This window comes from Hippocampus zosterae, chromosome 15 (genome assembly GCF_025434085.1).
Source record: "Hippocampus zosterae strain Florida chromosome 15, ASM2543408v3, whole genome shotgun sequence".
Classification (NCBI taxonomy): domain Eukaryota; kingdom Metazoa; phylum Chordata; class Actinopteri; order Syngnathiformes; family Syngnathidae; genus Hippocampus; species Hippocampus zosterae.
Genome location: NC_067465.1, coordinates 4,436,760 through 4,488,577, shown reverse-complemented (window position 1 = coordinate 4,488,577; position 51,818 = coordinate 4,436,760). Strand labels below are relative to the sequence as shown.

The following is a 51,818-nucleotide window of genomic DNA, read 5'->3' as shown; positions in this document are numbered from 1 at the left end:
TATAATGTGGCTTCTCCACATGAGGGATTTCAGTTTCATGTGGAGCAGCTGCGGGCTTTTGTACAGGGTCAGGTGTAGGATTAAGTGGGTAGGGGAAGAGAAAGGATGGAGATTCAGGCGTTTGCTGTTGTGAAAGCTGCGGCGAAGGTTTGGGTTCATTTTCAGGCCATACAGGAACAAGAGGGTTCACTGGCTGCTCTCCATGACCAGAAGGGGATTCAGGTTGTAATGGATTTCCAATAAGCCTGAGGTTGGGTGGCACCACAGGTTTGGAGTGACTTGAAGGTGGATAATAGAATGAGTGTGAGGGAATCAAGCCTATGTTTGGCGGTTCCAATTTTGTGGGTGTTGGGCTTGTTGTCGGTTCAGATAGACCTGGGCCCATTGATGGACATGAAATCTTCGTTGTTCCTTCACCAGCCAATTCAACAGTGTAAATCCCATCCTGTAATAAAAAGAGGTCAACCATTGAAACACTTTAAAAACAACAACTGGAAACGATAACTTTACCTTCTTCTCAACACAGGCACCATAGCTGACAGACAGGACCAAACCATCATGATCCACTACGCCGATCCCACATTTATGTAATACAGCATTTATCAGCTCCCATTTTCCATTCACTGTTGAGATAATATGCGATTAAAAAAATACACAACTTGTAGGTCTGCAAAACTAAATTAAATGGCAGCTCACCATTTATTTTAATTCTAGAGAGTGGGACACTCCACTCCGTTTTCACAATCATGCCTTCTGCATGGCATGTGACCATTGGCAGGCTGGATGAAGGTCTCGTCACAGGGCATGACATCCTCATTGGTAAACCCCACCAAAGCAATGGTAGCACATAAGAATCCTCCTGGAAAAACATTTTTTTGCCGAATTATCGTGTGCGCGTTTGTTTTTAGTGTTCTCAGTGCAAGCACCACATTTCTGGATGCGTCGCTAGGCGTTTTGTTTGTAAATGATATTTGTATGTATTACACAGTGGCATCATTCAAGTAGGAAATAAAAAGAACATTTTTGTATTGATTACCGTACTTATATGTTGCTGGTTGTATTTGTAAGAGTAATATGTACTAGGTTCATTTTCTTCATTTGAAACATCTAAGTGAATCAACTAAGTCATCACAAAAATGAGTATCAAATATGAAACATTCTCGCAAGTCTAGCATGATTAAAATTTCCAGTGACATGTAGTGTTTATCAATATTTTATTTTTTACATTAGTTTAAAATTTTGTTTTTTTATACATTTATATAATTTAAGTTCATTTTTTAAAATTTTACATCTATATTATCATTCTACTGCATCATTAATGCGTTTCTCACATTTCAAAAGCTGCTCCAACTTTCCGAACAAAATTCATTTGTTGCCAAGTGACTGCGGAAAGCTGTGAAATCTAGCAACAAAAGGTGCCAAGTTGCCATCAACAATCTTACCTCCAGAGTGACAAAACAACCATCATAAGGGGTAACCAAGAACATTTCGTTTTGCGTTTCCCCGAAGGTGTAACGACAGCTTTGTGGCAGCTTGGATAGAGGCAATGGAGCCAGGCTACCTAGGGCACAATTTCAATTTAACAAGTAATTTAGAATTAGTGAGAAATTGAGTATTTTTTGCATTTGAGGTGAAATATTCCAAAGCGGAAAACATACCCCTATCCACCCAAATCAGCGATCCAGCAGTGGAAGCGACATCTTGGACTTGAAGTTTCATAGAGTTTGTCGTACATTCTACCTTTGGATCCATTTTAATGAGCTGATGTGTCACCGCTTTGGAAAAATGTTCATCCTGCATACTGGCTTGCTTGTAAAAATCCCACCCTTTGAAGGAAGAGGGGGTGGGGGGTGTCATATACAAATGCATTGATGAATTTACAAAATATAGTATATACAAGTGATACAATTAACCATTTTAATGGTCACTTCCATAGCCCTCAAGGGTCAGGATCACCATAATAGGTGGATGTGGTGTCATTTTGTCTTTACCTTTTAAAGGGGAAGTCAACTCAAACATTTTCTTGACAATAATGGGTTATATGCAGCCCAACGAGCATTAGTGGAATCACACGAATTAAGTTGCAAAATCCACCCATTTTTAATTTAGTCATACATACCCATATCTCCTTGGTAATCTGAATCCGCATCCACGATGTGACTTGAGGCTTTGTTCGGAGGGGCAACCTGCTGGGAGATCAACAGCCGTCCGCTGTAGGAAACGTCATGTTTGCTTGTAATCGGCGGGGAGTTCCATCTTGATTTAACTGCCAGCCGGGAGCATTGGCAAAATGTGTCGGAAGCAAGCAGAAAAAGTCCAAAATACAATAAAATCTTTGAGCCCCTGCGCTCTCTACATGCCATTGGAACTAAAAAAGAAGGCACCGCATAAAGAGAAAGTCGAGTTCTCCTATGCTGACCATTTAATGAGGAAACAACAAGCCGCGCCGCACCAGGTGTCATCGATGGCTTAATTGTGGGCGTGGCCCCAAGTGTGTCTTATTGAAACACAGCGGCAGGCCACGCGTGGAGTACCTGGGCCTCCAGCGGCGGCTTAGCCAACGTGACAACCTCTGATTCTCTAAAAACGCGGCATAACAGCACACGTACATGATCTGGTGCATTTCAGAAATGCCGTTTATCAAATTGCATTTTAGTCACCGGCTTATTTAACATCCACATATGCAGATCTCTACAGACGTTGTTCTGCTGGTCAAATAGTTTTGCTCTGACCAAACCGGTCAGAGAGCAGAAAGATATTTTCGAGGGCCAGCTGCTCAATTTCAACCAAACCGGAGCGAGGTAATTGATTTTGGCAGTAAAGAGTTTTTACTGTTGGAAAACACTTGAAGTCACAGTCTTCAGAAACCAAAGACCAATATTTCTATCATCATTTTACTATACTGTGAGGCCGTTAGTATGTCCGCCTCGCAGTATAGAGGTCCAGGGTTTGAATCCAGACTCTGGTCTCCCTATGCCTGGGTGGGGTTTCTCCAAGTACTTCGGTTTCCTTCCACATTACCAAAAAACACGCACAGGAGGTTAACGGAACACTCGAAATTGTCCCTAGATGTGATTTTGAGTGTGAACATTTGCCTACGTGTGCCCTGCGATTGGCTGGCAACAAGTTCAGGGTGTGACCTCGCCTACCGCCCAAAGACAGCTGGGATTGGCTCCAGCGCACGCACGACCCTTGGGTCAGTAGGCAGTTCCGTTCATGGTTGGATTTGGATGTTGTCAAGCTAACAGGTTCACTCTGTCACAATGAAATATTGATACCAACAGTAGTCTGCTTGCTCACCAGAATCGCAGTGGCAAGTGAAGGTCAGCCAATGTGCTTAATGATATTTTATAGAAGCAGTAATGTCCACCATGTCAGCAAGCTCACATATTTTTCTGTTTATGTGTACATTGTTACTAACTACATGAGCATCCATCTATTTTCTGCAGAGCTTATCCTCACTGGTGGGGTCCCGGGGACGCTGCAGCTGATGATACTAATGCAGCGTGTTATACCGGAGACAAATTCCTTGTGTGTTCTACATACTTGGCCAATTATTCTGATTCCCGCCGTCATTGAGCGAGTGGTGGGGGTTAGTACACCCTGAACTGGTTGCACCAATTGCAGGGCACAGAGAGATGACCATTCCCAGACTAATGGAACGTAATTGGTTTCATATTGATAATTAAAATATTTTTCCAGTAACACATTGATTGATTTTCATTACTGATTTGGGGCAATTCTTCTTGATCTTTGTGCTATTTTCACTAACTCGTGTCAGAGAAATTGGAAAGTCTTTCCAATCGTGAACATTTGCGTCTCCGTTAACTCATCATTTGAATTTCAGAATTGCTTTTTGTGCTATTCTCACAAACTCATGTCAGAGAAATTGAAAAGTCTTTCCAATCATGAACATTTGCGTCTCTGTTTACTCATCATTTGTCAGAATTGCTATTTGATAAAAAGTCAAGTTTTTGGGTTGATGAAATTAAAATCACATGCAGTTTCCAATGTCAAAGAGACCGACACATTTTTCTCTCTCGTTTAATTCTGTACATATTCCACAAAGTCTGGAGATGACTGATGCCAAAATGTCCCTTCAGAAAGTGCCATTAAGTTATATTTTGCCAGGGCAGCAGGTAAAAATCCAACTAGTAGCAACACATGAGGTTGTTTTTTATGGCACCGAATACACAATTCTTGGAAGTTTATCACAAGACACCTTACAAATGTTCTTATTCCAACCAACACCACTTTCATTAAGTTTAGTGTACACAGCATTGTTTTTTATTCTTTTTTTTAAGCTATAATACTTCTAAGTACCATACGATGACAATTTGTGAATACATCTTGGATGACTAAAGCACAATGCAATTAATGACAAGGTGTCCGAAGCCGACACCCTTGGTTTACAGTCAATATGCATTCATGTAGTTTCAGTAGTTAATGAAGTTAGTCAAAAATGAAAAACAAAGTCTAGTAGTGTTGACAAATTTAAAGTAGTGTCAAAGTCTTATAAAGAAAAAAAAGGCGCCATTACAATTTTACAACTTTCTGAAGCCGCCTATGGTTTTATTTTTATTACAGTCAACAAGTGATGCCAACAATCATCTATCAGAATGGAGGTGAACATAACCTTGTACAATGATTGGTCCAAGGTGGGAACAAATGGGGAAGGAGGACGCGGAAGGGGGGTGCCAATTAACAGCCAATAGGACAAATTGCACGGGTTGACTGATATATGTGAGCTGTCAGGGGTGGAATGAGCAGACTCCACCATGGATGGAAAGCAGTTTGAGAATTTATTCAATATCCTTGACATCCAACCTGAGGTCCGTGTACTAGTACAACGTTTTGTCATTTCCAGTTAGACAATTTGTAGAGGTGCAACAACACTTGTACAATGACTCGCATGCACTACTACAACTCGTCTCAATTCTCCTCGTTCCACAACTTGTGCTACTTTGGGGCCCACTACTGGGAACTTATGCGAGGTACCAACAAATCTCAAATAAATGCTGATGTGGCTTTGTTCAATTTGACTCCAGCTTACCATTCATATACTAGTACTCCTTGTCTTCACTAGCTGTACGCCTGGGACATACTAGTCAAAAAACAATATTACTGGCTAGGAAAAAATGTGTTGTTGACAAGTGAATGCCGCTACGAGTAACAGTTGACATCTCATGTGCATTTTTGCTTCACTATTCGTCTGTAGTTGTCCAACAAGTGAGGACAAAGAGCATTCGTACATGTACCTTGGGCTGGATATTAAGGATCTCAAATAAATGCAGCAACTGTTTGGCATCACGACATTTTGAGCATTTATTTGCAGTAGACTAGTTTTCCCTCACAATTCAGTGCACTGGTAGCATATAGGCTAAGAGATCACTTGGCTGGACAGCCATTCGAACATTCACCAATATCTTACTAGTGCATGGACCTTCGACTACAAATCAAGGATATGAAATAAAGACTCAAGACAGCTTTCCAGAAGAATGATTTGGAAGTATCAAAACGCTGTCTTTGGACTACACTGAAACAAGAAACCAGCATCACATCTTTTCAAGACCACATCCAGGTACAAGACATATAAGCATGTGATGTGATGCTAGGTAAAAAAAAAAGGGATGAGTGGCAAATGTATACACAGTAACAAGCTTAAGTCAGCGCAAACTGTTTTTATTGGAGGAAGATGAAAATATGTTTTGGCTGGGAGACGGGTGATGGGCCAGGGGAACCAGAAGAAAAGCAAATATGCATGCAACAATGCCGACATGCTGAGGAATAGGATGGGGAAATGCCTTTTTCTCTTTTTAAATTAGCAACGAGCAAAGCAGATGTCATACAAGGCAATTTCAATTTTTATTACACTTTGTGGTTATTTTTTTCTCCACTCCTTTGGTTTATAAACATTTAAACAATTTCAGTGATCATGCCATTGCTGTAGTGTCAAACAGTAGTGTCAACAAATGTTTATCTCATAAGGGTGGTGGAAAACAAAATGTGGCTGCGTATAAAACAGAAGGGGATGAAAGAAACGTTTTTGCCCTTTAATCCTGGAAGTATGTGGTGAGCTGTTAAGGTGGATGGATGGTGAGGTTGCTTAATATCCAACCTTCCTCAGGTAATCCGCCATTTTATGTGCTTTCTTGTTAAGATTTCCACCATGGATTGCCTCCTTTCCCATGACAATAACCAATACTGGGGCACATAAGGGGGGAAAAAAACAGAGAGAAAATGAACACAACAGAACTGTCCTCGCCCCAGGTGACGGAGGGGGAGGTCCAGGTGTCAGGATCTTACCGCTCTTCAATGCTATAAAGGTTTCCATGACATTTGACAGCTTGCAGGAGAAATCTTAACAGCAATATTTATTTTCTCTTCTTTATGTCCCTCAAATTTTTACCTAAATGAGCCTGGGAAACATTAAAAGCCCGAATCCCGCAAGTATTTTGCCATTGAGTAAGCCTTCTTATTCAATCCGCCTCCATGGACCCCTTCTTTTCCCATTACAAGAACCAAAACTGAAAGACAAGAGATGGGGAAAGGGGGGTGGGGGCGGTAAAGGAAAAAAGGTAAGAAACGAAGGAAAGCATCCCAAAGTACTTTCATGAGAAGATGAAGATATGTTGTAAAGTTTGCGAGCCACGTTCTTGTACCCCGACACCCAAGGGTGTGTTTTCTTGAATAAAAACTAAACATACTAAAAACAGCAAAAAGCGGCCCAATATCACCAACACAGCTTTTTCAGTTTGGGTTCGATATGAACAAACAGCTGCAGGTAACCAGTTAAGCCCAAAAGTTGGTGACTTTTTGAATTGATATTCTATGACAGGAAATACCTATTCACAAGATAAAAACTTGCTAACAAAGAATTTGACTGGTGTATGAATCAATTTGGTTTGAGCTCTTCTTTATTCTTACAAAAGCCAGATATTGAAAGAAGGCATCATAAAAAATGTAGGGGGGGGGACCCAAGTGTTAAGACTGTGCGATCTTTACGCACTTAAAAAAAAAACATTTATGATACTGCATCGTATAATTGAAGGGAAGGGGGCTGAAAGAAAATTAGAAAAAAATGTTAATTGTGTTGGTTTTTCCCCATTGGATTTGGACAGACTGGGAAAGTTGATACAAGAGAAAGGCTGAAACAGACATGAAAAGATCAGAAGAGAAAATGATTTAGCCAATCCTTACGTGGGGTTTAATGAGGGAGGCTATATATAGGCTAAATAAAACTAAGCTAGTACTTACGCGCATTTCTATGGTGCAAACCAAGAGTCTGCTTCATAAATCTCAGAATTCTCCCAAAAAGTTAAGTTGCTACTTTGCCCTGTCCAATACAGCAAAAACTAATCATTTCAAAGAGGCATCCTACCAATATTTAAGTTGGCTCTGCGGAACGTTTTATCTTAATTTACGTAGCAAGATAATACCTTTTTACAATATGACTGTTCTAAAACCTTCTATTTACCTTGCCCAGCTCGTCCCACAGAGATGTTATATGTGGGTTCTCCTCCTTGGCTCTTTGTCCTCATGTCCATTGTCCAGTCGCCCTCATCCTGGAGGCTGTCTCTGAGCACCGAACACTTCTTTGAGCCCAGGGTGAGACCGCAGGTATAAAAGGTCTCTCTGTCTTTGCCGACCAGAACGTCAATTTCTTGGGACTGGGGAGGGGGAAAAAAACGAATACACAAATAAATCAAATAAAAGCAGGGCAACAACAAATGCTGCACCTTATTAACATAATGTGCATTTTATTTCAAATTATTTTGCAGAATTCATAACACTGTTTTGCTCACACACAATCCAAAAAGTAAAGGAGTACAATGTCATATACAGTGTTGTGAAATGGCATTGTTAAATCACCAAGTCACCGTGACTAATGACAGTTTTGAGAAAGCTGAGTTCAATTTCACAGGCAACACCCGCGCACTACATTTGTTGGATCAAGAAATCACATAAATAGAATGTGTCAGGCAAAGTGCAGTAGACTACAAGATCAAGAAACAAACAAATCATACCACGATCCAAAGAAATTCAAGAATAAATTGTAAAAAAGTTATTGAAAACTGCCAGTCTGCAAAACATTACAAAGCCATTCCAAGACTCTTGAACTGGGAGTGTGGAATTGCGGAACGGTAGCGGTCTTGAATTAGCGCAACATTTTCAAGTTGCTGTGCAAAATTCTTAAATTTGGTCATTTTACATCGAAAAGTGAGGTATTTGAGTAACGCACCATTATGCAGGATGCATAAAGGAGTTCCCATGAATGAACTGAATGTGAAAGAAACTTTTTGGCTGAATGCCTCGCTTCACTGAGTGTATATCTCCAATGTGGGAAAATGAAATTGTCAAGAATGGGAATTTTTCAGGGGGCGGGGGGTATTTCCCCGAATTTCCTGAATCTTGCAAAGAATGGGATGCTTTTTTTTTACATCCACACAAATAAAGCAAAATATGCACATTCAGAAAAATAACAGCTGAGGAATGAATTGCGGCCTATGGATCGATCCATTTAACTATAATAATCAATGATGTCACAGAATCAAAGCAATTAGAAATGACGAATCGCTTCTTTCCACTGATGAGTACAAAAATCCCACATCGGCACAGTAACAATAAAGATGGTTTTAAATGTTTTTCTGTGACAGATTGATCAAAAGTCAGTGAGTGTAAGCTTTTGTGTGTGTTGTGACCACAGGTAACCGCAGATCGGCGGCTTAACGTTAGCTAATCATCACAGCCATGGCACACAAAGAATGCTCCTTTTACTTCAAAGCCGAATCCAATTTGCTTGTGGGTTTGGAATGAAAACAACTGTGAGAGAGTATTTCTTATGATCTACAATTGACTGTGGGTGTGACTACGATGTTTTGTGTTAGGGTCCACGCCCGTTTCGAATGTGTCTCGTCGCACACGAGGCGGCGAAATAATCCTGCGGCGTTTACTTAGCCAGGAAAGGCCAGCGATGCGTTAGCTTAGCGTAGCCGCTAGTTGGCTAGTCATTTGCATAGATAACGGATTTTTTTCCTCCCCCCGGCGCTTTATCTGGCAAGCCTCGCGCTGAGATTCTCAACAATTGACACCTACCTTGCCCTCGACTTCATATTCTTACCGTGATATTGTTGAAAGTCCCACCGTCATGTGCTGCCCAAACGTATTTGGCGTCCAAATAGCCAACAATGGCGCTGTCCTGACAGCTGCCATCGGCCATCAGGTTTTCCACGTAGTTTTGCCAAGACATGTTGAATAAAGACAAAGCAAGGATACAAAATGGCCGAGGAGGCACGAGCAATATACCAAGGCCGAAAGGAGAACGATTCGGGAGCCTCGGATGAAAGCCACCACAACTCGGATGCGCTGGGGCGGCAAAGAAAGCCGGGGCACAAGTACGGTTGCGGCTGCGGCTGGCTGGGTGTAGTCAGGATTTGAGATCACTCCGCACAATGAGCCTCCACCGCTACCGGCGTTTTTTTTTTACGGCAGCAGGCGGCGGAAGAAAGAATGAAGAGGGAATGAGCTAACTGTCTGGGGGAATACTGGCCTGGGGTGCACACAAAGGCTGCTCATTTATTGTGCGAATGTTGAAGAATTCGGCACCCTTTTTCCCCTTTTATTTGATGACCAAGTTTCGCCTTCCTACGTTTCTTTCAACCATGCCAACTTTTCACCTCAGTCAGGACATCTTGGGAACTATTTTGCCCAAATTCCTTTCCCCCCACAAATCCACATTCTCGAAGACATTTTTCTGTCGGAGTGTTGTGCTCAATCTTGGGAACTATTTTTCATATTCCTTGACGTCACATAGTTTTCGTTATTTCACATTTTCCATGTTACAATCAATGCATTGATTTCACATCTTTCCTCGTCCTTCCACATTCATGACCAATTCAAACCATTGCAACTTCAAAAGTTAAGACCACTCAAGATATCTTGGGAACAAATGATTGCATTCTCCAAATTCTCGAATGCAAAAGCAAATATCCACCATAGATATTTTACATACTACCCCTCACACATTTCTTGACTAGTTAAAAAAAATTACAACTTCATACTCTTTTGAATCATCATCATCATCCTTCGATGTTTCAGCTCATCAAGACAGTTTTAAGACAGTATCTCCCAAAAGCAGTACACACACTGCGTGTAAACTGTTCTGATATGTCTATATTGTACTTCTCCCTGGTGGCCAAGGCGGCCGCACCAGAAGGAGCCAGACAATGAAGTCATTGGGATGCACAAACTGTTGAACTCTTTACGTTGTATTTGTTTTTCACTGTATGTTTTTCAAGTACTAGTAAAAGTGTGATAAAATTTGCTGGTGGTGTTTCATAGGGGGGCTGGGGTGGATTAATAGAAACGCCATTCATTTGAATTGGGAAAGATGATTTGAGATTCAAGTGTTTTGAGTTACGCATCTGGTCACAGAACAAAAACAACTTGTCAGTCAAGGCACAACTCTAAAATATCTGATGGACCTTAAGTCCATGGATTTAATAAGGTACAGCCCTTTATAAGGTGTTACTTCTCCCTGTTGGTGATTCTAAAATAAATATCCATCCAATTAAAAATACTCAAATAAATGTTTAACATCACGTTTTTTTAAGTTTGCTTACATTTCCAAAAACGAATTAGAAATAACACAATAAAAATGAAAAATGACGATTTTGTTAAAATAAACAGTATGTCATATTAACCTCACTGATCTCATTAAATAATTGTTCATTTCGCATGTACATAATATATTGATTTAACAAAATAAATAATGACAAATAAAATAAAACATGAAAATGAATTATGAAGTTGCTTCATTTAAATTACGAATTAGATGTATTTTTCTTACACATTTAAATAAAAAACAAAAACCCTTTTGTCATTTAGCACATCATAATTACACGATTAAATAAAAATGTATATCAACATGAAATTGTTTATTTAATTACATTAATTTATAATGAGAGAAAAATGGCCGTTAACCTAATTGTTGAACCGAAATATGTGAACATGCAGTCTATCTATCCATCGATCTATTTATTTATTTATCAATTTATTTATTTATTTCTACATTTATTAATTGCCTATATTTAGCCACTAGGGACAGTATAAGTCTAATGTCGGAGTACCGCTGTCTACCTAAATCCCCTAGTCAAGTATGGTCGCCTACGCTAATTTTAACATGAAAAATACAAACGAAATGATAAAAAACATGCACATCCTGCCACGGTTATGTTGGGTCTCACGAGTCTGCCACCCGCCACTCCCGTTCTCAGACAAAAACCGTTCTTGTGGCGCTACGTAATGTTTCCGACTTTTCCTCCTGGTACCTGAAGGCAGCACCGGCTGCACTAGTCTCCCCATCATGCACCGCGGTAGCATACAACATACGAACAGAGCCATCTTGTCACGGAGTGAGTGAGGCAATAGTGCTGCCCTTGTCGTTATATCCTCGTTATTCTAAAACTGTGACACTTAGGGCCGTTTTTTTCCTTTCCTTTCCTCGACCGTAAATTATTTATGGTAAGTGAGCGGTGAAGCGCGTGGACTGTGCGTGGGGGAGTGCTTTGGAGAAGATGTGTCGCTTACTAGTTCCGACGTAGGGGGGAGTGTGCGGCAGCCAGTTGGCTTGACTCGCTAGCTCTTTGCAAGGGCAGCGGGGCCCTCCTCAGCCCTCGAATAGTTCCCTCCCGTAACGGCGGAACACACTCGACAGCGGCACCGACTCGGGGAGACGAGCGGGCAAGGCAAGGAGGGCGCCCCCGGACTTTGAGGCAACTCCGTCCGGTATTTGGACGTCGTCTGCGGGGTGAATCGCATCCGGAGACGTGAAAGGGATGGCGCAGATTCACCTCAGTTACTTTTAATCCTAAAATATGACCTAGTCTGCCGCTCAGTAACTCTTGGATCAATTTTGACACCCAGAAAACCACAAAAACACCTGATGGACAGGACGTAAATTGGCCTGCAGAGTAATTGTCAGCCTCTCCTTTTCTGGTGGAGCAGGATCTCGACACACTCGAGGTGAGGAATCAGCCTGGAACTATGTCGAAAATGCCGGCCAAGAAGAAGAGCTGTTTCCAGATCACAAGTGTCACTCAGGCACAAGTGGCTGCCATTGGGGCAGTGGACGACACAGAAAGCCTTGAGGACCCGGATGAGCCCCACGCCGAGGATGTGTCGTCAGAGATGTACGGTGTGTCCCAGACTGAGTATGAACCGGCGTGTGACATGACTTCATCCGAAGAAGTGTTGAATAACGTCGGAGAGGCAGAAGCGACGGGAGTTGTGGCGCCGTCGCATTTACCTCATTTCTCTGTGCTGTCAGTCAATCCCTTGGGGGAGTTTCGGAAAACACTGGTGCCCGGTACGACTCTTGGCGCACAGCAACAGGCTGCCCCGACGTCCAGTCCTGGGCCTGTCATTGTCTCCGTAAATGTTTCCCATCCCGCTACAGTGCCCAGTCCAGGTCCTCCTGGTGTCCCTGCCGCCTCCACAGTGACCTGTACTTCCCGTTTCAGGGTCATCAAACTTGACCACGGTACTGGAGAACCCTTCCGAAGAGGCCGGTGGATGTGTACAGAGTTTTATGAGAAAGAGTCGGATGGTTCTGCAGTGAATCGGACTGTTGATGGCACGAGGAGAGACGCCAGCGCACTGTCCGAGGCTGCTGCAGACAGAGACATTGGGCTAGGGCAGACCGGCGGCTCTGTAATTGTCCCGATAACACACACAAACCAGGCCTCCGGTGCTTCACCAGATGTCGCCCGCTTGCATCCAGCCGAGATATCCGCGCATCAGAACTTCATCACCCGGCAACATGCTCTCAGCGGGTCTGGCCCGCAGATTGCACTAACCAGTAGCAAGTCCACATCTGTCCCAGTCCAGCCTGCAGTGGCGAGTCTCCAACCCGCCGCATCCCAGAGCGTTGGGAACGGATTGCCTCACATGCAGAGGTCCCCCATCTTGCCTGCATCGGCCCAGACGCAACCGTACCAACTTTCTGCGGGACATCACCAGACTGAGTTCTATCAGCAGCATTCTGGACTCGCTGCCGGACAGTCACTGTTGGTGTCCGGCCAGTCCGCGGGGCCACAGACAGTGGGACAAGCAACCTCTCCTGCTATGCCCCAGGGGTCGACAGGAATTTCTACTCCCAGTCATTTTGGGGACGTCGCTGGCGGCGGAAAAGTTATCCCTGGACAGACAGCTCAGAGCCAAACCATTGAAATGGGAAGCGTCGCGGGCTCCGCATTGGGCGGTGGATCTCCTCACGGTCAGTATGCCACCACCGGACCGTCCAAACCCCACGGCGACCACCCCGCATCTTCTAGTGTACAAAATGTGCCTGTCACTGCAGAGAGCTCCGGACTGACCCCTGCTGTGCCAACTGCTGTGCCCAGTGCCTCCACCGCGGCCGCGCCAACGGTGACAGCAGCTAGTTTGACTTCAGGTCAGATGAGTCAAGGCAGAACTGCAGGGGCCTTGGCGGGGCACAGCCTCCTTACAACCGGATTTGGACAGTTTGAGGCGGGCGGCGTAAGGAAATCTGACGGGGTTGTAAATGCACAGTCGTTTGGGAAGGATTTGGTGAAGCCCCTCATGCCCGAGAGCCTGCAGCTCGCCGCTCCAACGGTCACTAGCCTGTTTGGAATCCACATACCCGTCGACGGGGATGAGGAGAGGTAACGTTCTATCTTCTTTTACGTTGCAAATTGTGTGTTGTTAAAAAGCTCACATCCGTGGCGAGATTTACATTGTCAACGACATGCCCGTGCGGTATCACAATCGAGTGCCACTGATGTCCTGATCAGAATCACTCGGTCATCATTAAAAATGCCGTACAGTAATGAAACAAAATGATCTTTTAAGTAGCCAAACATGAGCACACATGCCAGTACAATAATCCAACGGTCCAGCCATTCTCTGTGTTGCTTATCCTCAGTAAGGGTCACAGGCGTGCCTGGGGCCTAACCCAGCTGATTTTTTGGGCGGGAGGCGGGGGTACACCCTGAACTGGTTGAGCCTCTTAAATTAAAAAAAAAAAAATGCAGGCACTTCCCATAGCATGAGTTAGATTGTGCACAGGTTGACAACGTTTCGGAGGAAGTGATAAGAGGAAGGGCACATGTCAGATGTTTCTCACTTGTGCTCAAAAGTTGAGGTCGCGCATGTGTAGAAGACAATCATCACTTCCTCCGCTTACTCAAAAACGCAATCGTGCACATGAGTCACATTTGAAGCTTTTGTGTTCACGAGAAATTGTCTCACTTCATCCCGCAGTCCTTGCTGCAGATTCCATTTCGAATGACCATTTCATATCCATTATAGTGACCAAAGCGATCGGTACCGTCGCGTGACTGCTGAAAGAAATGTCAACAAGAGTGTGAGATGAGGTACTTGCAGTGCCCGTTGATGACATCATAGCACATTCAATAAGGGAGGATGGTGGCAGAGTGATTTAAGAGTGGAAAAAATAGATTTTGGCGGGGTTGTACAGTATAAATGGCACGTAGCAGAAAATGGAGGAATCGCTAATGATAGTAATATGGTGTCTCGGCGTCTGGAGATCTGAAACATCAATGACATACCATGATGAGGTAACAAACGAACTGCTTCCTCACCCTAAAGTACACATTGAAGCAGCTTTCAGGGAGCTGTGGCTCTCCACTGGGCCTAAACTCCCCCCAGATTCTGCCGTACCGTTACAATTGGATGACATCATACCCTTTTTTTAGCTGCTGTTCATCTCCTCTCCTCGTTTTTAGAAAAGCCAGGGCTTTCCGTCGAAATGTGACAAATATGTACAGTACGGCCGAGCTATTGGCTACTTGATGTACCAATTTTCTTTCTGCGTGACGGTGCCAAATAAGGGCAAGCTTGCGCTGTGCCTGCATCGTCCCTGCACCCTGCTCTGCGGGTGATGCCGCGAAAACCAAGTGCAGTGTGTAAGCACCACTTATTGTTCTCAACGTATGCTTTTTTTTTTTTTTTTTGGAAGACAACTCTGGTGAAGTTCTTCTCCCGCCCCTTCTCCGAATTCTGTTTTTCTCTGAAGGGACCCAGCTCCCTTACTGATAAGAGCCCGGGGGTCCCTTACCTCAGCAAAGCCCTATCGGACATGGACATGAAGCAGCACTCTTTCCACTGTGATACTATTTTGCTGATAAGAGCTCTTGTCAGCGGAGTGTGCCGACCAACTGCCCTTGTGACATACATTTTCTATACATTCCATTTTTGGCCCTCCTGAAATTCGGGTCGAGGAAGCAAGCAGAGGGACGACCCGTGTAGCTACTTCAACAGGCATTTGCGCTATGCTTCAGTCGCCCCTGCACACTCTGCTGTATTTCTACATTTCCACTGCACTAATTATGTTTCTTCACACGTGGAACACAAACCGCACGTTAGAGCAAACACACCCTTTTACCTTCCGGCTTGATTCATGTTGATGGCGTCATGTGTTTTAAATAGCAAAGCTCAAACGCTCTATTGATTGCTACGAACATAGTTGAAGTAACCCGGCCCTGTAGATAAAATTCCCCTCCTTCACCTTGCCGCCGCGGTCCTTCAGACTAAACTGCAGAGATAGCGAAGGCCGCTTGCATACGTGGAATATGAGTCATGCTGCTTTAATGTTTCCCCAGATGGTTTTTGCTACCCGTGGTGTAAAAGAACAATGTCACGTTGTTCTATCTTGCTCCTGGATTTGCTTCATTTTTTATAGAGTAGCTCGCATGAACTGTTTGTGTTTGAAGTGGCGGGTCGGGGGGGGGGGGATTCAGATAATCGCACAAGAGACTGGACAAGTCAAGGTAGTGTTTTGATTTGATGAGTAAGCGAATGGTTAGCAAAGTGGACATTCTGAATTGGAACAGTGCAGTGTCCAGAGTGGACCATCATCATATCATCATTTGGTTTCGTGTTCTCGTTTCGGTCCTCCTCTCGCCTGAATGACTTTATACTTTGACAACTTGCTTTTATGTTGCGATGAGTCCTGTGCTCAGAAGCGAGCTGGGTCTTGGAATTTGAAACTACTGTATGGCCTTGCGCTCATCACGTCGTCAAGAGAATTTCCCATTGGAAGTGGACTGTGTGAATGGGACGATGAGTAGTTTGAAGCCTGTGATTTCCCACGCGTGCTCTCCTCGAATCAAGATCCTTCCAAATTCATCACCTCGATTCACCCTTTGTGGAAGACCCTTTTTCACAATGTCACAATAAAAATGAGACCAAAAAAAAAATGCCGCAAGCCATTATGTAATCAGGCTGAATATTTCTTACTCATTTAATTTCAGTGGTATAATTGTGTGATCCGTCAAGTGAAGGCGATTTTAGCCGATGATCATGATGATCTTAAATATTTCGGCCCCCCCCAAAAAAAAATAAAATTGGTCAATATTTTTGGAAGGTGAACATTTACATTTAAAAAAATCTGGCATTATCTTCTTGTGCACTGTCTGTGACCAGATTTGGCTCGCGTCTCTAAAATTGTAACCGTTGAATGTATCATTTTTTCAAACCAAACCGCACTTTCATGGTATTGTTTGTTGCTCGAAAACAAGGAGCCGGTGACTCACTCCAAGTCATCTGACCATGATCATTTCAGCCCGTTGCTGGCTTTCTCCAAGCTCTGAGCTTTAAACTGTGAAAGGAGTTTGTCTCGGGGGTGGGGGAGTGGCGTGGAATTGCATGTACGTACGTGCGTGTGTTTGGGGTCTTAAGCATCTTTGCCAACAAAGTAAAAGTGTGCTCGAGCATAGGGAGAGGTTTGTGAAAGTGTTTAGTCATGAGGTAATGTGAGGAAGTGTGTTTGTGTGCGTGTGCATGTGTGTGTCTGTGTGTTAGGTTTCTAGGACAGGAGCCTTGTGTATGTGCTGACACACATGCTGTAAATCAACTCCTTATTCCTGCGTGTGTGCGTGATGTGTATTGAGTTGGTGTGTGTGTCCACTTGCTCGCCGTTTGCCAAGTTGCGGTGTGTTTGTTTGGATTTGCTCGTTGCGGTTTGTAAAATCGTTTCAAAGTTTGCAAATGTTTGGATGCAGGAGGGGGAGGGGGGTGCGGTGTTGCCGACGAGGGGGACAGTGTGGGGATATCCTCTCCCCTTTTCCAACACACATCCGGTACTGCAGTACACGGTGTTCTCGCTGCCAAACATCAGGAATCTCTGCAGGGGTTACGGCATTAGGTGTGCAGTCAACATTCCACTGAGGTTTGAATCTCTCGGAATTGAGCGAGTTCCACGAAAAGAAAGAGTGCACGAGCCAAGGAAGAACTGATACATTTTGCTATTAGAACCACCAGATTGATTTTCAACGAGTTTCTGCTGACTGCTACTGACAGGACCGTAGTAGAACACTTTTAGAGTGGTCAGTGAAGGTCGCATTTTTTGGGCCTCGATGGCGTGCCATCTTTGACTGCACGGCGTTCTGCTGTTCAACCTGAAGTTACAGTACCTCACATGTTTTTTTTTCTTTTTTGTATTGGGTTACTTGCATCAACAGTTGAACACGAAAAATGGAGGTTAAAGGTTATCTTCAGTCCAGCTTACTCATGGTGAAGAAGACCTGAACCAACCATGACCAGGTTTCGATCAATGATGCGGAAGTTTGTTTTCTCCAAAGTCACACGATTGGCCAAAATGGTGAAATTGAATTGCCACTTCTTAGCAGCTGATGACACAAGCGTCTTGTTTCCCTATTTCATCTGTCCTTATTTCTTTTTCTTTTCCCCCCTTTCCTGAATGTGGCTGACACAGGAACCCCTCCAAGGCTTTCTACCAGGCCTTCCAGTCTGGCACCAGATTAAGGGACTCAAAGGCCCACAGTGATAGGTACAGTACTATACTGGAATGGACTGAGCGGGGGGGGCCTTGCGAGAGTGCAACAATGTGTGTGCAGTGTTCTTTCGGGAGCCCAGAGCTTTGCTGTTCGCCACCTGCATGAAATGAGTTTGGAAAAGCTTGGCAGCAAAAGTGCAATTGGCCTACAGACTTCTCAATGACATCTTTGTTTCTCTCCAATTTTTCCTCACTTTTCCTCCTCTTGCACTTTCTCTGACACTCTTGCCGTTGGAGAATGAAATCTACAAGTTGATTGCTCGCCCCCTTTAATTGCAAACGTTTTAGGAAAAAAAAAACCATACCTTAAATGGGGCTACGCGATATAGCGAAAAACCTCCGTCATGGTGGCCTGTGCGATATGCGTATCGCGAAGACATGCGATCGTATGGTTTTATCCAACTGACCAATTAGATGCAACATTGAACGAGCGCATCGCTATCCAAGAGGAGAACCACATCTGGAGGCTAACACTAAATACATTTAAAATATATCTACAATTGTTTCATTTTTGTCTTCACACGTGATTAATACTGTATTCCACGTTCAGCTTTTCATACCTATAAATGTTCATACTGCATTATACATCATAGTTGCCGACCATTTTATTGGAATTGGTTAGAACGAACTACTGTTACAACGTACAACTTTATGTCTCTTGAGGTCCATTGTAACGTGGTTCGACTGTATAGCACACAGGTGTCAAAATCAAAGGCCCGGGGGCCATATCTGGGCCGCCACATCATTTTATGTGGCCCGCCAGAGCAAATTAAACATCAAGCACTTCGATGATGCTTGCTAAAATCTCTACCAAAATTTAAAATTACTAAATTAGAGACATATTGTAAGCATTTTCTTGTGACCAAACCCCTCATTACAGTAACTTAAATAGTTGAATAACCCGATATTATTGACTTTTACACCCCCGGTATAGCCCCACAAAACAACCCGAGCGCATCTGTTGCCGTGCATAAAGAACGTCTTGTGACATTGCAATTGGCCCGCCAGACACTAAGTGACGCGATTTAAGTGTTTCGCAGCATGAGAGGTTCTGCAGCCAATTTTCATCCGTGGCTTAATTTGAAGTTTTAGGATCGAGGACCCGCCTATGGATATCCGTTATTTCCTATGAGTAATATTGCATCCAAATCTGAGCTATTCAAAAGTCTGGAACGCGTTTACTTTCATTTCATTGTGTTCTCTTCAATGTTTTATTTATTAATGTATTTTTCCTTCTTCAATGCATCTGGCCACGTTGTCCCAAGTAGTTTCCACAACAAGCTGGCATCCGCAAGACCATTGAGAGGTGATTAGTTTAGGAAGCAGCACCAAATCATGACATGTCAAACGCTTGTCCACTTTTAGCACTCGCATCAAGTTTCACTTCTCAGAAAGCAAGCCGCTCAAAGCCTTTTATAACTTTTCCTGGTCATATGACCGCTCATGTCGCATGAATGAATTTTATTTTTCTATGTGGGGTTCACGTTGTTGTTGTTCGGGATCCCTTATCTTGTTTTTGTCAGCTTCCAGAAATGCTCATTCAAGCTTCTTGAAACACTGCTTTTTGTCTGGTAAACTCAGTCATAGTTATGTTCTCGATGTACAAGACGAGAGGTGCCAACAATGAACGGACAACTAATGCATCCATTTACCCCAACCGCTTATGCTCACGAGGGTCAGCATGATCAAATAAATTTCTAATTATTTTTGATCATGGGTGAATCGTGAAGACGCTTTATTAATTTAAATTGTCCACATGCTCGGAATTTCACCTTCTTTTCAATTGTTGTAGTCCTGCATGAAAGTCCACTGACCATCTTTGTTTTGAATCAAAATAAAACATTGTGTTTATTTTGGAAAACAAAGGTCAACATGGTTGCCTTTTGTCTGACATGTATAATATATATACATATACCGTATATTTACATGTATATTACTATAAACTAGTAACTGACTCGTAAATAGTTTGTGCCGATTTGAAATACTGTCTTGTTTTTCAAAAAAGTGATGGAAATGTCAAAAACATTTTATTAGATTAATCCGTTGATGAACTGATTATTAAAATAACCATTGCAGCCCCATATGGAACTGTGCATCTTAGGGCTTGTTCAGAACGCCGGGCAAAATCCTTTTATTTTTATTTTTTACCGCATCCAGATTGAAACCGGGTGGCCCTTTTGTAGTCTGAAAACTCACAAAGAACATGAAATCCCAAGTAATTAATTGATTAATTAATGACTGTTGGGATTGAAGCCACATTTGGGAGGTAGTTTCATATCGGATTTGGACAGCTCCAAATACACTTTTTGGGTTCAACGTTCCTCTGCGTCAGTCACTCTACGCGACGCAATTCTCAACGCGCTTGAGCAGAGAGACAATTGTTCGCCCCTCAGTTGCATAAGGCCATAGAAACGACTCTGTTTACGTTGTACACTGACCCAGACCCAGCGAAGTCACACTGCGAGTTTTGTTTTGAAAGTCAGCCACTCAAACAAGCTCTTTGTCGCTTTGACATGAGCTCCGTCGGCTTAAACAAGATCATGTGTGTCAGGAGAGACGCAGTCTTGCCAGGCTCTCTCTTGACTCGCTCTGCAAAGCGCAAGTCATTCACGCTGTTGCTTCAAAAGTCTTTGCTTTTGTGCCAGCAATTCCTGGAAGTTCAACTCTCTGTTCCAGATGCTGTCCTAATATGGTTTTGGCTCGAGGGCCGTCCTGACTCGCTTCGGGTGTTTTCAAATATCTTTTCAACCAAGCCCTCATGAATCATCTCATACTCATTTTAATCTGGTTTGTATATTTTGGCTCGTGTCGGTCTTCGGGTTCAACGTCACTGGCCAGCGAGCTTGGGGCTTTTAGAGGGTCCTATACTATCATATATGTGAAATATGGAACTGAGTTAGGTACTCATATACAGTACGTGTACATTCTTGCATCTGAGTAATGTGAGGTGTGTGTGTGTGTTTCTCTTTAGTTGGAGTCATTGAATGTCTCAGTCGCCAGACTTGCCTTTTGCACAGTGCAGTGACTTGGCACGTCGCCCACGCTGTCATCTCCAATGAAGTCAGTCGTATAGGATATGTGATGTGACAGTTTGATGGTGGAGGAGGGGTGGCGGCCTCTTACCGTCGTCCCATAAAATGAAGGCCATTAAGAAAAGGGAACGTCTTCTCCTGAAAGGGAGAGTCATTTGGAGGTTTTTAAAGCAATGAATTATAGCAACATGTAATTGTACTTTTCTTTTTGGGCCAATAGAGGGCAGTCAAGGTTCATTTGTCAGCAGTCAATGCATCCACCAATATGGGGGTGGGGGTGGGGCATCTTGACACTGCAGAATTAAAGAACATTTCTGTCAAGGTAAAATGTGCTTTTAACTTGATGAACATATTTTGCCCAATTCCTTGTAGTGATTTATTAGTTTTATTTTGTTTTTACTTGTAAGTGGTTATTTTTCCGATTAAAAATAAGGCAGTGGCAAAACACTTGTGTTGGAGATTTTTAGGCTTTTAATGTTCAAACTCTGCAGAATGTTCGACTGACTTAGAGTGAACATTAAATGTACTTTTTAGGAGTCAAACCTCTCGTTTCTCATTTTTGATGAGCACTGAAGCCTACTGTATTTGAGTGCAGGTTGTGACGCTGATACTTGGTCAGACAAGTATTTTTTTTAGGTGGTATGTGCCCATGTTGTAAAAAGTTACTACAAAATATCAAAACTCACTATGGGAGTGACTTTAATCATAGCCAATGTCTCTCGCTCTCTCTCTCTCTCTCTCTCTGTCTCTCGTTCTCTCTTTCGCCTCGTGGTTGGTTCATGTTTCTTTATTCTAAATGTGGTGTCACGCTTGCAGCCACTAAATACCTCCCGTCCGCCACCGTGGCTCTCTTTTTCGCAACTGCCCAAGGAAGCGGTCGGTGCCGGCAGACAAAGCATGCCGTGTAGATTTTCCTACAAGGTCTCATGCTGTCCCGCCAGCCCGGCCCGCGGAGGGACGAGCCCGCCGCTCTCCCGTCGCCCGCCTTGCAGGTATTTTAAATGCCGGCCGCACGACTGCAAACCTCTAATGGCTTCAAGGGCTTGGGAGTTTCAAAATAGTTGCAGTTAAAGGTCGCGATTTGGAGGATTTGCTTTGGCTCTCACTGCAAAATGGGAATGTGTGGTATTTGCACTAACCTAGTCTGCGCTTCTCTTTAAAACCTGACCCACATTTGATTGGGAGGAGCAGCTCAGCTTGATGTGAAAGATCTATTTTGTGAAAATTGTTGAAATGCACACATTTAAAACATTTCCATTCACGATGTGTCTCCAGCGCTTGTGTTTTGTGCCTCTGAGTTGACCTGTTTTGTTTTCCCCTCTTCTTTGTTGCAGTGCCTCTGGAACGAATATTGTTGCCATTGATAATAAAATAGAACAGGCCATGGTAAGTACTTGCTTTATAAGTGATTTTTGTGTGTGTGTGTGTGTGTGTGTGAGGTTTTGTCAACACAAATTCTGTTGGCATGTGGATAATTGATAAATTTGGAAATTGGATGTGTCTGGGAAGTTGAGCTCCATCCAAGACGTGGCAACCTCTTTGCAAGATGGCATCCAAAGAGTGGTTCAGAACATTCACAGACATTCGGCCATCCCACTAAAAACGATGTTTAAAAAAAAAAATTTCAATTTCCGTGAAATCATTATTATTTGTAACGCTCCCCATTTTTCATCAAGGAACTTTTGACCATCATTTCGAAGCGAATCTGGCTGTAATTCTTTTTAATTTGGGAACGTGAAAGCAGTTGTTCTTTAAAGATGGGTTTCCTGACCCCTGGGGGTCTGCAAAATTATTTGCAATAAACCATTGTATCATTTTTCACAATATGCTCTTCTCCCTAATTTAGCTTTGGGCCGATTTAAAGCTCTGATGTGCTTGTGAGGCGTCAAAGAAATCTCACACTGTTACATGAATTGTCTTTTATTTTTCTAAGAATAAAACGTTTATCATTACTAGCGACAATTGCACGTTATTGGTTCGCTGGGGAAATTTGATTTCATGTGTGTGAATGAAGTTACGAGCTTAATCGCGGACCAAACTAAACGTATAAATCAAGGGATACTACAATATCAGAGACACCGTCTTCTGTTTGTCGTCAGGACCTGGTGAAAAGCCATCTGATGTACGCCGTGCGGGAGGAGGTGGAGGTCTTAAAGGAGCAGATCAAAGAGCTCTTCGAGAGGAACTCTGTGCTGGAGCGGGAGAATGCCGTCTTGAAGTCTCTGGCCAACAGCGAGCAGCTCTCGCAGCTTCCCGCCCAGTCCGGGGGTGCTTCGACCGGCCCCGCACCGACGGCACTGCCGCCTCAGTCTCAGCCCTCGCTGCCCCCCCAGCAGCCGGCGGCCGGGCTTCAGTCTCAAACGCAGCAGCAGCAGCAACAACACCCGAAGGCCCCGCAGACTCATCCTCAGCTCGACGCAAGCCAACAGCAACCCAACGTCACCTCAGCTTGACAAAACGTGCTACGGGTGTAAACAAACCCGAGAGACATTACCATTACGGTCAAACTCACGTGGGAGTGGGACGGAGCCCTGTGGCCAATTGCGATGCCAACCTAAAACTTAAATCCAACTCATCGTTGGCCTTAAAATGGCTTCCGGATGATTGGATTTATACAAATTGCACCGGAAGTAATGAATATAACTTAACACCTCTAAAAAATAAATTAAGTGTTTACAAAGTGCTTTAAAAAAACAGAGACCATCCATGAAACAGAACGATACCCACAATCACAAGTATAAAGGTGTACTAGAAACGGGAACGAGAGGAGAGTTTTTTTTTTTTTTTTAAAGCTCAGGCAAGCCTTTCCGCTAACAACCCTGGCAAAACATAGCTCCTTCCTGACCTTCAAATTCAATTCACTTCAACCTACCCGACTCAAATATTGGCCTTGAACAAGGAACGGAACTGCCAAATTCACAACAGGTGTTTGAAGCCATATTTTCAGGGATATCCACTTCTGTGCCTTTCGCTGCCTCTTCGTTTGGAGTGCCACTGGAGGAGTCACAGAAAGACACAGAAGTGGAGGAAGAAGGTCATGCCAAGTCACCATAAAGGTCAAAGTGCGTCAGAGGCTTCACCCTAGATTGCTCCGCCACGCCAATTGCCCCAACCTTTTGTGAGCAATGCGCCTCCTTGACACCAAACCCAACTTTCCTATCGGCCGTGTCTTTGGCACCTCCTTAGGGCAGGATGGAATGAGCACTAAATTACAATGAGATCTGCGGAATGGTGAGGGTTTACGAATGTCTATATGGGTTCTACAGGAAAAAACAAAACGTTTCAAGAAACCTTTGTCCTCTTAGCCACCAGCTTGACCACAAAGTGCAGTGTGTGTGTGTGTGCGTATGCGTGTGTGTCTGTCTGTACAGTGGGCCTTTCCAGTGTTAATGCAATCATCATGAGGCAGAATCAAACGGCATGTATCGGAGAACTCGGGGTGATGTTTCATTTTTGAAACTTGGCAAGACACCCCCACCCACACGCGTGGACAACTGCAGGAGTCCAAGACTGATCTGAGACCTGCACAAGTCCACCGAGGAGAGGTTAAAGGGAGGGAGTTTTGCCTCATGTTAAGGGACAAATGATTGTCACATAAAAATATTTTTTTAAGAAGATCCATGTGAGTAAAGTAGGGTGGGGTGGGGGTGGGGGGGGGTCATGGGGAGGGGGGGATTTTAGCCTTGCTGAATCCATGTAAAGAGAGTCTCATCTATGGAGCGCCAACTCTGTCGTTACTTGTACATCAACCCTTCAGTTCATCTTTTGACTTTTGCTGTCAAGTGATTTATTTATTACGGGGGGGGGGGGGGGCGGGCTGCTATCTTCATAAATGAATCGAATGAAACAAGAGCCCCTTTATTTGTTTGTTTGATTTTTTTGGTCAAAATAAATATGCCGACCTTCCCAGGGGAGCAATGTTTTATAGCAGGGGTTCTCAAACTGGAGTCTGGATCATGTCTGGGGGGGGGGGGTTTCGCAAAACAGAATCCACAACAAATTCCAAGAAAGAAAAGTAGTCCAGTTCCCTTGAAGCAACCTTTGCAAATTCACATGACCTGGATGACACGCGCACATTTTTTTTTTGTCGCTGGTATCAAAAAAATCCAGATTCATTATTGAAAGTCAATGATTTTTCAGACCAATTAGGTGAATGCCCTGCTACCTTATGACCACTCTTGGCACACTGGTAGCGAATCACTAATTTATGGCTACGTATGGTCGTTATGTTTAATTGGTGTTATGATGAGGAAAGGATCCTTGGAAAAAAAATTCCCCTGGCCGCAGAAAGTTTGAGAGCCCCTGCGCTCACGTATAGTAGTGAAAAAACAAACAAACCGAAAAGCAACATGGAATTCTGACCAACGTAAAACACTAACTCAGATTTCATACTGCCCTTGCCAATTTCAAGTAAACAAGACTCAGTATGAATGTATTTTTTTTAATCAAATCTTTAAAAGCCTCGATAAGTGACTGCTCATCTGCTGATATCAAATCTGATCCAGTGCCCCGGAGGGGAGGCGTCTGATGACCGAAGTCGTCGGCGAAAACTGAGATGGTTTTGCCGCACATCCCCACCTTCACTTGGCCTCGGGGCTGAAGGGAAAGCTGTGAAATCATTCTTTGTAACCAAAGATGGAAAAATCTGTCACTTCAGTTTTTTTTTCTCGTAATGCATGCATGAACACTATTTGGAAAAAAATAATTGGGATTTCTGGTGAAATTTCAGGATGGATCAAAAATTCCCTTTCTGTCACACGCTGCCTCTTCCGCTCCCTCTGTTGCAAACTGTTGATGTCACTGGAAGCTCAGTGGCCACCGACAAGATGGGGCCAGTTTCTCAAAACAAGACCTGCTCTTGACGAACCGTGCATCCTAAAGCCTAATATGACCACCAAACTCCTAGAATGGGCTTTCGCGCAAAGGAACGGGCCACTTCAATGCCTTCTGTGACTCTTCCAGTCTCCAAAAGGCAAGTGGACTGAGTGCATGCAAACGTTACGTTAAAATGAGGTTCATTTGAAAAGGATCGAGTGCATTTTAGGTTCATCCAGAAATCCCCCCCCCCCCCCCCCCCAAGTCCAATATCCCTCGCTTTTTCCTCTTAGTGTATTTTCCCTTTTTCTTCTCGTGACGCCATCACAAAATATTTTTGTTGCCATTCAGCATGCTGTGTAACCTTCAAACCACTCTCTTACCTCATTTTTATTCAGCACTCTTATTGTAAGTCAGTCTGTGAACAGTGTAAGTGGGCTGGCTTGGGGGGTAAAAGAGGTTCAATCACCGCAGAGTTGGCGTCAGCGGTGAGAAAAATAAATGCTGGTGTTTACGGACACTAGTCACACAAAATGAAGTGAGCCATGTTTTGTTCATTGAAATGTTTGAATTTCGTATGCCAATAGTTTTGTTACATTGCAAATTTTATTGTATTTAAATAAAAGCAATATTCAAATTCCAGACAAGTTATTTTGTTTGTCACCTCTTTGACTATTTAGTACCGTACTTGAATATTTGTGCTCAACAACCACATACAAGTTCTACGGACAGATGTTCCTCTAATCCAGGGGTGTCCAAAGTCGGCCCTCAGGGGGCGCTGTCCTGCCTTTTTTCCAGCTCTCCCGGGAGCAGCACACCTGATTCAAATCATCAGGATTGATCCCAAGCTGCTTCAGAGCTGGCTGATGAGCTGATCATCTGAATCAGGTGTGTTGCAGGCGGGAGAGCTGGAAAACGGGCACGACAGTGCCCCCCCCCAGGTCTGGAGCTGGACATGTCTGCTCTAATCAGATCATTTCATCTCATTTTTGTCTCACATTTTTTTTAAAGACGAACGAAGGGTCCGAAGACTCTAAATTGGCCACATTGTGCACGATCGCGGACTGACGAAGGCGGTACTTGTGAGGAAGACATGAGCTTGGTACAAATACAGGAGGTACAGCATGAGCATTTCACATTTTTTTTTCCAAAGTATATTTTTACTAGAAAAGTTAATTTTATTTAGATTATAATTTGTACTCTATCTTTATGTATAGTCCTTTGCTTCCGCTGTGGGTTGTTTTTAAATAATTAACTCTGTCAATAACGTTCAGTCAAATGAGACTTTGACAAAGTCATGCCCTTTAATTGAATAATTAAAAAAACATTCTTTAAAAAAACATACATTGTGGTTCTGACAGAATCAACAATAACATCAACTGTTGCCTATACAACAGTATCAAAAGTGTTATTTTTTGTTCTCGGTTCACACACGCAACCTGTTATTGAGGGGAAAGTCAAGGTGAGTTGGGCTTCTGCGGGCTCTCGTTTTTTTTTTTTATTGTGTGCAGTTCCTCCTTAAATCTAGTCCACCACAACAAATCTGTTGCCTTTACTTTTTTTTGCACGTCCTTCTTTCAAGATGCGGAATCTCTCGTTCAAGGTCATTGACGTTTGCTTTTGGAAGGAGGGGAAATAAAGGGTGACATGTTAGCTCATCCCAGTCGTATGTAGGTTCTTAGACTTTGTTAAACTTACTGGTTTCCCAACACTGTTGATATCAAATTGGAGAGGCACTCCTTTCGGTATTTTCTTCTCTGCCGTTTCCACGTCACTTGCGGCCAAGGGAGCCGTCGCGGGATGCAGAGTCCAGGCAGAAGGAGGCCTACGGAGAGCAAGCAGGTCCAAAAACTCTTATTCGTGCTGCGTGTCACATTATTTTTGTTTCCTGTCAGTCTTACTCGGGCTGAGTCATGGCTGTGGGGTTGTCGATGGATACGGTCAAAACTCCGGGGCTACTTGTAGACGTGCGCCACCTAGTGGATTGATGGGGTAAATAAGACTTGCTGTTGATGACCTCTGATGGAGCATCCTTGCATGTACATTCGACAAATCACAGCACACAGACTTTTGGTGAAAAGCTCTTGCGTCCAAATTCGGCTTCGAATGATAAAATCTTAATTAAATTTGACACAAATGTGACAATGATTAATTGATGACATCATTGATATTTGATAAAGAATAGAGCTTAGCGCAACTTTTTGGCAACAAACAGAGCTGAACTGGCTGGCGACGGTGGCAGACAAACGCGTTGAAAATCCTCTGTCAATTTAATGGGTGTTCTTGGCGCAGATTTTAAACGGCACAGCTGGCTGTGGCAACATGCCATGAACAATTCTATCATTCATTCATTCATTCATTCATCTTCCTAACCGCTTGATCCTCACTAGGGTCGCGGGGGGTGCTGGAGCCTATCCCAGCTGTCTCCGGGCAATGACAGTGAAATAAAGTTGTGATTTTTTTTAGCATATTAAATTAGCATTTAAACATGATTATGGGAATGTCTTGTGGCCTACTATCAACTTTAATGATGCAGTGTTTGTTTGTTTGTTTGTGTTTTTATTTTTATTTCCCGATAATTCGTAGTTTTGGAATTGTGAGGACTGCACCTGACAGCAACAATATTAAACAACAACTCACGGGCGAGGTCTAACAGGACGATTGTGAGGACTTGGCTTCTGTACCAGAGTTTGCACCTGGCGTAGAGCAAAAAAGAGGAAGTTTACAAAACTGTGGCACTGACATTCATCAGCAGATGCACGCATCCCATCACCTTAAGTCCTCGGTGATGAAGAAATGTGGCCTGGCGTGCAACCGTCTGATGCACACAAGGGAGATGTCTTTGTGAATGGAACACAGAAAATTAATTCCATTTGATGTACTTTCATTTTGTCAAACAACCAAGAAGTCAAGTTGTCCTCTCGTCAACCTTTGAGGATGAGTAGCAAAGGTCTTCTCACCGTTGTTGCTGTTGAAATGGTCTGTTGACTGGCTTTCCACTGCGGTCCGTCTTGGTGATGGCAGCAGTTCTGTACAGAGCAGAAGCCCCAACCTTTCTTTCAACACGCAGAGTGTACTGAAAAAAAGGTTGGGGCTTTTGTTTTGTTCTCTAAAAAAAAAAAAAAAAACAGATACATTTTTTAAAAACATTTCCATAACCCAATAATACTTAATTAAATGTATATTGTAATCTGTTGATACAACTAATACACTGCACAGTGCTCAACATAAATGGGTGCGCTTAAGTTAATTCAATGTTGCAAAACTCCCCCATCTCTTTTAATTGAGTATGTCTTAAGATTTACGAAGATCTAAGAAATAATGCGTCAATGCATTCTAATTGCAAAAAAAAAAAAGCCAAAGCAAAATCTCTGCCATGACGCTTCACAGTGACAATTTTACCACAGTAGTACCTTACTACGTCACATGGCAAAATCACCAAAAAGCAGGCCGTCCTTGTAAATTTATCCCAAGTGAATAGTAATCACCCAACGTTTGCAAATACAAGTTATAGTTACTGTATCTATCTGATGAAGGGATGTGAATAAGGTTACGTCCTGTTCGAAGTCACCTGAGCAGGTCGCTTGAGGAGGGTTGCATTTCTCCGGGCTGCCAGACCGGTGACGACTCCCTGAATTCGCCGGACACCCGGCGTGACCCGAGTTCTTAATTTAGTTGCTGCTGATCCTCCAACTTGGAACACACCGCCTGTAACAAAATTTAATAGGTATGCTTAACGTATCGACAAGGCAACAACATGAAGAAACGTAAAATACCGTTGTTTCTGGAACGAATTTTCGTTTTTCCTTGTGTTCGAGGAGTCCTTCGCCGGTGGAGTGTTTGTTGATTTTTGTTGGGTTGTTTCCCTTTTGTGTGTTGCTCTTTTTTATTCAACCGAATGATGTCATCTGCCAAATAATCAAACAAAAGAGCAATGGCAACAGAGACCGGAAGAGTCACAGAAAGTCATGGAAGTGTACCCAATCAACAACAAAATATATGCACTTTTTTTTTCTTTTGCTGGTCTAATATAATTGGATGTGTGTGAAACTAACCTGGCACATGGAGAATCAAATTAAACGTTAAACATTGGAGTCAATGAAGGTAACTGAACTGAAGCCAGCTGACTGACAGCAACAACCAATAATCCATTTTTAGGCTAACGCGTCCATGCTGAGGACCTTACCTAATGACATGTCCACCTTATCGCGAACCAACTGCTTTTTATAAGGACGTTTATTCATCCCGATTGGCAGCACGGATAAAAGCCAGGAAATAATGAAATAAAAACTGACAAACACGAATACGGCGCGACGCTTGTTTCCGCTAAACCTTTCGAGCTAAATTGTTGTCCTGGACCCTCCCCAAGCCCCTAACATAAATTGGACGACGCATGCGCGAAATTTACTGTTGCATTGTTGACAATGTATTTCACGTGGCAACCCGAACGTGGGCGTGGCCTTCTCTTTGGCCGCGTCCCATTCAGCTCAGAATGGCTAACTTGCGAACAGGCTAGAGAGACGGCGAGCCATCCCAATGTACGGGCCCCAACCAGATGCTTTTCTCACTTGCTGGCTGATGACGAGGAGCCGAGTTAAAATGAAATGGAACGCGACTCATACATAGTGTTACAAAATGTTGACGTTTTCCCCATCGTAAGACTTGTGTAAACGCAAACCACTCACGTGGATTCGTCCTGTACGGTAGAATTACAACGATTATTTCATTCAGTTTTATTATATTGTCGTTTTTGGCGTCTTTTTATTTTTTACCTCCTTTACACCGTGTATGAGGCATTGTGTTACGAGGACGTAAGTTCGAACACGAATGAGTACTTCATTGGTAATAACGAATGTCTTTGGCATTGTCTTGCAGCATGTAGTTTTTTGTCGTACTGTATTCCGTTTTCTCATTTTTCTTCTTTATTTCACAGCTCATTTTTCTCTTTCCCGACCAAGTCGTTAGCTGCCATCATGTCAGACAAGAAGCGCAAAGCAACCACAGCTGCTGCTGCTGCTGCTCCCAGTGCCAAGCAGCAGAAGTTGGCCTCCACCAAGGAAGGCAAGACGGAGAAAGCAGCAGGCTGGCTGCAAGACCTTGTCAAACAACACAGGTCCGATAATAAGGACATGAAAGTCAACAAGAAACGTGTTCGGTTTATATCAGACACACAAGAGGCAAAGGAAGAATCAGAAGGGGTCCTTTATTGGATGCTGAGGGACCAGAGAGTACAAGGTGACCGCAGGATCACATACATTGAGGGGAAAAATATGTAAGCTCTTCCTTATGGTCATTTTAATAACACAACATCTTTTTATTTGATTTTTTAAAGATAACTGGGCGTTGATCCACGCCCAGCGCCTTGCCACGAACAAGAAACTGCCTCTCCACATCTGTGCCTGCTTATTTGTCCCCAAATCCGAGTTGTCCACACTAAGGCATTACAGTTTCATGCTGAAGGGTCTGGAAGAAGTTGAAAAGGTACTAAAATGTAATTTATATTTAGGACTGGATCATTTAAGACGGTAAATTGTAAATGCATGTATACGTTGCCATCTGCATTTCATGTTCCCTCTGCCCTCAGAATCAGTAATGCCGGCCCATGTAACTAGGCAGATTAGCAATGGGGTTTTAAATTCATCCTCACAGGGCCAGACATCGATGATATCAGCATTTTTCCACCCTCTGATTGCTTGGTCATAACAGAACGTGCTACTTTCATTTTAAACTAGCAGAACACACCTTCAATGGTATCACTGTGACATGATAGTGGTTATTTTAAGAGGTAGTTGGGTAAGTCCCCAGTCAAAGGTACCAAATGCACAGGCTGCGCCAAGTTAAAGCAGTCCATTCTTGTCATCAAACAGGAATGCAAATCTTTAGACATCCAATTCCATTTGCTGCACGGCTCCGCGGACAAAGTGCTGCCTGGCTTTGTGTCCGAGCGCGGCTTTGGGGCCGTCGTGACGGATTTCTTACCCCTCAGGGAGCCTTTGAAGTGGCTGGATGATGTGAAAAAGGCTCTTCCAGATGATGTTCCACTCATTCAGGTAAATGGAAAAGCTTGGCGATAAATGCAGTTGGATGATCTGGAATTCCCGGAATAATTTCTCAACCCGATTAGCTTCCATTTCAACTGGCCACATGATTTTGTTCTACAGGTTGATGCGCACAATATTGTTCCATGCTGGGTAGCGTCTCCTAAACTTGAATATGCCGCCCGGACAATCCGAGGGAAAATTACCAAACTTTTACCAGAGTTCCTCACTGATTTCCCCTTGGTTGAGAAGCACCCCTATACAGCAACAAAAAAATCCAAAGTAAGTTCTGAAACTGGAGTGTCTGAACACCCCAGAAGTGCACTAATCATGCGGTATCATTTCAGGAATGTGCATATCTACATATGGAGACCAACGCAATTGAAACAAGCCAAAATAAAACAACAATTACTCTTCTCCGCTGTAGCCTCGGGCCAATATAAAGCTTTTTTTTTGCACAGATGTGGATGTTATTACAGCACTAAACCACTGTCATGATTTTTTTATTTTCTTTCTCTCCCCCCCAAGCCAGTAGATTGGGCCAAAACCATCGCCTCCATGCAGGTGGACAGAACCGTGGGAGAGCCGGAGTGGGCCCAACCAGGCACCACGTCGGGCATGGTCATGTTGGAATCCTTCATCGACGTTCGCCTCAAACTGTTTGGCACTCAACGTAATGACCCCAATGTTGCAGCGCTCAGCCAGCTCTCCCCTTGGATCCGCTTTGGTGAGTCCCACCCCTAAAGAAAGATGTTTGGAACACTTACATAATCAAGCTTGCACACATTGTTTTCCATGGCTTGCAATGTAATCATACTTGCTTAAGATAAAGGTTCTTAAATAGTGGATTTAGGCACCCCTTTATATCTTGTATTAACAAAGTTATAAAGATATGCACATACAGCGGTGCCAAGTCAACTTTTCCCTTTAAAATGCATGGAAATGCCATTAATCTGCCCCAGACTAAAACACACATAAAAAAAAGTAACATGTTATACATAAGAGAGCACTTACAGTAATGTGTTAATGGAATGTCAACATTTCAAACGTTTCTGGATCATAATTCAATGGGCCTTGTGGTGCGCCTTCTGGTATGTGCGCCATGGCCCCTGGCGAGCATCAAGAATATTTTCTTTGTTCTTAAAATAAAGAGTTTTTTTTTTTTTGGTATTGTCTGTCCACATGTGTTGCCACACTATTTGTCTTCAAATGCCCATTGCTTAAAGGGTTAAAACTACAGCAACATCGATACTAGTTTCACTGCAAGTAGGTGAGTTTTTCAGCGCGCAATGGCTGACAGATAAGAAAAAAATCCACTAATAAGGAATATGTTCAGGGACCACATGTTCATACTGTACATATATTATGAAATTGAAAGTGAACTTTTCCACTCAAAAGTCTGTTTTTAACCAATCCAAGTGCAAAAAAAAAAGAAACAGCTACACGCAGAGCTTTAAGTGGTTGTGAAAGGGGCCCACTCAATAAAAGCGCATTCTGTGTAAATGGACCTCAAGCTAGGCCCAAGTTGTGGTCGCTCGACACTTCCTCCATCCGTAAAGCGGCCGTGTGGCACTCTCCCACGCGATCATGCTGCTGCCGCCTCTTATCCTTGAACCGCTGGATTGCTTTTGTCACAGTGCTCTTCTATTGATTTCTCCATAGAGCCATTGATCTCAATTGCATATCACGAAGAGACGCAAGTGCATTCACGTGCCATAAGAACGGCCCAATTTTCCATTGCACTGTTGAACCCCTGTTTACGGCGGGGGATATGTTCCAGATCCAATCGCAAATGGTAAAAATCTGGCAGAAAGTGACCAGAGAAATGTATTTTTATTTGTTCTAGTTTTACCCCTCACACACTTTCGAAACGTATTTAATTTTATTAAAACACAACTAAACTTATAAAAATACTTTTTTTTCCTTGTAGTTGTAAAGTGCCTTAGTGCCTCTCGTTTCTCAAAATAAACTTTTGTACAATATCATTTTGAGCAAATAAAAAGACTGGCGCGCTAGCCAAAGTTTCTGATGAAGAGACCTAGAGTGCTTGCTTCAATCTTTCTTGTCCCTTGCATTTGTAAAACCGACACACAGAACAAATGAGGATTCAGCATTGCAACATTTAAAGACTAAAATGTTCAACCAAACCATAGCATGTCATCTGATGAACGTCTGCTAGCCCGATGCTAACATCATCTTGATACCACATCGACAGGCTAACCGACATTAGTATTGATGGTACTCTGCTGCATGCCTTCAAGTGGAGCTCAGTGCTGCCTGGCATGTTGTGGCACAATGTGGCACGACACTGAATGCTCGCAAAACTGCAAAACCCCCTAAAAAAGGATCGCTTAAAAATCTACAATCTAATTTGGGGGGGGGGGGGGGGGCGTCACTGTATTCTGCTCTTGAAACTTCTGACTGACATGATCAATTTCTTTGTGGCCGATGCTATCAGGACACCTGTCTGCCCAGCGTGTGGCGCTGCAAGTCCAGCGCGGCGGGAAGAACGCCACTCAATCGGTCGCGCCCTTCATCGAAGAGCTGGTGGTGCGAAGAGAGCTGACGGACAACTTCTGCTTTTACAACGACAAGTACGACAGCGTGGAGGGTCAGTTGAGCTCTTTTATGTCTTTCGTTCACAACGGCGGCCTAAAAGATGACTTTGAAAACGTGGAGTGTGTGTTTATTTTGGCATATGCAAAAAGGGCACCCGTGATGACGCAGAAAGATGGAACTAATGAATACTGAAGAACAGAATGCGAAAAAAAGAACAAGGAAGGTTCATACAAGGGTTTTTTTTAACATTTAAAACCAATTAATGGCCATTAGTATTTCTTATCGGTAAAGATGTAACCGTTATGTTTTCGTGACGTCATTTTTTTTAATGTGGTGAAGAAGCAAAGAAACAAATCCACTTTCTGACTTAATTTTCGGATTGAATAGATATTCCTTCTTCTTCAAAAGTTTTTCATCTGTTCAATTTGCCTCTTAAGCAGTGGATGAGTTCCTCCATTGTCAGTCCACAGGGTACGGACTCATCCTTTTATTTATTGATGTACCTATTTCATTATTTACTTGATGCGGTATATTTCCAGGCGCTTACGAGTGGGCCCAAAAGAGCTTGAGAGATCACACCAAGGACAAGAGGCCGTATGTGTACACCAGAGAGCAACTGGAGAGAGCCAAGACGCACGACAAGCTGTGGAATGCCGCCCAGGTAGAACGGTGACCTCAAGCAATGGGGACAATAGTATGGAAAGGACAGCGCAACAGAATCGGGTTACTCTTCTGCTTGACCTTTTTTTTTTCCCAACAGAAATCTTGTCCTCTCAGCATTTTGGTCAAAAATGTCTGTTTTGGTTGAAAGCAACCTCTATTCAACTGTTGATTGTCAATCCTTTCATGCACTGTGTAACCTGATGACATGATAAGCTGTCCACTGTCGTAACTGCTGTCCCTGAAAGGGTTAAATGGAAAAAGCTAACCACACTTTTTATGGGGGGTGGGAGTCTAGTTTTTGTGTTTTTGACAGAAATGACAATGTCGCGTCTGGAATTGTGCACGCGTGTGTTTCAGTCTCCCAATATAACATCCTTGCTTTAGTATCAGATGGTCTCCGAGGGGAAGATGCACGGCTTCCTGCGGATGTACTGGGCCAAAAAGATTCTCGAGTGGACTTGCTCGCCAGAGGAGGCGCTCTCCATCGCTCTCTACCTCAACGATCGCTACGAGCTTGATGGCCAGGACCCCAACGGATTTGTGGGTACGCCACATTTGTACTTGCTCTTTTGTACTCATCTGGTGAAGCCAATACGGTCTCCTTTATTGATTCCGCTCGTTTGTGTGCGTCCCCCCCACCTTTAGGTTGTATGTGGTCTATTTGTGGCATCCACGACCAAGGATGGGCAGAGAGAGACGTTTTTGGAAAGATCCGATACATGAACTACAAAGGCTGCCTTCGCAAGTTTGACGTACCCGAGTTTGAGAAAAAATACTGTCCCAAAGGTCTTTGAGAGGCATACTCTTATTTGTTTTTATTTTTGTTTGGTGGTTATTACTGGCTGTGTTGTGACATGCTGGTCACAATCTTTGGTGCCGATGTTTTTCTATTAATGTTTATTTATTCCAAGTGTGAGTGTCTGTAGTTTTACGGACCATGTGATGTTAAGAGACCATCTGTCATAAAATGACAAGAAGCTGTACTGCATCAGGGAGTACTTCAAATTTTGAGAATTGCTAATGCTAATACATTGTGTGTTGGTTTAAGAAAAGTAAAAAAGGACGATCTGTAATTTTTCATCGTGTTTGGTTTTACTGTTGGAAAACTCTTTTTCTAAAAAACGATTAAAACTTTGTGTTTATTGTTCGCTGGTCTGAATTGTGTAAAAAGTAATGACAACAAAAAAATGAACATTTTGAAACAAAACATACTCATCGCCTGTCTGCCAACATCGTGACTTGCATCACGGTTACATTAGCTTGAGTGAACACTAATTACATTCCGCTTTAAGTCTTAATGAACTACACTTGGGTGTAGGGCGGCAGCCTTGACCATTAGCAAGCCGCACACGTTTCATAAACAACTATCTTACAAATACGAAACTACTCGGGGCTGTTTTTATTTTTTGAATCACAACATTTCCGACTAGATATTGTTTTGCCCTAATTAGCAAGACGCCATCCACGCACCGTAGGCCTTCGGCGCAGCCGCGGATGGGTTGGCTAAAAGAAGTAAAGCATATGAGCGTATGAACTTGCATCTCCAACGAACTCCGTCAACTAGAAACTACAGTTCTCTCACAGATTGTGCCTGAGCAGTTTCGGAAAAGCAGGACATCGGACGAATACTGTGATCAAACTAAAGAGAACTAGTTGCAAATCCCTGCCGGGCGACACAACTGACGCGACAGTTGAACCGCGAGACGACGCCGCGTAGCTACGGCGTTGAGGATTTACGTCATACGTCACGTAAAAAGCACGTACACGTCTCGGGCTGTGCACGTTGCGCGAAGAAAAAATGGCGAACAAAATAATCATTGCGGTCTGTGGGCACGCAGAAAAGTTGACATCTACTCGGTGTCCTGTCAACCAAGACGGCACTTAGCATTAGCCAACGATTTAGCACCTGCCACCTGATTAACTAGCGAGGTTCAAACTTGTTTCTCTGTCGGAGGTGCCCCCGCCCCCTTCTTTTCCTCCATTGTTACCCGAATGAAGCTGCTCCGTTCAAACTCCCGTGGGAAGTGTGACGTGAAACAACGTTTCATCCTTGATTTGACCCAAGTGTAAGTTGATCATTCCTTTGACATTAATAATAATAATAATAATGCATTTTATTTAAACGCGCCTTTCATGCCACCCAAGGACACTATACAGACAATAAAAAATACAATGTAAAAATTAGTAAGCGAGATATTATATAAAAACAGGACAGAAAAATCATAAAAACATAGGAAATGGAAGAGCTACGTATTGTAGGCAATCCTAAGAAGAAGAAGAAGAAGAAAGAACGGGGGTGATGTGCTGCTGGGAAGATGTTTTTGTGATGATGCGAGCAGAGGCGTTTTGAACCAGCTGGATTGCAATATTGTCACCTTGTAAGTCGATTTTCTCTTGACAGATTTACTTCAGTGCACGTTTGAGAGGCTTAAAAGGGAAAAGTGATAAGAAACGACATTGAGCTCTGTATTTGTGATTGTTGTTGGCCATCTGTTAGTTAGCAGTCTACTTCCTGTTTTATGGAGTATGAAGAGTCAATGCTGAGTGCCTTTATGATTCTCGGGAGGGGTCGTAAATTGTCACCCAAATATATTGAGGTTGTCCTTGCTCGGGCTGCTGGGAATTAACGGTGCGTTTGTTTGGGATCATCGCTGTCATTTCATTGGGGATCGCTTGACAAAATTAGTGGGACAGGGGGGAGCACTTGTTTTCCTGTGTTGAGTTTACTGGATTATTTTCCTAAAACAGCTACGGTAGGCTCCGGTATGACCCGAATCAGGATAAGCGGTTGGGAAAAGGGATTATTTTTTTTTTTTTTTAATTTCAAATCACATTTGACACATCTTGGCAACATGAACTGATAAAATCAGCAGTCACCGTGGTTGTCGTGATTGAGTCCGCTTGGTTCCGTGATACAAATTGGGTCCAATTGTTGACATCCAGCATACTGATTAGTGTTGACCGAAACAAACTCATGATAATGTTGTCATGTTTCTTCTTGTCCCTTCCGCTTTTCCATCGTAGCTCCACGACTCCTAAACTGTGACTCATAGAGAGTTGCAAAGAAACTGCCTGATGCAAAAATACTTTTAATGAAGTCCTTTTGCCGCTCGTGTTTCAACAGCTTTGTGCAGAAGGCGGTTTCATCCCGGAGCAGGTTCCACTGTGAATATGAAAATGTGTTTCAAGGCTCATTAAGGCAGAACTGCTTCCCATAGAGCAATAAATCTGCTGTTTTATCCCACCAGCTGCACCAATGTTTAGAAGGGAGGTCATAAAATCAGAAATTCAAGGCATGGGTGCGTTATATGCCGTCGGTCATTAAAACAAGAGGTCATTGATATTCGCATACGGGACCTGCATTCCAGATATTTTACAACATGATACATTTTAATAAACGCTGCATTTCAAGAATTCAACTCCAGCACAATTGTCACACAATAGCACAATTTTGCAAGACGAATTGGTCGTGATTTTCAAATCGGTATGCCTCAATACAACCTGTGTGTATGTACTGTATCAGCACAATGGATGTCGGTGTTGTTCTTACGAGCAACAATCCACCTCACTCCACATTTGATTGTCCTTATTTTATATTTGATTGGACAAAAGGCGGCCAGGCGGCACACTGGTCGACTGGTTAGCGCGTCGGCGTCACAGTGCAGAGGTGCAGGGTTCAATTCCAGCTACGGTCTCCCTGTGTGGAGTTGTTCTCCCTGCGTGCTTGCGTGGGTTTTCTCCGGGTACTCCGGTTTCCTCCCACATTCCAAAAACATGCATGGCAGATTAATGGAACAGTCTAAATTCTCCCTTAGGTGTGATTGTTAGCATGAATGCTTGTTTGTCTCTGTGTGCCCTGCGATTGGTCGGCGACCAATTCAGGGGGTATGTCGTCCACCTACTGAATGGATCCAATGCTATGCAACCATGATTAGAGAACCAGAAATGTCACAAAAGGTACTATAAATACAATGAAATTTTTTATTCCCTCAGAAATGAGACATTTTCAGGGCGGCCCGGTAGTCCAGTGGTTAGCACGTCGGCTTCACAGTGCAGAGGTACCGGGTTCGATTCCAGCTCCGGCCTCCCTGTGTGGAGTTTGCATGTTCTCCCCGGGCCTGCGTGGGTTTTCTCCGGGTGCTCCGGTTTCCTCCCACATTCCAAAAACATGCGTGGCAGGCGTATTGAACACTCTAAATTGTCCCTAGGTGTGAGTGTGAGTGCGAATGGTTGTTCGTTTCTGTGTGCCGGTTCAGGGTGTCCCCCGCCTACTGCCCGAAGACAGCTGGGATAGGCTCCAGCACCCTCCGCGACCCTAGTGAGGATCAAGCGGCTCGGAAGATGAATGAATGAATGAATGAGACATTTTCACAACCCCACAAGTGAGTTTCACTTTTTCTTTGGCTTTTTGTGTGGTGTGTGGTGTGAGTGTGAGTGTGAAGAAGGTCCCCATGAAGCCAAAAGGTGAAGTTGTAGTGATTGAACAGAATTGGGACTAGAATATTGCGTTTAGCTTTAGTTACTCAGTACAACACAACACACACACAACACAAATAATACATTTGAATTCAATATCAATGGCAGAGACAAAAATCTTTTTATCCATTTTGTGTTTATATTGCACTTAATTGAACGGTGTTTTTTTTTCTTCTTTCTTCTTTCTACCTACATTCCTGCTGCTCGAGGCCGTAAATTTCCCCAGTGTGGGACAAATAAAGGATATCTTAAATCTTAAATATATGTTGCTAGTTTAAGCAGCGTACCACAGCGACGGTGCTCATTTTTAAGTGAAATTTCTTTTTATTAGCAGGTGACGAATATATCAGCAGAAACCTTTCAAAATATAATTAATCCACACGGTATTTAGGGTGGCACATGGTAGTTAAATAGAATTAACGTCAGGATTATGAGGGCTCCCCGGACACCCCCCCCCCCCAAAAAAAAATCAAGAACCCCCGGCCAATTAACACAATCCTGTTTTTCCGCTCTTGCCGCAGTCACGACATGTTCGCTTATCAAACAACCGCCGTCTGAATAATTCAGCCATCCCGGTTGAACGTATTTTGCGTCAACGTGGCCGTTCGAGTCCATCTGACGCTTGGCTGCGCTTTCTGGCTCTCTAAGCTGGAGCGCAGCGACCAGGTGTCGCTGTGGCACCAGATGTGTCGGAACATTTCTCTGAAACGCGTGGACATGAGATTGTAGAGGACGGGGTTGACGGCGGCGCTCAGGTAGAAGAAGACGCCCGAGACCACGTGGATGTGCTCGAAGATCCGCAGGTGCCCCTCGAGCGACGTGTCCATGAGACTCCACATCAGACGCTCCACGTGGAAGGGAGCCCAACACAGACCAAAAACGATCACCAGCACACCTGGACAGATGGGATATGAAAACGGAGTGTGAACCCGGGTGTGTTCTATTTCCATCACAGTAACTGAATTTGCTGATCTCAAATAGATGGTAAAAAATGCGGGAATAACTTGATGATGTCACCTACACAACATTTTGGTGACTTGAAGGTTGCGTTTGTTCACTTTCTGCTTGTGGGATCTGCGGAGGCTTTCCGGTCCAAAGCTGCACGCGTCCTCCACCGTGCTCAGCATCCTCTCCTTGTGCAGCTGCAGTCCGATCAGAAGGTAGAGGATGCTGATGATCAGCACGGGCAGGATGAAGAAGACCAGCGTGGAAATCAAGATGATCAGGTTGTACATCCATTTGGGCTTGACCAACTCTGAGGATGGAAACGTTGCAATGAGGGATCGAATCCAGCCAACCGTTACATCATCCGATCGTTTTTGTCCAACTTGCTGCCCTCGATCACGAATGGAACGATGCACTTCCTGGTTTTATTGGAATTGGATGACATGTTTCTGGTAACCAAGGTAGAACCATTCCCCATTTATTTTTACCCGAATAATTCTAGCTAGGCGGCCCGGTAGTCCATTGGTTAGCACGTCGGCTTCACAGTGCAGAGGTACCGGGTTCGATTCCGGCTCCGGCCTCCCTGTGTGGAGTTTGCATGTTCTCCCCGGGCCTATGTGGGTTTTCTCCGGGTGCTCCGGTTTCCTCCCACATTCCAAAAACATGCGTGGCAGGCTGATTGAACACTCTAAATTGTCCCTAGGTGTGAGTGTGAGTGTGAATGGTTGTTCGTTTCTGTGTGCCCTGCGATTGGCTGGCAACCGATTCAGGGTGTCCCCCGCCTACTGCCCGGAGACGGCTGGGATAGGCTCCAGCACCCCCCGCGACCCTAGTGAGGATCAAGCGGCTCGGAAGATGAATGAATGAATGAATGAATAATTCTAGCTAAATCGGGTTAGCACAGATGCTCTTAAGTGCCTCTTGGCCCGTCATGTTCTGATAGGGTCCCTCATCCTTCTCACATTCTGTCTCGACTTTCTACGAATGAAACCGGGGCCCGATGACATCTGAGAGAAGTTCCATACTTACGGCAGATGGCAGAGCGCGGGAAGTCTCGTCCGAACCGTGGCGGCAGCACCGCAATCCCGTGCAGGCTGGTGTTGGGAACGGAGCACAGCATGGAGAGCGACCACAATGCGAAGACCACCCTCTTGACGTGAGTGGACGTGGTCATGTGTTTGACCTTGAGGGGGTGCACCACGGCGATGTAACGCTCCACGCTGAGGGCCGTGACGTTGAGGATGGAAGCGAAGCAGACCGTCTCGAACAGGAAGGTTTTGAAGTAGCAGCCGCCCTCCCCGAACAGGAACGGATAGTTCTGCCACATCTCGTAGAGTTCCAGCGGCATGCCCAGAAGTAGAACCAGGAGGTCGGACACAGCCAGGCTCAGAAGGTAGTAGTTGGTTGGCGTCTGCATCACTTTGTAGCGCAAGATGACCGCGCAGGTGAGGGAATTGCCCAAGACGCCCGCCGTGAAGATGGTCAGGTAGGTGACGCAGACGGGAAGGAAGACCGGAGACCTCGGGGGCCCCAGTTCCATGGACATGTATTCCTCTTCGCTCAAGCACATTTCCTCCACGTCCTGCTCGGTGGCGTTCTCCAAGAAGCGGGAGATGTTTAGACCACACGAGAGAGCGGCGCCGCTGGGGCAGCCGATATCGGTCGAGATGTTCACCGTGGGAGCGCTCGCATGGAAGCAGATTGGTTCTGGCATCGTGGCATCCGGGTTGGATTCTTGAATTGCCAACGGAGGATATGAGGAGGAGACGGTTTCGGTTTATTTCGAACTTGGAAAATCAATACTTGACAAGGAATTTTTCCATTGTTCAAAAAGGAGCGGCAATAAATCGAGACATCTCGGGCTCTATTTTTGGAGACCGTCAATGTGGATGTACTGGCATTTTTTTTATGCAAAGTAGTTTAACAGATAAAATAAAACCTAAATAATGATGGGTGGCACGCTGGATGACTGCTTAGCACGTCCGCCTCACAGTGCACAGGTGCAGGGTTCGAATACAGGCTGTGTGGCTTTTCTCCGGGTATTCCAGTTTCCTCCTACATTTTTCAAAACAAGGGTGAAAGCTCTAAATTGCCCCAAGGTGTAATTGTGAGCCCGAATGGTCGTTCGTCTCTGTGTGCCCTGCGATTGGCTGGCGACCGGTTCAAGGTGTGGCCCGCCTAACTGCCCAAAGACCGCTCGGATAGGCTCCAACACGCCCGCAACCCTCCTAAGGAGAAGCCGGTCAGCTAATGGGTGGATGGATGGATGGATAAATAATGATGCCCCAAGTCAATAGAATTTAATTTTCAAGACCGGTATTTCTGATTGAAGGAGTTCCTACTTCACTGTTGGTCTATTGGTACATTTACTTCTTGCCAAAAGTTACCCGAATAGAATGAAGTAGAAAATGGATAGAAGGACTCCTCTTTGTCCAGCTGAATGTTTCGAAAATGAAGTGCTATTTGAGCATTTCATGAAATGAATCTAATTTCATGTCATGTGCCGCGGCGCATTTGTTCCTGGACTCTAGTGGAAAATGAGAAATGTGAAAAATATAAAACCATATTTGTCTTCTCCTCATTGTGTGTACATCATGGGCGTGATCGGGTAATGTGCACATCATCGGGAGTCCCTACAGGAAAAGCTTTTGCCGAAAATTGATTGATTTAAAAAGGATTGGGTAATTGTTGGAACCCAAAAAGACCACTCACTTCAAAGTAGGCTAAAATTAAAAAGTTGGACAGCCAGCAAATCACCCATGACACCCATGACACAGCTGCTTTCTCGATGAACGACACTTTGTGTCATTTAGTCGCGAGCATCCCGTTTCGCAAGCTTCCATTACGCGCATTCATTTAACTCATTCCGCCGCCGTTTCATTATTTCAAGGACAAACCTTTCAATGTCCACGCGCTTTAATACACGGTAATAATACGGTATATCATGAGTGTGTTTTAAATCATCGTTATGTGAGTGTATTTTCAATCATAAATTTCCCACACATTAGTTGCACAAATAAATTATAAATATACAATTTACTTGACTCTCTCCCAAATTGAGGAAAACATTACCTTTTTACAGACAGGAGAACAGACCTATTCAATTCATTTCTTTCAACAAGTAATTCGAGGTAGCCTTAAAATCCTGAGCAACAACTTGCAACTAGTGTACTAGGAAATGTGGCATTTGGAACAAAAACTCATAGCCAGATATGAAATCGCAATATCTCTTTGGTCATATATTGTGTTCATGCAGATTTTTTTTTTTGCAGGGTTTCCCATTTATTTATACACACGAGATTCATGGTGATCAACTTGTATTCAGAGCAGAAGAAAATGAAAACACACCTGCAGATTGTAGTCCTCAAGGAAATAGATGCAAGTGCGAAGCTATGGGACAGAACTTCAAATGTTGGTAGTCCTGTCAGAACAGAATGCAGGCTGTGCTCTCGGTGACTCTGTGTCGTACGACTGCCTCAGATTCTCAGATTGTGGAATAGAAACTTGCTCTCTCACTCTCACTCTCGCTCTCTCTCTCTCTCTCTCTGACACACATGTGCACACACACACACACAGGTGGGGTTTCTCACCTGGAGAAATGCCCCATTCCAGAGTGACAAGGCAATGGATCCCATCATGAGGGAATAGAAGGGGGGGGAAGCGGCAGTAAAACAGGCCAAATTCCAGATGCAGGTGGGACAAGATGCCACTAGATTTGGTGTAGTTCAACGAAATGTAAAAGTGAAGAAATACAGTCAGTCTCCCATCCGTCGGTAGCCCAAATGGAGAATGCTGTACAACCTCCTGACTTCTTTTTTAGCGTCAGTGACCAAGATGCTAGCATGTTGTGAGATAAGGCTCGGGATGGAACAGAAAGAATGCTCAATCTTTGATATTCGGTGGCACGGAAGCGCAGGCAGACTATAGTGGTGTTTGGCTGCGGGAAGAATTATTAGGGAGCTTGGTTTGATTTGGCACCAGGATGCACCCCTGACCCCCACCGACCTCAGGCTCAGGCCTTCAACCATGACAGTCGTGAAAACCCTAAACCCAAATACGGCCATATAATAACCGCAAAGTTGCGGACCCTCCAACTTCATCTCGGTCAGCCGTGTGGTAGCATTTCAACAAGGATGAGAACAGAGATGGAAAGTGCGGAGTTGACAAGACCCAGACGACTTGCCATAAGCACTTCAAAAGAACTTTCCCGAGTCACGGGCAACACGTTCCACATGCTAATGCACCTTCAAAGACACCATCCTGGATTTAATTTAATGGGGTGAGGGAAGAGTAACACAGTCTACTTTCAAAAAAATTGATTTATTATATTCATAAATGATGTATAGTGTGAAGACAATCAATGCAATATCGTTATCGATTTATATCAAATGTAATATGAAACCTTTTTTTTATGTTTAGTTTGGCATTGACCTTCAGCTAGCATGTGACTCTTCCGCCTCCGCAAAAATGCGGTAAGTGTGTTCATGTTCTTGATACTTGAGTAAATTAAACGGAAATGATGTCACATTGTTGGTTTGTGGCCAAGTAGACATCAAGAAACACGTTTTGCTTCGTGTAAATATGCAACACACAGTTTTCAGCTGGAGAGTCATCGGGGAAAAAAATTTGAAATGAAGAATATAGTGGACTGCATGTTTCGTTGCTCAGGCGGAAGATTTCCAAGGTCAAGGCAATCAATGACCTCTTTTTTTCACACGGCTGCACCGCTGCCGTCTTTCAGGGGTAAAAGTAATCGAACAAAGGATGAGAAAGGAAAAGGCTCTGGGCTCACGGACAAACGATAATAAAAGCTAAATGTCTGCCCGGGAGAAAGTCCGAGTGGAACTTGTCAAATAAAGGGCGATGAAAAGGGTTGGAGAGAATCATCAAGAGTCTGAAGAAGCAAGTACCAGCACTGTAGATGAAGACGGAGACCTTCACCTTCTCTTTCGAGATTGGACATGTCGAGGGGAAAAAAATACTTTTATAAAAGTTTAAAATCCTTGATATGCTCGTGCTGGAAGTAAATGCGAGTGGTTGATTGATTGATGGTTGGAGGATTAAAAAAACTTGTTTTTTTTTTTTAAATAAAGGGGCTGGTTCAGTATACTGAAAAAAAATATTTTTCTCGTCTTCAAAACTACAGTTTTCACTTCCATGATGTGTGGGAAGGCCATCTAGAGACCCAACGATTAAGAGGACACAATGCCCTTTTTCTAAAAGCACTTGACGGCATTGTGCTTCCATTTTGACAGTCAACTCAATTTTACTTTTCGATTGTTGAGCAAAAACCAAACTGCAGCTTGACAGAAAACGGGGAATCTGAAAATGAACACGGGCAGCCGGTGAAGGGAGGCAAGACGAGGAGTGGCGGCCTCACTCCTCCACGCTCCAGTTCATCATTTTGAGCAAACAGCTGTGTGAATTACGACTGGCTGACTCCAAAGTAAATTGCGTTACGTTTCGGCCGACGTGATGGAGACGCGGATGACTGTTTCAAAAATTTTCCTGTTAAACAAAAAGCGTTACCTTCAAATGCTGGCTTGAATCTCCATGTCCACCTATTGCAGGGGTGGACAAACTACGGCCCGCGGGCCGGATCTGGCCCGTTTGTCTTTTTAATCCGGCCCGCCAAAGATTGGTGCACAATTAAGGTTTGATTGCATTCATTTCGTTTGGACTTGTAATGACAGGTATTTCAACACCAGGTGGCGCAGTTACTTCAAGTTGCAGAGCACAGGGAGGGAGGGGAGATGAAGAAAGAGGGAGAGGGTAATGACCATGGAAGGGAAAGTGATATGTATTTGATTAAACGAAGCGGGTAACAAAGTACGAATCATTCAGGAGACGTCTGGAGTCGGAAAAACCCAAATCTACGAGACTTTGAAAAACAAGGAAGCGATTCTTACTCAGTCCGATTCTGGCAATTTCCATGCACAGAGTGAATTGCTTCTGGCTCGAGTAAATGAAAATTTCCTAGAATGGTTTGATTGTTATGTTAAAAACTTTCCGCAAACTGGACCGCTAATAAGAGTCGGAGAGCAGTCAAATGTGTACAGCGTGAACAACAGGGGGCTCGGTACACATCCTTGAGGAGAACCAGTGCTGAGTGTGATGGTGGAGGAGAATGTTACATTATTACTGGCATACAAAGACATGCGCTATCTTCTTTATTTTCTATTTCTATTTCAAACTTTTGGCCCGGCCCTCCACAATATTTTCTGCTTCTCATTTGGCCCCCCGGGGAAAATAATTGCCCACCCCTGACCTATTGCCATTCATGTAACCTAATAGCTTTCTTTGTGCGCAATTCAACAGGTCCTCATTTCACACCAAGTACATTTATGAGTACACTTTGACAAAATAATTATTTCTGTATTTACAAAATCATTATTTCCGTATTTACCCTCTTTGTGACAGTTTAGTTTGGTGCTTCACTGTGAGATTTTTTTTCTCATTGGAAAATGTGTTTTGGCTCAATAAAGGTTGAAAGGTACTCCATGAAATGCAATAGCCTGCCGGTTCCTGATCCCAAATGAGATTACACAAGATTATAGGCATTGGTTGCTTGTGTGGTGGCTCGATGTATTGTTTCCGTCAATAATTGCATGCTTGGGTCACCCCTTTACGGATTAGTTTCATGACCCCACCAAAAAAAAATGTACTTCCACTTTCATACACTGAGAGGCGCTGTGGTTCCATACGTGATTAAATTTGATAGCAGACCATACGTCATCTTGCATCATGAGTCTTTTTGCATCAGTGTCTTCCTGCCAGATTCAATGACCAGCATCCGATTTTAAATTTGTGTTTGTGTAACACCCAGGCGTTTGTGTCCCCTCGGCCTCTGTCGTCACCCTTTGCAGAGGACTGCAGTGCTCCAAAGGGGCACACAGTCACATACGCTCATTGTCATGACCGGCACCGTTTTTTTAATGTACTGTGTAGATATGGCTGGGGAGTAATTTGAGCAATGTGCGGTTTTGCTTTACCCTGACACAGCCCTGTAGGTTATATCAGTATAATCTACTCAAGCACTAAATAAACCTTAGTCTACCTACCTTCATCTCTCTCTCTCACACACGGATCTCACTTCGAAAAAGTGCGATAAAGGCCCGCTCACAAGTTAGGCGAGTGTCCTGCTAAAAGTCAAGGACAAGGAACTACAACTCCAAATGGATCTGTTTGGATATATTAAAGTATCTTCCACATATGTGTGTTTCGCTGCTCAATAATTCCCCCATTTGTGCTTTTTGTGCTCTGAAAAGCCTTTCGATGCCACAAGATGACGCCAAATCCTTACCCAAAAGATGCATGTTGAAACGACTAAAAATATTTTTTTTTTTCAGGGAGGAGCTATATTTAGTCTGGGTTGTTCATGCGGTAGCGGAGAGTCTACACCACGTGGGCTTGTTTACGGGCACTTCCGGTGTATTTTGTTCAACTATAAATATATGCAATTCCAAACTTTTCTTAAGGGGATGTTAATGACTCGCGATTTACGGGAGTACTTTTCCTGCAGGTTTCTGTACTGTAAAATTACAATCTTTGCATGGACACCTTCATCCAGTGCTGTCACGTGATAACGAAACCAAATAAGATCACAGTTCAACGTTTTATAATAACCGATGACATTGAAAGGACAGAAGTTACATCCAGAAAATGCAAACCGCTCATTAGCAAGAACGCTACAAAGGCCAGGCTGGAATTCGTAAAGATTAACCAAAGTGATTGAAGACTGACTAAAGTTTGGAGAAAGAAATGATCTGCCTTGTTCTTCTGAGATGGGCTCATTAATTTTCTGTCTGCCAATTTCAAGCAAGATAAAACCAAAATGATTGGGAGATCCTTCATCATGCAGAAAGATAATGACCCACTGAAAGCACTGCCAAGAAAACAAGAGAAGTTCATCAGGGGCAAGAAATACGGTCTCTCTTACCATTAAAATGTTTTTGTTCCAGAAGATGGTCACGGGAGTTAGACATCGGTTAGTCATAAAAGTTGGAATTCTATCAACGTCATGTCAAGTGAGACGTACACAGTATATACTGTATGTCAAAACCACGCGACTCGCAAAAATCTGCAAGTTAACACCCAATGCAAAACGAGTCAACAGAACTAGTGGTTGTACTAATTGTGACTCTGTGACTCTTCTTCATGCGTTATATCTGTATTATACTGCCACCTCGTGGTGGCCAAGGTGCGCATATCATAAGGAGCCCAGTGTCAATGGTCATTGAAGCATGAAATTGTGATGCACAAACCATTTAATTCTTCACATTCTATTTAATTAAATCATTACCGCATGTTTTTATAAAATACAAATGTGTAGAGCTCTATTTTTCTTTTTAAAAATGCATTACAAATATTTTATCTTGATTTCTTTTGTGGGGATGGAACGGATTAATGGCATATCCATTCGTTTCAATTGGAAAAGATGATTTGGGATGGAAGTGATTTAGTTATGAATGTGGTGACTGTACGATAATGTCCCAAATAAAGTATCTTGTAAGTGTATTCTACATGTGCTACTCTCATCAACTTGCATATTATAAAATAACTCCCCACAAGCCGGCGATGGAAACGGCCGCCGTGCTGTCTTTAATTTTCATCCCTCTCTTTTTTAATTTATCTCTGTCCTATTTGAACATGTCTTTGCTCCATTGCGGCTGATGAGAAACAATCGTCTGTATTCTTTTTCAGCCTTCACTCTTCCCTTTGCACTCTTCCAGTGGGAGCCCAGTTGGCTGCATCACAACGGCGAGGGAGAGAAACCAAGGATTCTTCCAAAGCAAGTAATTGTTAAATTGCTGCAAATGTGCCCCATGCGAGCCAAGCGAATACACAGAGAAATCATCAAAGCCAGCCAACACTTTGTTTACCTAAGTAAAATTTAGCTCATTGGAAGGTTGGAAGAACACTGCAAAGCGCCACCTCAAATAGACCCGCCCCCACCGGGGTCTGTTTAATCACTGCTACAGATGAGCATTGAGAGGGAACGGTCTGCAAATGGAAGTGGAATTCTGACTCACTCACAAGAGATTAAAAAAGGAGAGGATGAATACACGAGAAGGAAAACAGTGGGGAATAAAATTACAGAATGTGGCGAATCATCAATAACACCTGCTGAGAATAATTCTGAAGGAAACTGCGCCGGCGCTCACTACAGTGAAATTTTTCTTAATGAGGATTTGCCAAGTGTCTGCTCACCTCGCGAATCAGCGCTCATTATTTTGCTAGGCATTCGTTGCTTAGCGTACCTCCAACTTTTCAGATGTCAAATTGAATAAGATGTGCCCATTTAAACCATCCATACTGTTCATCTGCATGTGCACGTACTGTACATGGCTTAAAATTGTAATTTTTGTGCCTTTTCTAGTATAGCATGTATGCTATAGCATGTATGCTATTTCTTCTCTTCTTCTTTCTACATACATTCTTGCTGCTGGAGGCTGTAAATGTCCCCATTGTGGGACAAATAAAGGATATCTTATCTTATCTTATACATGCTATACTAGAAATACATGCTATAGCATACATGCTATACTAGAAAAGGCACAAAAATGACTATCTTTAAGCCGGACCCAGTCTACCTTCTGTCACCAAATTGTCAGATGCGTCGGGGTTGCGGCAGCACCTTGCGCTGGAACACCCAGTGAGGCGCATCACTATCCTAAACACGGTAGATTAGACTTGCACCGGCACGATCATTTGCATCTGTTTTTAAGCCGAGCGCATGGGGCACCTGGCCAACAGCAATCCTCTTTACTTGATTACCGAAAACAATTACCTCCATTTTGCCTTAGACAGTGACACTTCAGTGGTCACAGACTTTGAAGCATCCGTACAAAATAATTACATTTGTATAGGTTTTCATTTCCGTGTATTTTTGGGTCACGTTAGGAAAAGTCATCAAATTTCTAAGAGGGGGTGGGGGTAATAAATGACATTAATGGCATTTTTATCACTGTCAAATTAGACTCGTATAGCATATCATGGTTAAGTCAGTGACAGCTTTGGCTCATTAAAACACTGAAAGTTTGCAAGTCAGAGCAAGTGCAGCTGGTACTCCAGGAGCTACCAGTGGTACTCATAGCTTCGCGACAAGGAGTCATTTCCGTGAGATAAACACGAGCGGAGCAACACGCTGACAGGCCATTGTGAAGAGCCCAGCAGTGTCTTTGCCCTTTGGCACCTTCGAACAACCAACTCCCTGTTAACGCATACTCATGAATCATTACTTTACCATCCTCCGACGCAAAACCCACCCCTGCACTTTTTCCAAGTCCTGTTTCATAAGGGATTGTTTCATCCTTGTGAACAGATGAGTTCAGACAGGGTGAGATATATTCAAATGTATATAGGGTGAGAGAAATCTTCCGAGTGAAATAGCTGGCTGTGGCTCAGTGTGTGCAAGACCTGAGGATGGTGTGTCGAAATTTTCAGTCTGTTTCAGTTGATTTAGAGTTGTACAACACAGATGGGCATACTTTCATAATTTGGAGATGGCTATTCTGCCACAATTTCAGTAAAGATCCTGAAGCTCAAGGTAACAACTCAGCATGAGGTTACTGTGAATGTGCCCGCGAGTGCAAGGCAAATATTTGACTCCGCATTAATCCAGCCTTCTGTCTATGGTTATTTTTACTTGGGCATGGTGATTTCTCCGAAAAAAACCCCCAAATTCTTCCGTTATGTAAATCCGTTGAATCATTACTTCTTCTTTTACAAGTATCTCTCTCAGAGTGTGAGTTTTTGTCACCTGTGGACATCCAATAAGGACCCAAAAGCAAAACATCTGCTATGGGACCAAAAATATGCAGATTGATGCTGGTTGATGAATATGCCAGAGTGCCGCCTACCAGGAGGGTTGCACTCCAGGGGGATATGTGGGTTTCAAACAAAAATTGGGCAAGTGTGTGAATAATTTTGGATCTCGTTTATGATTTACGCCTAATGTCCTCGCTACATAAGGCCGGCGCAAGAGCAATATTCTGCCTTTGAGATAGCCAATCATCCTTCTCCATATCACGGTTGACTTTTTGCGGTCTCACTGTATCGTTGCCTTTTACATCGTACGTCAGCTGCTCATAATAGACTGTCGCACAGATTGGAAACTTTGGTGGCATTCAATGGAACCGAAAATCATTCAGGTCCTCCTTGGAGGAAATAAGTTACATTTTGACAATTGGAAGTTTTGCATCTATTCGAATGGCCATGACATGTGGGATCCCTCAAGGGTCTGTACTTGACCCCTTTTTCTGCAGTCTCTGTATGCTGTGGTCAAATGCTTCAGAAGGCCAATGTTAGCCGTTATGGTAGATGACACACAGTTGTAGTCCCCAAATGATAGCTGTTCAACGAACATATTGGGCCCTATTTTGGTAGACCGGCGCCCATGCGCTCAGTGTAAAAACGAGCCTAATTTCTTTTTCGTGCCAGAGCAAGTCT

General features: G+C 43.6%; 5 protein-coding genes and 1 long non-coding RNA gene across 15 annotated transcripts; 3 read left to right on the top strand and 3 right to left on the bottom strand.

The window, feature by feature from the left end:
* Positions 1–4,028: 4,028 nt before the first annotated feature.
* Positions 4,029–9,447, bottom strand: LOC127616199 (profilin-2-like). 2 transcript variants are annotated; one of them, XM_052087658.1, is made up of 3 exons: positions 9,122–9,447; positions 7,478–7,670; positions 4,029–6,527 (listed from the first exon to the last, which is right to left on the bottom strand). In XM_052087658.1, exons 1-3 carry the CDS (start codon positions 9,248–9,250, stop codon positions 6,430–6,432), a joined length of 420 nt encoding a protein of 139 aa, XP_051943618.1. In that variant the 5' UTR covers positions 9,251–9,447; the 3' UTR covers positions 4,029–6,429. The 2 variants fall into 2 exon arrangements, with proteins under 2 accessions (XP_051943618.1, XP_051943619.1); XM_052087659.1 differs by having other exon boundaries at positions 4,029–6,204; positions 9,122–9,445.
* A 1,920-nt stretch (positions 9,448–11,367) lies between these two features.
* On the top strand, positions 11,368–25,527 carry LOC127616181 (TSC22 domain family protein 2-like). Of its 7 annotated transcripts, XM_052087629.1 has the most exons (6): positions 11,368–13,685; positions 17,759–17,833; positions 19,108–19,145; positions 20,811–20,899; positions 22,206–22,257; positions 22,971–23,117. In XM_052087629.1, exons 1-5 carry the CDS (start codon positions 12,046–12,048, stop codon positions 22,233–22,235), a joined length of 1,872 nt encoding a protein of 623 aa, XP_051943589.1. In that variant the 5' UTR covers positions 11,368–12,045; the 3' UTR covers positions 22,236–22,257; positions 22,971–23,117. The 7 variants fall into 7 exon arrangements, with proteins under 7 accessions (XP_051943589.1, XP_051943588.1, XP_051943590.1 ...); XM_052087628.1 differs by lacking the exons at positions 19,108–19,145; positions 20,811–20,899 and having other exon boundaries at positions 11,368–13,276; positions 13,361–13,685; positions 22,971–25,527; XM_052087630.1 differs by lacking the exon at positions 20,811–20,899.
* Positions 25,528–26,971: 1,444 nt separating this feature from the next.
* Positions 26,972–30,076, bottom strand: LOC127616197 (UAP56-interacting factor-like). Of its 2 annotated transcripts, none has more exons than XM_052087655.1 (9): positions 29,873–30,076; positions 29,463–29,594; positions 29,258–29,394; positions 28,647–28,795; positions 28,460–28,526; positions 28,327–28,382; positions 27,588–27,662; positions 27,385–27,511; positions 26,972–27,303 (listed from the first exon to the last, which is right to left on the bottom strand). In XM_052087655.1, the coding sequence occupies exons 1-9, from the start codon at positions 29,928–29,930 to the stop codon at positions 27,211–27,213; spliced, it is 894 nt and encodes a 297-aa protein (XP_051943615.1). In that variant the 5' UTR covers positions 29,931–30,076; the 3' UTR covers positions 26,972–27,210. The 2 variants fall into 2 exon arrangements, with proteins under 2 accessions (XP_051943615.1, XP_051943616.1); XM_052087656.1 differs by having other exon boundaries at positions 28,647–28,762.
* A 141-nt stretch (positions 30,077–30,217) lies between these two features.
* cpdp (CPD photolyase) lies at positions 30,218–36,093 on the top strand. Of its 2 annotated transcripts, none has more exons than XM_052087644.1 (10): positions 30,218–30,497; positions 30,645–30,921; positions 31,019–31,167; positions 31,554–31,736; positions 31,848–32,006; positions 32,253–32,451; positions 34,183–34,335; positions 34,823–34,944; positions 35,331–35,490; positions 35,592–36,093. In XM_052087644.1, the coding sequence occupies exons 2-10, from the start codon at positions 30,660–30,662 to the stop codon at positions 35,738–35,740; spliced, it is 1,536 nt and encodes a 511-aa protein (XP_051943604.1). In that variant the 5' UTR covers positions 30,218–30,497; positions 30,645–30,659; the 3' UTR covers positions 35,741–36,093. The 2 variants fall into 2 exon arrangements, with proteins under 2 accessions (XP_051943604.1, XP_051943603.1); XM_052087643.1 differs by having other exon boundaries at positions 30,620–30,921.
* A 629-nt stretch (positions 36,094–36,722) lies between these two features.
* Positions 36,723–49,158, top strand: LOC127616202 (uncharacterized). Its single transcript, XR_007967059.1, has 3 exons — positions 36,723–37,012; positions 44,787–44,839; positions 49,100–49,158. It is a non-coding gene; the product is annotated as an uncharacterized LOC127616202 (long non-coding RNA).
* LOC127616193 (neuromedin-U receptor 1-like) lies at positions 39,953–42,138 on the bottom strand. The gene is made up of 3 exons (XM_052087651.1): positions 41,397–42,138; positions 40,444–40,677; positions 39,953–40,317 (listed from the first exon to the last, which is right to left on the bottom strand). The coding sequence occupies exons 1-3, from the start codon at positions 42,079–42,081 to the stop codon at positions 39,986–39,988; spliced, it is 1,251 nt and encodes a 416-aa protein (XP_051943611.1). The 5' UTR covers positions 42,082–42,138; the 3' UTR covers positions 39,953–39,985.
* Positions 49,159–51,818: the final 2,660 nt, after the last annotated feature.

Bases quoted from the DNA above. Each gene is read 5' to 3' on its own strand.
- LOC127616199 (XM_052087658.1), bottom strand. From the start codon at position 9,250: ATGTCTTGGCAAAACTACGTGGAAAACCTGATGGCCGATGGCAGCTGT. The intron at 7,671-9,121 runs GTAAGAATATGA...CCCCCTCCCCAG, and splicing joins GGACTTTCAACAATATCACG to TCCCAAGAAATTGACGTTCT. The intron at 6,528-7,477 runs GTAAATAGAAGG...CTTGTCTTTCAG, and splicing joins TGTGGGACGAGCTGGGCAAG to TTTTGGTTCTTGTAATGGGA.
- cpdp (XM_052087643.1), top strand. From the start codon at position 30,475: ATGAGGCATTGTGTTACGAGGAC. The intron at 31,168-31,553 runs GTACTAAAATGT...GTCATCAAACAG, and splicing joins GTCTGGAAGAAGTTGAAAAG to GAATGCAAATCTTTAGACAT. The intron at 32,452-34,182 runs GTGAGTCCCACC...CGATGCTATCAG, and splicing joins CTCCCCTTGGATCCGCTTTG to GACACCTGTCTGCCCAGCGT.
- LOC127616193 (XM_052087651.1), bottom strand. From the start codon at position 42,081: ATGCCAGAACCAATCTGCTTCCATGCGAGCGCTCCCACGGTGAACATC. The intron at 40,678-41,396 runs GTAAGTATGGAA...TTCCATCCTCAG, and splicing joins CCCGCGCTCTGCCATCTGCC to AGTTGGTCAAGCCCAAATGG. The intron at 40,318-40,443 runs GTAGGTGACATC...CCATCTGTCCAG, and splicing joins TCAAGTCACCAAAATGTTGT to GTGTGCTGGTGATCGTTTTT.
- LOC127616197 (XM_052087655.1), bottom strand. From the start codon at position 29,930: ATGAATAAACGTCCTTATAAAAAGCAGTTGGTTCGCGATAAGGTGGAC. The intron at 27,663-28,326 runs GTGAGTTGTTGT...TCAATCCACTAG, and splicing joins CGTCCTGTTAGACCTCGCCC to GTGGCGCACGTCTACAAGTA. The intron at 27,512-27,587 runs GTAAGACTGACA...TGCTCTCCGTAG, and splicing joins ACAGCCATGACTCAGCCCGA to GCCTCCTTCTGCCTGGACTC.
- LOC127616181 (XM_052087626.1), top strand. From the start codon at position 12,046: ATGTCGAAAATGCCGGCCAAGAAGAAGAGCTGTTTCCAGATCACAAGT. The intron at 17,834-22,205 runs GTACAGTACTAT...TCTTTGTTGCAG, and splicing joins TCAAAGGCCCACAGTGATAG to TGCCTCTGGAACGAATATTG. The intron at 22,258-22,970 runs GTAAGTACTTGC...GTTTGTCGTCAG, and splicing joins ATAAAATAGAACAGGCCATG to GACCTGGTGAAAAGCCATCT.